Source organism: Oncorhynchus kisutch, linkage group LG15, assembly GCF_002021735.2.
Source record: "Oncorhynchus kisutch isolate 150728-3 linkage group LG15, Okis_V2, whole genome shotgun sequence".
NCBI classification, from domain to species: Eukaryota; Metazoa; Chordata; class Actinopteri; order Salmoniformes; family Salmonidae; genus Oncorhynchus; species Oncorhynchus kisutch.
This window is the reverse complement of record NC_034188.2, coordinates 12,393,228-12,464,082: the sequence shown is the minus strand read 5'-3', so window position 1 is coordinate 12,464,082 and position 70,855 is coordinate 12,393,228. Positions and strand designations below refer to the sequence as shown.

At 47.3% G+C, this 70,855-nt stretch overlaps 4 protein-coding genes across 8 annotated transcripts in view; all 4 read left to right on the top strand.

The window, feature by feature from the left end:
• tmsb1 (thymosin beta 1) overlaps positions 1 to 7,084 on the top strand; it is a 9,100-nt gene extending 2,016 nt beyond the window's left edge. For both annotated transcript variants that reach the window (XM_031789668.1, XM_031789669.1), the window contains 2 exons: positions 15 to 129; positions 6,587 to 7,084. In XM_031789668.1, coding sequence (XP_031645528.1) covers positions 27 to 129; positions 6,587 to 6,627 — 144 coding nt within the window. In that variant the 5' untranslated portion in view covers positions 15 to 26 and the 3' untranslated portion in view covers positions 6,628 to 7,084. The remainder of the gene's footprint in view (positions 1 to 14; positions 130 to 6,586) is intronic.
• A 12,064-nt stretch (positions 7,085 to 19,148) lies between these two features.
• Positions 19,149 to 44,550, top strand: LOC109904954 (SLAIN motif-containing protein-like). Of its 4 annotated transcripts, none has more exons than XM_031789667.1 (9): positions 19,149 to 19,382; positions 20,090 to 20,802; positions 31,854 to 31,993; positions 35,540 to 35,671; positions 37,266 to 37,406; positions 40,812 to 41,141; positions 41,529 to 41,630; positions 42,702 to 42,969; positions 43,172 to 44,550. In XM_031789667.1, the coding sequence occupies exons 2-9, from the start codon at positions 20,102 to 20,104 to the stop codon at positions 43,236 to 43,238; spliced, it is 1,881 nt and encodes a 626-aa protein (XP_031645527.1). In that variant the 5' UTR covers positions 19,149 to 19,382; positions 20,090 to 20,101; the 3' UTR covers positions 43,239 to 44,550. The 4 variants fall into 4 exon arrangements, with proteins under 4 accessions (XP_031645527.1, XP_020357633.1, XP_020357634.1 ...); XM_020502044.2 differs by having other exon boundaries at positions 41,526 to 41,630; XM_020502045.2 differs by having other exon boundaries at positions 19,149 to 19,391.
• A 397-nt stretch (positions 44,551 to 44,947) lies between these two features.
• Positions 44,948 to 62,636, top strand: LOC109905916 (zinc finger protein 711). Its single transcript, XM_031791344.1, has 11 exons — positions 44,948 to 45,184; positions 47,301 to 47,381; positions 47,597 to 47,684; positions 47,929 to 48,377; positions 48,420 to 48,542; positions 48,651 to 49,164; positions 51,493 to 51,642; positions 53,329 to 53,466; positions 55,428 to 55,565; positions 56,738 to 56,904; positions 59,486 to 62,636. Exons 3-11 carry the CDS (start codon positions 47,606 to 47,608, stop codon positions 60,626 to 60,628), a joined length of 2,901 nt encoding a protein of 966 aa, XP_031647204.1. The 5' UTR covers positions 44,948 to 45,184; positions 47,301 to 47,381; positions 47,597 to 47,605; the 3' UTR covers positions 60,629 to 62,636.
• A 5,442-nt stretch (positions 62,637 to 68,078) lies between these two features.
• LOC109904955 (BTB/POZ domain-containing protein KCTD12-like) overlaps positions 68,079 to 70,855 on the top strand; it is a 7,236-nt gene continuing 4,459 nt past the window's right edge. Inside the window, exon 1 of the mRNA XM_020502046.2 lies at positions 68,079 to 70,855. This exon is cut by the window's right edge and continues 4,459 nt beyond it. Coding sequence (XP_020357635.1) covers positions 68,908 to 69,759 — 852 coding nt within the window. The 5' untranslated portion in view covers positions 68,079 to 68,907 and the 3' untranslated portion in view covers positions 69,760 to 70,855.

Genomic DNA, 70,855 nt, shown 5'->3' with positions numbered 1-70,855 from the left:
TCCTTCTCCCTCAGACATCATCTAAGATGGGCGACAACAACCCAGTGAAGCAGGGAGTGGAGACCTTTGACAAGAAGTGTCTAAAGAAGACCAGTACTGCTGAGAAGAACACTCTGCCAACCAAGGAGGGTACGTTTCTCCTACCCTATCTCCTTTTCTGTCTCCTACCCAGTCTCCTTCTTTCCTGTCCTGTCTCCTAACCTGTCTACTCCCCTTATTGCTCATACTCCTACGTCTGCCACACCCTGTAACTGTTAGTAGTGTGTTAGTGCCCTTCTACTGTAGTGTTAGTGCCCTTCTACTGTAGTGTTAGTAGTGTGTTAGTGCCCTTCTACTGTAGTGTTAGTGCCCTTCTACTGTAGTGTTAGTGCCCTTCTACTGTAGTGTTAGTAGTGTGTTAGTGCCCTTCTACTGTAGTGTTAGTAGTGTATTAGTGCCCTTCTACTGTAGTGTTAGTGCCCTTCTACTGTAGTGTTAGTAGTGTGTTAGTGCCCTTCTACTGTAGTGTTAGTGCCCTTCTACTGTAGTGTTAGTGCCCTTCTACTGTAGTGTTAGTAGTGTGTTAGTGCCCTTCTACTGTAGTGTTAGTAGTGTGTTAGTGCCCTTCTACTGTAGTGTTAGTAATGTGTTAGTGCCCTTCTACTGTAGTGTTAGTGCCTTTCTACTGTAGTGTGTTAGTGCCCTTCTACCGTAGTGTTAGTGCCCTTCTACTGTAGTGTTAGTGCCCTTCTACTGTAGTGTTAGTGCCCTTCTACTGTAGTGTTAATGCCCTTCTACTGTAGTGTTAGTAGTGTGTTAATGCCCTTCTACTGTAGTGTTAGTAGTGTGTTAGTGCCCTTCTACTGTAGTGTTAGTGCCCTTCTGCTGTAGTGTTAGTGCCCTTCTACTGTAGTGTTAGTGCCCTTCTACTGTAGTGTTAATGCCCTTCTACTGTAGTGTTAGTAGTGTATTAGTGCCCTTCTACTGTAGTGTTAGTGCCCTTCTGCTGTAGTGTTAGTGCCCTTCTACTGTAGTGTTAGTGCCCTTCTACTGTAGTGTTAGTAGTGTGTTAGTGCCCTTCTACTGTAGTGTGTTAGTGCCCTTCTACCGTAGTGTGTAGTGCCCTTCTACTGTAGTGTTAGTGCCCTTCTACTGTAGTATTAGTGCCCTTCTACTGTAGTGTTAGTAGTGTGTTAGTGCCCTTCTACTGTCGTGTTAGTAGTGTGTTAGTGCCCTTCTCCTGTAGTGTTAGTAGTGTGTTAGTGCCCTTCTACTGTAGTGTGTTAGTGCCCTTCTACTGTAGTGTTAGTAGTGTGTTAGTGCCCTTCTACTGTAGTGTGTTAGTGCCCTTCTACTGTAGAGTGTTAGTGCCCTTCTACTGTAGAGTTAGTAGTGTGTTAGTGCCCTTCTACTGTAGTGTGTTAGTGCCCTTCTACTGTAGAGTTAGTAGTGTGTTAGTGCCCTTCTACTGTAGTGTGTTAGTGCCCTTCTACTGTAGTGTGTTAGTGCCCTTCTACTGTAGTGTGTTAGTGCCCTTCTACTGTAGAGTGTTAGTGCCCTTCTACTGTAGAGTTAGTAGTGTGTTAGTGCCCTTCTACTGTAGTGTGTTAGTGCCCTTCTACTGTAGTGTGTTAGTGCCCTTCTACTGTAGTGTGTTAGTGCCCTTCTACTGTAGAGTGTTAGTGCCCTTCTACTGTAGAGTTAGTAGTGTGTTAGTGCCCTTCTACTGTAGTGTGTTAGTGCCCTTCTACTGTAGAGTGTTAATGCCCTTCTACTGTAGTGTTAGTAGTGTGTTAGTGCCCTTCTACTGTAGTGTTAGTAGTGTGTTAGTGCCCTTCTACTGTAGTGTGTTAGTGCCCTTCTACTGTAGAGTGTTAGTGCCCTTCTACTGTAGTGTTAGTAGTGTATTAGTGCCCTTCTACTGTAGTGTTAGTAGAGTGTTAGTGCCCTTCTACTGTAGAGTTAGTAGTGTGTTAGTGCCCTTCTACTGTAGTGTTAGTGCCCTTCTACTGTAGTGTTAGTAGTGTGTTAGTGCCCTTCTACTGTAGTGTTAGTAGTGTGTTAGTGCCCTTCTCCTGTAGTGTTAGTAGTGTGTTAGTGCCCTTCTACTGTAGTGTGTTAGTGCCCTTCTACTGTAGTGTGTTAGTGCCCTTCTACTGTAGAGTTAGTCATGTGTAGTTTCTCTTTATTTGACTGTATGTAAAGTAGAGGGTAAATCTTCACCTGACCATCCAGAAACAGTACAACACTGTTGAGAAGAACACTTACCGTAGGTAACATTTGTACAGGTTCGCCCAATGCATTCCAGTTATCAAGTACACACTTGTCTGACTGCTATCCAGCAGCGTTACAGAACCGTGATGATATTTTAGTGGCTCTGAGGCCTGGCAGCCACCAGTTATTTCTTTGGTATTAATAACATTGTGCAGATTAGTCACATAAAGCTGGGCTTTCTGGGCCTGTGCATTGAGCTGTACTATACCTGTCTCCCTCTCTGATTACAGTAGCTACCCTGTACCTGTCTCCCTCTCTGATTACAGTAGCTACCCTGTACCTGTCTCCCTCTCAGATTACAGTAGATACCCTCTACCTGTCTCCCTCTCTGATTACAGTAGCTACCCTCTACCTGTCTCCCTCTCTGTTTACAGTAGCTACCCTGTACCTGTCTCCCTCTCTGTTTACAGTAGCTACCCTGTACCTGTCTCCCTCTCTGTTTACAGTAGCTACCCTGTACCTGTCTCCCTCTCTGATTACAGTAGCTACCCTATACTTGTCTCCCTCTCTGTTTACAGTAGCTACCCTCTACCTGTATCCCTCTCTGTTTACAGTAGCTACCCTGTACCTGTCTCCCTCTCTGTTTACAGTAGCTACCCTGTACCTGTCTCCCTCTCTGTTTACAGTAGCTACCCTGTACCTGTCTCCCTCTCTGTTTACAGTAGCTACCCTATACTTGTCTCCCTCTCTGTTTACAGTAGCTACCCTGTACCTGTCTCCCTCTCTGTTTACAGTAGCTACCCTGTACGTGTCTCCCTCTCTGTTTACAGTAGCTACCCTGTAACTGTCTCCCTCTCTGTTTACAGTAGTTAAGTGCCTCCGACTGTATTGTACAGAAAGAAGACGGCAACACTGCACAAGCATGATATCGGCCTATTGCTGATTAACCGAGAGCCTGGTACACACTTGAGGGCAACTGTAAAAGTTCTTGTCCTTGTTCAACCTAATATCTTTGGCTGGCCAAGAGGAAAAAAACTTAAAATACACATGCTGTCCTACTGTGGTGTTAGTAGTGTGTTAGTGCCCTTCTACTGTAGTGTTAGTAGTGTATTAGTGCCCTTCTACTGTAGTGTTAGTAGTGTGTTAGTGCCCTTCTACTGTAGTATTAGTGCCCTTCTACTGTAGTGTTAGTAGTGTGTTAGTGCCCATCTACTGTAGTGTTAGTAGTGTGTTAGTGCCCTTCTACCGTAGTGTTAGTGCCCTTCTACTGTAGTATTAGTGCCCTTCTACTGTAGTGTTAGTGCCCTTCTACTGTAGTGTTAGTAGTGTGTTAGTGCCCTTCTACTGTAGTGTTAGTGCCCTTCTACTGTAGTGTTAGTGCCCTTCTACTGTAGTGTTAGTAGTGTGTTAGTGCCCTTCTACTGTAGAGTTAGTAGTGTGTTAGTGCCCTTCTACTGTAGAGTTAGTCATGTGTAGTTTCTCTTTAGAGGGTAAATCTTCACCTGACCATCCAGAAACAGTACAACACTGTTGAGAAGAACACTTACCGTAGGTAACATTTGTACAGGTTCGCCCAATGCATTCCAGTTATCAAGTACACACTTGTCTGACTGCTATCCAGCAGCGTTACAGAACCGTGATGATATTTTAGTGGCTCTGAGGCCTGGCAGCCACCAGTTATTTCTTTGGTATTAATAACATTGTGCAGATTAGTCACAAAAAGCTGGGCTTTCTGGGCCTGTGCATTGAGCTTTGCAGTCAAGCTGCATTGGAGATGCAATCTTAGTGCAGTTAGGGGAGGAGAGTCTGCCTTCTGGTGCAGAAAGGGACTGTACTAGCTAGGGCTTTAGTGCAGACCTAAAGAGGTCTTAGTTCAGACAGGGTGGACAAGGCTGAAGCCGTAGGTCAGACAGGAAGTGACATGACAGAGGAGCAGGAAGAGAGGAGTTACGCGGTCACCATGTCAGCAGCCTCATCAACATGAACTGATGCTTATCACCCCCCTCCATCAGATACTGCCTGATTCCTCCTTTCTCTTGTTCCATCCCAAATTGAACCCTTATCCCTACATAGTGCCTGGCTCTGGTCAACAGTACAGCATTTTTGCATTTTAAAGGGAATGCTCATATAACCTCTGTTGCCTCTATCTGTCACGATCCAATCCTAACCTGAGATACTGCATGCCCACATCTCAAACTTCATACATTTTATTTTTTATTTTACCTTTATTTAACTAGGCAAGTCAGTTAAGAACATGTTCTTATTTTCAATGACGGCCTAGGAACAGTGGGTTACCTGCCTTGTTCAGGGGCAGTACGACAGATTTTTACCTTGGCAGCTCGGGAATGCAACATTTTGCAACCTTTCGGTTACTAGTCCAACGCTTTAACCACTAGGCTACCTGCCGCCTCTACACTCTAACCACTAGGCTACCTGCCGCCTCTACACTCTAACCACTAGGCTACCTGCCGCCTCTACACTCTAACCACTAGGCTACCTGCCGCCTCTACACTCTAACCACTAGGCTACCTGCCGCCTCTACACTCTAACCACTAGGCTACCTGCCCGCCTCTACACTCTAACCACTAGGCTACCTGCCGCCTCTACACTCTAACCACTAGGCTACCTGCCGCCTCTACACTCTAACCACTAGGCTACCTGCCGCCTCTACACTCTAACCACTAGGCTACCTGCCGCCTCTACACTCTAACCACTAGGCTACCTGCCGCCTCTACGCTCTAACCACTAGTCTACCTGCCGCCTCTACGCTCTAACCACTAGTCTACCTGCCGCCTCTACGCTCTAACCACTAGTCTACCTGCCGCCTCTACACTCTAACCACTAGGCTACCTGCCGCCTCTACACTCTAACCACTAGGCTACCTGCCGCCTCTACGCTCTAACCACTAGTCTACCTGCCGCCTCTACGCTCTAACCACTAGGATATTGATGTGATTTCTGTGTTTACTGTGATTGCTGTGATTACTGTGATTGCTGTGAGTTAAAATGGTCAAAAAGCAACAAAAATAGCTTCTTAGCGAAGAGCAATAGAATTTAGCAAGTTTTGAGTGGGGAGCGGAAAACAGAAAATTAGCTGTTATTGGCAGAGGGGTTTGGAACTCTCTTTCTTATTGGTCTATGAACTAATGTATCACATGGTGATGTTACCATGGAAGGCCAAATCTCACTCCCACCAAAACAGGCTGAAATTTCAGGCAGCTTTTTCAAACAGCTTTTACACTGAAATGGCATCATACTTTTCACAGTATTATTCCAAACTCATAGTGTGGAAATGGATATAAATTGTTTGTCAGTAGCAGTGTGGTAGGAGGTGTGATTTGGGTGGATATTCAAGATGTTCTCTGTCAGTAGCAGTGTGGTAGGAGGTGTGATTTGGGAGTGCAGTAGTAAGCATCATAACCCCCACCCCAGGACAGAGAATACTGCAATGCAGGGAGGAACCTCTAGTAAAGAAATCTAGACCCCCAATTGAAGTTGGTTGGTTAGGCTTTCTATTTCCAGTTCTCTATTTACCAGGTATTTACATCCGTATTACATGGTCATAATATTAAAATGACATGACAATTACTCTGTTACCATGTTCTATTGTGTAGTTTTCCATTTTATTTCTTAAAGCACAATTTCCCCATAAACCCTGGCAAGTACAAACTTAGACAGGGCTGTACAGTGCAGTATTACCAGCAGACATACCATATAGCTTCACTCAGACAGCCTCACACACACCTCTTGAATATTTACAGTAGAAACCTGAGGAGAGGGTTGTTGATAGCAGGATTCACTGTAGAAACCTGACGAGAGGGTTGTTGATAGCAGGGTTTACCGTAGAAACCTGAGGAGAGGGTTGTTGATAGCAGGGTTTACCGTAGAAACCTGAGGAGAGGGTTGTTGATAGCAGGATTCACCGTAGAAACCTGACGAGAGGGTTGTTGATAGCAGGGTTTACCGTAGAAACCTGAGGAGAGGGTTGTTGATAGCACGATAAAATATGCTTGACTATTGGACTGGCGGTTTTGCCAGCCAGGCTGATAACGAGCCAATGACAGGAGAGGAACCATCTGTCTCAGAAGCTGCCTCTCAGCCAGCCCCCCTCCTGATGAGAGTGGATTCTTCCTGTGTTCTATTGCTCAGTGATAGCTCGTGATTTTAACGTTCTGTATGATGATGTACTGACATTTTCTGATACAGTATCTTTCATTTTGGATGGGTTGTGATGTCCTGTTTTGAGTGTTTTGAAATAAATGAGGTGATTAACAAATATATATGATAGGTTGATTACTCAATATGCCATGTATCCATCACAACAGTGATCAAGACATAGACTAATCACTAAGTCTCTCGCTCTCCCCCTCCCTCGCTCTCTCTGTCTCTCACAGATATCGAGCAGGAGAAGAAAGCTGAAGAGGGCTCCAAATGAAACGCCATGGTTCCTCTCCTCCAGTCATCCCTCTCTCTTCTCCTCCACCTAATAAATATGTCTATCGCGTCTGCTTCTTTCCGTATTACCATGTTAGTTAATCACCATGTTAGTTCATCACCATGGCGTTGACTCTGATGCTGTGGGGTTAGAGGTGCATGATTAGTAAAGGGAAGGCCAATACGATTTTAACTGTCAAATGTTTTGAATTGTGCTTTTTATGCAGTCTTGGTTGGAAAGGGGTGAACTAAGATAAAGATGGATGAGCCAGGGTTGAACAGAAGGAAGAAATGAACATGTTGTGTTTGTCTATGAGCGATAATACTGTCACCGTCTGTTCCACTGTCAACTATGCCCAATGTTCTGCCTGTACACAGTGCCATTCTGGATAACTTCTGTAACAATAACATGAGAGAAGATATTTTTGTTTTAATAAAATGAGTGTTGTAAAACTGAATTTGGGTCTTGTCTTAATTATTTAGACTTCAGTCAATAAGTGTAATCTGTGATGTTTTTATCATTATATTGAGTATACAATCCTATTAAGATTCATTAAAATATGTACAGCACATTTTGGAAAGTATTCAGACCCCTTGACATTTTCCACATTTTGTTATGTTACAGCCTTATTCTAAAATGGAAAAAAAAAATCCCCCTCATCAATCAACACACTATACCCAATAATGACAAAGCAAAACAGGTTTTTAGAAATGTAAGCAAATGTATTAAAAATAAAGAACGGAAATATCACATTTACATAAGTATTCAGACTCCATACTTTGTTGAAGCACGATTGGCAGTGATTACAGCCTCGATTCTTCTTGGGTATGACGCTACAAGCTTGGCACACCTGTATTTAGGGAGTTTCTCCCATTTTTCTCTGCAGGTCCTCTCAAGCCCTGTCAGGTTGGATGGGGAGTGTCGCTGCACAGCTATTTTCAGGTCTCTCCAGGGATGTTCGATAGGGTTCAAGTCCGGGCTCTGGCTGGGCCACTCAAGGACATTCAGAGACTTGTCCCGAAGCCACTCCTGCATTGTCTTGGCTGTGTGATAGGGTTGTTGTCCTGTTGGAAGGTGAACCTTCGCCCCAGTCTGAGATCCTGAGTGCTCTGGAGCAGGTTTTCATCAAGGATCTCTCTGTACTTTTCTCCGTTTATCTTTCCCTCGAACCTGACAAGTCTCCCAGTCCCTGCCACATGCCCACAGCATGATGCTGCCACCACCAACATGCTTCACTGTAGTGATGGTGCCAGGTTTCCTCCAGGCGTGACTATCACGTTTCAGGTAAGACACAGATGCAGACAACATCGAAGTAACAACAGCTGAGTTTAGGCAAAAAGCAGGTCAAGGCAGGCAGAGGGCGGTAATCCAGATAGGTGGGGCAAAGGTACAGGACGGCAGGCAGGGTCAGGGGAGGCAAAGGTACAGGACGGCAGGCAGGGTCAGGGGAGGCAAAGGTACAGGACGGCAGGCAGGGTCAGGGGAGGCAAAGGTACAGGACGGCAGGCAGGGTCAGGGTCAGGGGAGGCAAAGGTACAGGACGGCAGGCAGGGTCAGGGGAGGCAAAGGTACAGGACGGCAGGCAGGGTCAGGGGAGGCAAAGGTACAGGACGGCAGGCAGGCTCAGGGGAGGCAAAGGTACAGGACGGCAGGCAGGGTCAGGGGAGGCAAAGGTACAGGACGGCAGGCAGGGTCAGGGGAGGCAAAGGTACAGGACGGCAGGCAGGCTAGGGGGGGCAAAGGTACAGGACGGCAGGCAGGGTCAGGGGAGGCAAAGGTACAGGACGGCAGGCAGGGTCAGGGGAGGCAAAGGTACAGGACGGCAGGCAGGCTCAGGGCAGGCAAAGGTACAGGATGGCAGGGTCAGGGGAGGCAAAGGTACAGGATGGCAGGCAGGGTCAGGGCAGGCAGAATGGTCAGCACTGGGAAAACTAGGAAAACAGGAACAATCAAGGAAACAGGAGACAAAGGGCTGTGAGATATTGGTTTAACTCTGGACACATGAAAGGTAAGATGTATATGAATAGTACGGGGCAGCAGAAGACGAACAGCAGAGGGGCTAATGACTTTGGAGATGGGAAATGGCCGATAAACCACCCGGAGGGGCAGATCCCGGTTGGACAGCCATACCTTCTGTCCTAGCCAATGCCGGGGTCCGGTTGTGAACTGCTTGTCGTCGATACCTGGAGGTGGTCTTGAGGAGGGCCGACCGGGCTCTCCTCCAGGTACGACGACAGCGGTGGACAAACATCTGGGCAGAAGGTATGCCGACCTCTTCTTCCTGCTCAGGGAAGAGCGGGGGCTGATACCCCAGGGAACACTCAAAAGGTGATAGGCCCATGGCAGAGTAGAGAAGGGTGTTGTGGGCATATTCAACCCACACAAGCTGCTGGCTCCAGGTGGTGGGGTTGGCGGAGACCAGGCAGAGCAGAGTCGTCTGGTTGGCTCGCTCCGACTGGCGGTGAAACCCGGAGGACAGGATGGCCAACAACCCAATGAGGGTGCAGAACGCCTTCCAGTACTGGGGGGAGAACTGAGGACCCCAGTCGGAGACCATGTCTACTGGTAGACCATGGATCCGGAAGACGTGCTGCATGAGCTGGGCCATCTCTTTGGCAGAGGGTAGTTTGGAGAAAAGAATGAAGTGGGCAGCTTTGGAAAACCGATCTACCACAATCAGGATGGCGGGGGAAGACCTGTGACAAAGTCCAGGGAGATGTGAGACCAGGTACGGTGAGGGACAGACAGAGGTTGGAGGAAACCAGCCAGAGCTTGCCGAGGAGTGTTGTTCTGTGCACAAACCATGCAAGTGGCGACAAATGCGGACATGTCATGTCAGGAGATGGTGTTGCGTAGCTGGTCCGGATCTGCTGGGTCAGTCATGGCCAGTTTGTACTATCACGTTTCAGGTAAGACCCAGATGCAGACAACGTCAAAGTAACAACAATTTATTAATCGAACAGGGGCAGGCAAAAAGCAGGTCAAGGCGGGCAGAGGGCAGTAATCCAGATAGGTGGGGCAAAGGTACAGGATGGCAGGCAGGCTCAGGGGAGGCAAAGGTACAGGATGGCAGGCAGGCTCAGGGGAGGCAAAGGTACAGGACGGCAGGCAGGGTCAGGGGAGGCAAAGGTACAGGAGGTCAGACAGGGTCAGGGGAGGCAAAGGTACAGGACGGCAGGCAGGGTCAGGGGAGGCAAAGGTACAGGAGGTCAGACAGGGTCAGGGGAGGCAAAGGTACAGGACGGCAGGCAGGCTCAGGGCAGGCAGAGTGGTCAACACCAGGAAAACTAGGAAAACAGGAACAATCGAGAGACAGGAGCAGAGGGTAAAACACTGGTAGGCTTTATGAAACAAAACGAACTGGCAACAGACAAAAAGAGAACACAGGTATAAATACACAGGGAATAATGGGGAAGATGGGTTATACCTGAAGGGGGTGGAGACAATCGCAAAGACAGGTGAAACAGATCAGGGTGTGGCAGTGACGCTTGGCATTCAGGCCAGAGTTCAATCTTGGTTTCATCAGACCAGAGAATCTTGTTTCTCATGGTCAGAGTCCTTTAGGTGCCTTTTTGCAAACTCCAAGCAGGCTGTCATGTGCCTTTTACTGAGGAGTGGCTTCTAAATGGCCACTCTACCATAAAGGCCTGATTGGTGGAGTGCTGCAGAGAGGGTTGTCCTTTTCGAAGGTTCTCTCATCTCCACAGAGGAACTCTGGAGCTCTGTCAGAGTGACCATCAGGTTTTTGGTCACCTCCCTGACCAAGGCCCTTCTCCCGATTGTTCATATTGGCCGGGCGGCCTGCTCTAGGAAGAGTCTTGGTGGTTCAAAAATTCTTCCATTTAAGAATGATGGAGGCCACTATGTTCTTGGAGACCTTCAGTGCTGCAGACATTCCTTTTACCCTTCCCCAGATCTGTGTCTCGACACAATCCTGTCTCGGGGCTCTACAGACAATTCCTTCGACCTCATGGCTTGGATTTTGCTCTGACATGCACTGTGAACTGTGTGCCTTTCCAAACCATGTCCAATCAATTTAATTTACCACAGGTGGACTCCAATGAAGTTGTAGAAACATCTCAAGGATGATCAATGGAAACAATTTCGATTTCGAGTGTCATAGCAAAGGATCAAAGGATCTGAATACTTGTGTAAATAAGGTATTTCATTTTTTGTTGTTGTCTAGAAACCTGTTTTCACTTTGTCATTATGGAGTATTGTGTGTAGATTGATGAGGGGGGAAAATTGTAATCCATTTTAGAAAAAGGCTGTAAAGTAACAAGATGTGGAAAAAGTGAAGGAGTCTGAATACTTTCCGAATGCACTGTATATGAATGGACAAAGCCATCGATCATGTGACACCATTCATTCCTATATGTGAGGACTCAATAGCGCATTGAAGCCAAATGAAGTCCGTTAAGATGGCGTCTCATGAAGACATAAGATGCGCAGTTTGAGCTACTCCAGGAAGTGACGTTGCTGACTAGAGCAGTTGAAGGCCGAATGGGGTATTGCAGATGCCATTAGTAACTAAATTATCCTTAAATTATCCTTCTGCATTATTTTAAAATAATCAGTTCAAGGACATACAGTGCCTTGCGAAAGTATTCGGCCGAAAGTATTCGGCTTCAAACATAAAGATATAAAACTGTATTTTTTTGTGAAGAATCAACAACAAGTGGGACACAATCATGAAGTGGAACAACATTTATTGGATATTTCAAACTCTTTTAACAAATCAAAAACTGAAAAATTGGGCGTGCAAAATTATTCAGCCCCCTTAAGTTAATAGTTTGTAGCGCCACCTTTTGCTGCGATTATAGCTGTAAGTCGCTTGGGTTATGTCTCTATCAGTTTTGCACATCGAGAGACTGAAATTTTTGATTGATTCTAAAGCTGTATCTGTACCCATTGGATGCAGTGATCACAATACAGTGGCTAAGGAAAAGCCAAAGTTCCAAAAGCTGGGCCTAAAATAGTATATAAGAGATCATACAAAAGATTTTGCTGTGACTCTTATGTGGATGATGTTAAAAAATATATTTGTTGGTCTGATGTGATTAATGAGGAGCATCCAGACGCTGCACTTGATGAATTTATGAAATTGCTTCTTCCAATTATTGATAAACATACACCTGTTAAGAAACTGACAGTTAGAACTGTTAATTAAGGCTACCCCCCTACTTTTAATAATGACATATCAGGCAATTTCCGGCCAACCGTTCCCCTAGCGGGATGTATGTCCTAGACAGGTTAAGGCTCCATGGATGGATGAGGAATTGAAAAACTGTATGGTTGAAAGAGATGGGGCAAAAGGAGTGGCTAATAAGTCTGGCTGCACATCTGAATGGCTGACTTACTGCAAATCGAGAAATTATGTGACTAAACTCACCAAAAAGAAGAAGAAACTGTATTATGAAGCCAAAATAAATGATATACAGACTGATGGAAAAACACTTTGGAGTACATTAAATTAAATGATGGGCAGAAAGACAAATTCAATTCCATCTTTCATTGAATCAGATTCATCACAAAACCATTTGATGTTGGCAATTATTTTATTAATGATTACTTAATTGGCAAAGTTGGCAAACTTAGGCAGGAAATGCCAACAACGAACAGTGAGCAATTGTATTCATGCATTAAAAAAATCTATATGAAAGAAAAGCATTGTAGGTTTGAATTTTGTAAAGTTAGTGTGGGAAAGGTGGAAAAATTATTGTTATCGATCAATAATGACAAACCTTCTGGCATTGACAACATAGATAGAAAGCTATTGAGGATGGTATCTGACTCTATAGCCACTCCTGTCTGTCATATCTTTAATCTTTAATCTTTAGCCTAGAGGAAAGTCTTTGTTCTCAGGCCTGAAGGGAAGCCAAAGTCATTCCACTACCCATGAGTGGTCAAACGGCCTTTACTGGTTCTAACAGCAGACCTGTAAGCTTGCTGCCAGCTCTTAGCAAACTGGAAAAAAATTATGTTTGACCAAATACAATGCTATTTCTCTGTAAACAAATTAACAACAGACTTTCATCATGCTTATAGAGAAGGGCACTCAACATGTACTGCACTGACACAAATGACTGATGATTGGTTGAAAGAAATTAATAATACGATTGTGGGAGCTGTACTGTTAGATTTCAGTGCAGCCTTTGATATTATTGACCATAATCTGTTGTTGAAAAACTTATGTTATGGCTTTTCAACCTCTTCCATATCGTTGATTCAGAGCCATCTATCTAATAGAACTCAAAGGGTTTTATTTAATGGAAGCTTCTCTAATGTCAAACATGTAAATTGCGGTGTACTGCAGGGCAGCTCTCTAGGCCCTCTGCTCTTTTTTGTGTGGCCCCAGGAAGAGTAGCTGCTGCTGTTATGTCATGTTTCATGTTCTGTGTGGCCCCAGGAAGAGTAGCTGCTGCTGTTATGTCATGTTTCATGTTCTGTGTGGAACCCAGGAAGAGTAGCTGCTGCTGTTATGTCATGTTTCATGTTTTGTGTGGCCCCAGGAAGAGTAGCTGCTGCTGTTATGTCATGTTTCATGTTTTGTGTGGCCCCAGGAAGAGTAGCTGCTGCTGTTATGTCATGTTTCATGTTTTGTGTGGCCCCAGGAAGAGTAGCTGCTGCTGTTATGTCATGTTTCATGTTTTGTGTGGCCCCAGGAAGAGTAGCTGCTGCTGTTATGTCATGTTTCATGTTTTGTGTGGCCCCAGGAAGAGTAGCTGCTGCTGTTATGTCATGTTTCATGTTTTGTGTGGCCCCAGGAAGAGTAGCTGCTGCTGTTATGTCATGTTTCATGTTTTGTGTGGCCCCAGGAAGAGTAGCTGCTGCTGTTATGTCATGTTTCATGTTTTGTGTGGCCCCAGGAAGAGTAGCTGCTGCTGTTATGTCATGTTTCATGTTTTGTGTGGCCCCAGGAAGAGTAGCTGCTGCTGTTATGTCATGTTTCATGTTTTGTGTGGCCCCAGGAAGAGTAGCTGCTGCTGTTATGTCATGTTTCATGTTTTGTGTGGCCCCAGGAAGAGTAGCTGCTGCTGTTATGTCATGTTTCATGTTTTGTGTGGCCCCAGGAAGAGTAGCTGCTGCTGTTATGTCATGTTTCATGTTTTGTGTGGCCCCAGGAAGAGTAGCTGCTGCTGTTATGTCATGTTTCATGTTTTGTGTGAACCTCAGGAAGAGTAGCTGCTGCTTTTGCAACCGCAAATGGGGATCCTAATAAAATACCAAATACACATGTTAAGCAGATGTTACTGTGAGCATAGCGAAATGCTTGTGTTTCTAGCTCCAACAGTGCAATAATATCTAACAAGTAATATCTAACAAGTAATATCTAACAATTTCACAACAATACACACAAATCTAAAGTAAAGGAATGGAATTAAGAATATGTAAATATTTTGGTCTCCCGAGTGGTGCAGCGGTCTAAGGCACTGCATTGCGTTACTAAGGTCCCTGGTTCATATCCTGGACTGTGCCACAACCAGCTGTGGTCGGGAGTCCCATAGGACGGCGAACAATTGGCCCAGGGTCATCCGGGTTAGGGGAGCGTTTGGCCCAGCGTCGTCCGGGTTAGGGGAGGGTTTGGCCCAGCGTCGTCCGGGTTAGGGGAGGGTTTGGCCCAGCGTCATCCGGGTTAGGGGAGGGTTTGGCCCAGCATCGTCCGGGTTAGGGGAGGGTTTGGCCCAGCGTCGTCCGGGTTAGGAGAGGGTTTGGCCCAGCGTCGTCCGGGTTAGGGGAGGGTTTGGCCCAGCGTCGTCCGGGTTAGGAGAGGGTTTGGCCCAGCGTCGTCCGGGTTAGGGGAGGGTTTGGCTAGTGGGGCTTCAGCCTGAGGGCTGACCCCGGATGCCAGTTGAAAATGTTATATATATATATATATATATATACTATATATAAATGTTATGTTGATAGAATATATATAGAAGTCCAGGACCGAGTTGCACATGGCGGGGTTCAGACCCAGGGCCTCGAGCTTAGTGATGAGCTTGGAGGGTACTATGGGGTTGAATGCTGAGCTATAGTCAATGAACAGCATTCTCACATAGGTATTCCTCTTGTCCAGATGGGATAGGGCAGTGTACAGTGTGATGGCAATTGCATTGTCTGTGGATCTATTGGGGTGGTAAGCAAATTGAAGTGGGTCTAGGGTGTCAGGTAAGGTAGAGGTGATATGATCCTTGACAAGTCCCTCAAAGCACTTCATGATGACAGAAGTGAGTAGTCATTTAGTTCAGTTACCTTTGCTTTCATGGGTACAGAAACAATGGTGGTGTGTGTGTGTGTGTGTGTGTGTGTGTGTGTGTGTGTGTGTGTGTGTGTGTGTGTGTGTGTGTGTGTGTGTGTGTGTGTGTGTGTGTGTGTGTGTGTGTGTGTGTGTGTGTGTGTGTGTGCGTGCGCGTGCGTGTGCGTGTGTGTGTGTGTATGTGTGTGTGTGTGTGTGTAGTGATGGCAGTCAGGCAGGAATTGTTGTCGTGTACTTCCTTGTATTTGTTGGAGTAGATGAGTGTTTGTGGTGATGAGACAGATAAGGCATAGCTAATCTTTGATCAAACGGGGAAAAATATACCAGGGAGATATTTCACATATTGCAACATATTGTAAACTGAGTGTAAGTCGCTCTGAATAAAAATGAGAGATGTAAAATGTCATGTAAATGTTTCCTCTGTGCAGTATTCACAGAGGACACATGATCTTATAAGCAGAAGACAGATGACACACACAGAATTGACGATGCACAGAGTAACACATGAACAACAGGGAGCAAATGTAAGTAAGTACTGTAACTAAATGTAACGAGCAAACTCCATGTTGATCCTATATTTACTGTGGTTATCTAGCCACAATAAGACGTTTGAATTTACTTTTGAACAGCCCCCACCCATCTTTACTTTGAATCCAGACCATAACCATAACAGCTCATGGGGTGTGTGCTCAGTCCCCTCCTGTCCTCCCTGTTCACCCACGACTGCATGACCAGGCACGACTCCAACACCATCATTAAGTTTGCAGACGACACAACAGTGGTTGGCCTGATCACCGACAACGACGAGACAGCCTATAAGGAGGAGGTCCTGGCCTGGCCGGGTGGTGCCAGAATAACAACCTATCCCTCAACATAATCAAGACAAAGGAGATGATTGTGGACTACAGGAAAAGGAGGACCGAGCCACGCCCCCATTCTCATCAACGGGGCTGTAGTGGAGCAGGTTGGGAGCTTCCAGTACCTTGGTGTCTACATCACCAACAAACTATCATGGTACAAACACACTGAGACAGTTGTGAAGAGGGCACGATAAAGCGTATTCCCCCTCAGGAAACTAAAAAGATTTGTCATGGGTCCTCAGATCCTCAAAAGGTTCTACAGCTGCAACATCGAGAGCATGGTACTGGTTGCATCACCACCTGGTACGGCAGCTGCTCGGTATCCGACCGCAAGGCACGACAGAGGGTAGTGTGAACGGCCCAGTACATCACTGGGGCTAAGCTGCCTGCCATCCAGTACCTCTACACCAGGCAGTGTCAGAGGAAGGCCCTAATAATTGTCAAAAAATTGACCCCAGCCACCCTAGTCATAGACTGTTCTCTCTGCTACCGCATGGCAAACGGTACCGGAGCGCCAAGTCTAGGACCAAAAGGCTTCTCAACAGCTTCTCCCCAAAGCCATAAGACTCCTGAACAGGCAAACAAATGGCTACCCGGACTATTTGCATTGTGTCCCGCCAACCCGCCAACCCCTCACCCGCCAACCCCTCTTTTTCGCTGCTGCTACTCTCTGTTTATCATATATGCATAGTCACTTTAACAATACCTACATGTACATACTACCTCAATCAGCCCGACTAACCAGTGCCTGTATATAGCCTCGCTGCTGTATATAGCCTCTCTACTGTTATAGCCTCTCTACTGTATATAGCCTCTCTACTGTATATAGCCTCGCTACTGTTATAGCCTCTCTACTGTATATAGCCTCGCTACTGTTATAGCCTCTCTACTGTATATAGCCTCGCTACTGTATATAGCCTCTATACTGTATATAGCCTTTCTACTGTTATAGCCTCGCTACTGTATATAGCCTCTCTACTGTATATAGCCTCTCTACTGTTATAGCCTCTCTACTGTTATAGCCTCTCTACTGTTATAGCCTCGCTACTGTATATAGCCTCTCTACTGTATATAGCCTCTCTACTGTTATAGCCTCTCTACTGTTATAGCCTCTCTACTGTATATAGCCTCTCTACTGTATATAGCCTCTCTACTGTTATAGCCTCTCTACTGTATATAGCCTCTCTACTGTATATAGCCTCTCTACTGTATATAGCCTCTCTACTGTTATAGCCTCGCTACTGTATATAGCCTCGCTACTGTTATAGCCTCTCTACTGTTATAGCCTCGCTACTGTATATAGCCTCTCTACTGTATATAGCCTCTCTACTGTATATAGCCTCTCTACTGTTATAGCCTCGCTACTGTATATAGCCTCTCTACTGTTATAGCCTCGCTACTGTATATAGCCTCTCTAATGTAATAGTCTCGCTACTGTATATAGCCTCTCTACTGTTATAGCCTCGCTACTGTATATAGCCTCTCTACTGTTATAGCCTCTCTACTGTTATAGCCTCGCTACTGTATATAGCCTCGCTAATGTTATAGCCTCGCTACTGTTATAGCCTCGCTACTGTTATAGACTCTCTACTGTTATAGCCTTTCTACTGTATATAGCCTCTCTACTGTATATAGCCTCGCTAATGTTATAGCCTCGCTACTGTGTATAGCCTCGCTAATGTTATAGCCTTGCTACTGTATATAGCCTCGCTACTGTTATAGCCTCGCTACTGTATATAGCCTCGCTACTGTTATAGCCTCGCTACTGTTATAGCCTCTCTACTGTTATAGCCTCTCTACTGTATATAGCCTCTCTACTGTATATAGCCTCGCTAATGTTATAGCCTCTCTACTGTATATAGCCTCGCTAATGTTATAGCCTCTCTACTGTATATAGCCTCGCTAATGTTATAGCCTCTCTACTGTTATAGCCTCTCTACTGTATATAGCCTCTCTACTGTATATAGCCTTGCTAATGTTATAGCCTCTCTACTGTATATAGCCTCACTACTGTATATAGCCTCTCTACTGTATATAGCCTCACTACTGTATATAGCATCTCTACTGTATGTAGCCTCTCTACTGTTATAGCCTCACTACTGTATATAGCCTCTCTACTGTATGTAGCCTCTCTACTGTATATAGCCTCTCTACTGTATATAGCCTCACTACTGTATATAGCCTCTCTACTGTATATAGCCTCGCTAATGTTATAGCCTCTCTACTGTATATAGCCTCTCTACTGTATATAGCCTTGCTAATGTTATAGCCTCTCTACTGTATATAGCCTCTCTACTGTATATAGCCTTGCTAATGTTATAGCCTCTCTACTGTATATAGCATCTCTACTGTATGTAGCCTCTCTACTGTTATTTTTCACTGTCTTTTTACTGTTGTTTTATTTCATTACTTATCTATTGTTCACCTCATACCTATATTTTACTTAACAATTGCACTGTTGGTTAGGGCTTTTAAGCAAGCATCTCACTGTAAGGTCTACACCTGTTGTATTCGGCGCACGTGACAAATAAACTTTGATTTGATTTGATATAGTGAAGAATATGGTGGTGTACACACACAGTAACATGTGCATACTTGTTAGTACACGTTCCCGAACCAGCAGAGTTACTATCAAACTGACACTCCTCACAGGTTCCACCCTCTCTCTCTGCCTTCACTTTGGGAACCCAACCCAGTATTCTTCCACTAGGTCAACATCAGATCTAGTCCCTGCCCTGAGCTTGTTTCTGGTCGTAGGCTACTACTTACTCATAGCTCTATTATCTACGGGTACAATTCAATAAGTGAAGCATGTTTATTGCCCGTGAGAATCACCTTTGCAACAGAAGTAAGAGCTCTGCAGAACTTGAGCAATGATGGTACGTTTTGGTGTGTTATCTTGGCACAGATAAAGAGAGGTGTGGCGTCACAATACTACAGAGGAGTTATTTTCCTATGTTTGTTTTCTTCCCCTTTCACAGCTCATGTAGTTCTGTTATGTTGAAGGTGGGTTATTTTGATAATTATAGGTATTGTGGTAGATTACATAACTAGTACAACCAAACATTCCCAATACATCTAATTTACTCTCATGTCGACTGACATTTTTGTGGCTATACCTCAAATGCTGTTGAAGAACAATGCTCAGCGTTTTGGGGAAATGTGTCGTTAAGTACAAATAGTCACGCAACGTAGCAAACGTTGAAGCGAACTGAATGCACCCCAGGTGTGCCATTGGGTTACATGTTTCTTTTTGCTTTCTCCTTGTATTCGGCGACCCCTAGCGCATGAGAAGGGAACGACAGGCAACACCTGGAGTATCCTGCAGGTGGCACCAAATATCGTGGTCATGTCAAGTATGGGGCGGGAGCAATGCCCTGATTGGGTCAACTCGAGTCCCTCAAAAGCTGGCAAAACATAGCTGCTAGTTAGCTAGCCAATTACAGGCTAACGGGGAAAATGGCTTAGCGTGGTCCACCCACATCACATCGACAATCATATAGCTGTACTTTTTTTGTTTGTTGATACATGTGATTTACGTTTTTAGTATACCTTGCAAACCTACTTGATTCATGCAAACTCTCGTTTGTTGGATTTAGCAGGCTCATTCGAACATCTTTTGACACCAACACGGCTCAGCTCAACCGGTGCAGGTACAGCAGGTTTGTTATGTTCAGCTAACTAACCCAACGACTCTTTTGAAAATGCATCGATATAACATCAAATTATCTATTGGCTTGCATGATAAATTATATAAATGCATGTGTGTGTTTTAGAGTTATATATTATTATAAATGCATGTGTATTAAAGTTGTACTTTTGATAATTAGCTAATGACAAATAGCAAGAAGAAGCTGGACTTATCTTTTAACTGTAAATGTTGGCGGCATTCAATGAAACTGAAAGAGTGTGGGGGCTGTTTGTGCCGCTAGCCTGTAATTTGTCAGCCTTTGAGGCTTCGGTCGTTATTTAAGACATTTCTTTATTCATCATGGCGGTATTATTGGTACTAATCATGGGAACTTGCTAGTTAATTGATCTAGGCAGAAAATATATTAAACCCCCGTCTATATGGCCTTGGCTTTATTGGCAAGCAAACGTTGCTATGATCAAATTGATTAGCTATTTCCCCCCGACGATTAGCTTGTAGTTTGGTTGTTCGGATGATTTGATTACAAGCTCATCAACTGCTAATCTCACAACAGTCCAGCTAATAATGAGCCATTTTACGCAACGCGGTGACAAAACACCCCCACTGTTTTCAACCATGATCTGTACCTCGCTGAGCGTCTACCCAAGATCTGATGGTTTGTTGTTCCTTGGGCAAGCTGCTGATCGAAACATTCTCTTCCTCTCACAGACCGGGAGAAACATGGTAGTTCCGCACAGCTCCAGTGCGGTGCAACCAGCAGACAATGACTGTGCCGAGGGTCTTGTGAAGCCCTCCCAGCCGAGCTACGAGGAGGAGCAGGAGCTAGCAGGGGTGGAGTTGGAGGAGGTACGTAAGCTCCAGGAACTCATTCGAAGACTTGAGGTCCAGAATCAAACACTCCGAAACAGGGGAGGCAGTAAGAATCTACATCTCAGAGGGACCACCACAAACAACAGTAACCTCACAACCAGTACCAACATCAATGAGATAATCTCCTCCTGTGAAGGAGTGATCAACACCAACTCCTCTCTCAGGTTGGGGAGCTGTGGAACGGAACTAGGCGGCAGCAGTAGTGACTTGGAGCTATCCCCTCCTCAGGACAGCAGTAGTGACTTGGAGCTGTCCCCTCCTCAGGACAGTAGTAGCAGTGAGGATATGTCTATGTCCCAGCTCCCTGTAGTTAACCGGGAAGAGGAGGATGGTGGACTGTGTGCAGGCTTTCTGACCCTGCCGTGCGGGAACGGACCAGGACCGGCGCAGACCCAGGGGCAAAGCACAACCCCAGAGAGTCCCTCTCTGGACAGCTATGAGTCTGAGACCCTGGCGGAGAGCGACTCGGGATTGGACCAGTTGGCCCTGGATGAAGTGGATGTTCTGGACCTATGGGAGGACCTTGCAGAGGTGGATGACGAGGACAGCTGGTAGGTACCATGGTGATAGGAGAGAGAATGGCTGCGTGTGAAATTGCACCCAGTTTCCTGTTTAGCTAATGCTGTACTTTTGACTGGGGCCTCATAGGTCTCATCCAGTAGTGCACTGTGTAGCAAACAGAGTTCTCTGCACACTGTCTGGAAGGTCTTTTTATTCGCTATGCTTGGATCATAAAGGGTCTTGGTCCGCCTTCGGCGTGTCAGTGTTTTAGTCTCCTGTCCCTTCCTTTCTGCTGTACCTGCAGATACTGCACTCTGTGCTCTGTCCTGAAACAACTGTTCAGGTGAAACTTATTCCTAGTAGACATTCTGATCACTGCAGATGACCGGGGAACTCATGTAGACTAACATTCACTAGTCTGTACCCCACATGTTGGAGTGGTGACATCTGTTTACCACAGTCTCCAGGGGTCAGCTTGATGTCATACTGTGTTCACACTCAGGATGATGGAAGGCCCTATAGCCAGATGAGTCATTATGGTTCTGTTGAACCTTTCACTCCTAGAAGTAGAGAGACTATGACCGCAAATTCTTTTTTTTTTGTCATACAAAAATGTACATTTGACCTGGCATACGTCCCAGATGGCATCCTGTTCCCTGTAGTGCACTACTTTTGACCAGAGCCCTATGGGCCCTAGTGCACTAGGTAGGGAATAAGACACTGTTTGGGTTGGAGGTGGGTCTCTGCAGTGGCAGTTGGCCTGGTTTCAGTGATATGTAACAACCAGAGGAAACTGTGCAGAAAATAGGCAGATTTTATGCAGCAGAGCTAGTTGGCCACAGCAGCCTTTTGATGGAAATATCTCAGTGCTGCTTCTGCTTTGGAAATGCTTGGCTTTGTGGGCTGTATAAAATGGGCTGTGACAGGCAGTCCCTCTGATCACTGAGTCTGTGATTTGGAGAGGGAGAAAAGAGGGGGTAGTGTGGAGAGAGGGAGAGGATGGATAGTGACTGAGAGGGAGACAAATGGAAAGAGAGAGGGAGCACCTTGCTCTAGAGGGAGAGGGGCACATTGTTACCACTGGGTTAGGGGCAGCCAGCCAATGTGATTTACTCAGTGCAGTGCTGATGTGAATACCCAGAGACGGAAGGAAGCTAGAGGCTTGAGCTCAGAGCCAGAACTAGCACAGCACAGCTTGGCCTCTCAATGGTCAAGGACACATGGGTCCTATTCAATAGGCACCAAATAAAATGGACTGAAACAGGAACAACCTAAACGTGTCCAATAAGAAAGGCTTGTGTTTTCTGTTTTTAAAGCATTTTGCTACTGTGGACCTTAATACATACAGCCATAGGCCCTAATACATACAGCCATAGGCCCTAATACATCCAGCCATAGGCCCTAATACATCCAGCCATAGGCCCTAATACATACAGCCATAGGCCCTAATACATGCAGCCATAGGCCCTAATACATGCAGCCATAGGCCCTAATACATGCAGCCATAGGCCCTAATACATGCAGCCATAGGCCCTAATACATGCAGCCATAGGCCCTAATACATGCAGCCATGGGCCCTAATAGATGCAGCCATAGGAACTCCAATGACTTAACTTATTGCTTCTTGGCAAAGTTCAAAAGGACACAGGCAGTTACTTATGTGCCCCTGTTAAACTGTGATGATCCAAGGCTGCAGTCAATACAGCATTTTCCACAGCCAGAGAAGTGGAAACTAGGGATGCGCGATATATCGGTGAACATATTGGAATCGGACGATATTAGCTAAAAATGGCAACATCGGTATTGGCCGATGTCTAGTTTAACGCCCCAGTGTGCAAAACTGATGTCAAAGCTGACATGCATAGCTATATAACGTAGGTACATGACGTAATGACTTTTGCGCTAAACGTGCAACACAGCATTCCTAACCTAGCCCACAATGTCTGCTTTGTGGATCGAGCAGTCATTTGAGAAAGTAAGAACATTTAAGCAAGACAATGGAATTTATAGCCCTTGACAATCAACCGTTCTCTGTCGTGGGTGATGTTTGCTTTCGCTGACTGGTCAACCACCGGTACAAACTACCAGGTGTGCTATTTGTCAGATGCTACCGGAGTTACCCTGCTATTAGCTTCACGACATACATACTATGGAACGTGGTTTGGGTGTTTGCCTGTCTAATAAGATACAGTAGCACTGTCAATACTGTACAAGAAAGTCTGAAAACACCAGCCTCAAACTCTGTTTACAATACCGCATTGGTAATAAAGTATCATTTGTTTGACTGCAACTTCTGAGGTAGCTAGCTTTAGCTTAGTACCTAGCTAGCACCAATACAACCAGCCTGAAAACAATGACCAGTAGAACCTGAAGTCATTTTCATTATTCTTTCAATGATTTAGGAATCCTTGTGGGTAAGTATTAGCTAGGTTGCCTATTGAACTTCAGTTCATGAAAATAAATAGCTAGCCAACTACTTAACCCTGTTGACCAAAGCTAACGTTATAAGCAGCCAGCTAGCTTCATCTGGCTAGTGAGGCTCGACTGCACGGGGTTATGTGTTGTGATGCTAGCCACAATAAGGATTAGGCACAATAGTGGAATTTGCGGTTTGCCTTCAAAATAAAAGTATGTCATTGTAATGCAAATGAATACAAATAGTATTATTATGCCATTATTTTATTTTGAAGGCTAACAGCAAAGGCCACTTGTGGCTAATCCTTATTGTGGCTACCTTCACATTGATCAGTCCGACCACAATTAACCAAATTAGGGTTATTTAGGGTTATAATTAGGGTTATTTTTATGACACCTAGCTATATAGTTAGCTAGCGAACTATAGCTACTGAAACAGATGTTATTTGACTTGTATCTTTTTTGACACACAAAGACCCAAACGGGGTTCCATAGCAATCCTGGTTGAGAATGAAACGGCACAGCAAGTAAGTGGGAAAAAAAAAGGTTTTGATTATGTTTTGCTGGTAATGGGGACATGCGTAAATGCCAACAAAATAACTTTAGTGTGTGTAACCTTTTATTTAACTAGGCAAGTCAGTTAAGATCAAATTCTTATTTACAATGACAGCCCTGACGACACTGGGCCAATTGTGCGCCGTACTATAGGACTCCCAATCACAACTGGATGTGGTACAGCCTGGATTCAAACCAGAGACTGTAGTGACGCCTCTTGCACTGAGATGCAGTACCTTAGACCGCTACGTCCATGTGTGTGTGTTAACTATTTAACTGTATTAGAATGGATTAGCCACTAAAATTGTAAATATTGGATATTGGTAGCGGCCAAAAATGTCATATCGGTGCATCACTAGTGGAAACCGGGCGTTAGTTGTCTGTTTATCCCACATGCAGAGCTCCTAGTTCAGTCGCTACTCCGGGCTTCTACTACTGGCAAAGTCCTGGAAGTCAGGACCATATTTTGCATCATTCAAATGAATGTACTGTTGTTCCTGTGTGTCTGTGTCTAGTCTGGCTTCTTCTGTTGTGGAGAAGCTTGGCTTGTTTACCAGAATTTAATTAACACGATTGGATTACCTCAATGTTTGTAATGGCAGACTGCTAATTCTCAAATAATCCATTTTAATTTAATTTTCCCTCTGTACACCACAAGGTTCATCTAGGCCTGTGGGTTGTGTGTGTTTGCCAAGTCCAGGGTGTTTTTTAAAAACCCATTATGCGTTTGTTTATCCATCCCATTTTGTACAGTATTGTCCGACGCAAACAAACAGGCACCATGTTGCATTCCTGGTAGCTACTTTAGCAGCTGATCTGTGGATTAACAATCCACAGCAGCAAGGCCTTGTTCCCTCTACCACATCATTAACCAGTCTGCATGAGGCCTTGTTCTCTCTACCACATCATTACCCAGTCTGCATGAGGCCTTGTTCTCTCTACCACATCATTACCCAGTCTGCATGAGGCCTTGTTCTCTCTACCACATCATTAACCAGTCTGCATAAGGCCTTGTTCCCTCTACCACATCATTAACCAGTCTGCATGAGGCCTTGTTCCCTCTACCACATCATTAACCAGTCTGCATGAGGCACAGGAGGTTCTCACTACCACATCATTAACCAGTCTGCATGAGGCCCAGGAGGTTCTCACTACCACATCATTAACCAGTCTGCATGAGGCCCAGGAGGTTCTCACTACCACATCATTAACCAGTCTGCATGAGGCCCAGGAGGTTCTCACTACCACATCATTAACCAGTCTGCATGAGGCCCAGGAGGTTCTCACTACCACATCATTAACCAGTCTGCATGAGGCCCAGGAGGTTCTCACTACCACATCATTAAATAAATAATCCGCCCAGCCATGGACCCCCAAGCTGCTTTGGGCTGGAGTCTAGGGCTCAGGGTTACATCCCTAATGTACTATATAGGGTGCCATTTGGGCTGGGGGCCGGGTGGATGCTGTTGGAGGCTAAACTGCTTTGGGGAGGACTTAGGCAGCATGTGATCCATCATAGACCTTCTGCTACTTAAAACATTTACTGGGAGGTTTGGAGAAATCTGAGTAATCTGAGGCTTGAAGTAACCCCGCTGTGCAAGGAACCTGCCAAGAAGCGGCACACCAGCTAAGGAGCAAAAAAGTGTGCAGGTGATGGCGTGAGAGCTTTGTTTTGCCTGCAGGTGATGGCGTGAGAGCTTTGTTTTGCCTGCAGGTGATGGCGTGAGAGCTTTGTTTTGCCTGCAGGTGATGGCGTGAGAGCTTTGTTTTGCGTGCAGGTGATGGCGTGAGAGCTTTGTTTTGCCTGCAGGTGATGGCGTGAGAGCTTTGTTTTGCCTGCAGGTGATGGCGTGAGAGCTTTGTTTTGCCTGCAGGTGATGGCGTGAGAGCTTTGTTTTGCCTGCAGGTGATGGCGTGAGAGCTTTGTTTTGCGTGCAGGTGATGGCGTGAGGGCTTTGTTTTGCGTGCAGGTGATGGCGTGAGGGCTTTGTTTTGCCTGCAGGTGATGGCGTGAGAGCTTTGTTTTGCCTGCAGGTGATGGCGTGAGAGCTTTGTTTTGCCTGCAGGTGATGGCGTGAGAGCTTTGTTTTGCCTGCAGGTGATGGCGTGAGAGCTTTGTTTTGCCTGCAGGTGATGGCGTGAGAGCTTTGTTTTGCGTGCAGGTGATGGCGTGAGGGCTTTGTTTTGCGTGCAGGTGATGGCGTGAGGGCTTTGTTTTGCGTGCAGGTGATGGCGTGAGAGCTTTGTTTTGCGTGCAGGTGATGGCGTGAGGGCTTTGTTTTGCGTGCAGGTGATGGCGTGAGGGCTTTGTTTTGCGTTCAGGTGATGGCGTGAGGGCTTTGTTTTGCGTGCAGGTGATGGCGTGCAGGTGATGGCGTGAGAGCTTCGTGCCTAACGGTATCTCTATCTCTATGTAAAACCCCAAATGGTCCATTTACCAAATGATCTGCACTTAGTGCCTCTACACTTCAACTGTAGCTCTGAGTATCAAATTATCTGACTGTTAAACAACTGGCCTAGCTAACTGGGCTACTCGTTAGCATCAGCCACTGCCGGTCAGCTATCCAATTGCTGGTAAAATGTTCCAGGATCAAGTTGTCTGACTTTAGAGACCCGACTGACTACTCTAACAGCTGTCCTGTATGTGAGAGTGACATGGATAATTTCTTTCTGTGATAAGAGGTCCCAGTGGAATAGAGGGGTTGTGTTTGTCAAATGGGAAGATGAGCCCAAGTTGATTACTCAAAAACCAGTTAGCACAGCCACGTGTATGTGTCGCGGCTCAACGCATTCCGCATGTGACCCGGCTCAAACGACCTAACGGACTTGGCAGTCCCTCAACTCAAACACTCACCGCTACTTAGCTAGACTTCACATGTACTCTAGAAACGGTCAAAGCAATGCAAGACTATCAGGCCGATCACTGTTAAATATAGACATCAGTTGAGATCATCACGTGAGGTGGTTGTGTAGTAGACTAGGCATATTGTCTACAGTAGGCAAGACATGGTGTCAGCGGACAACTCCGGCAGTAGAAGGTGATGCCTGGGAGAGGACAGTACAGTAGAAGGTAATGCATGGTGATGCCTGGGAGAGGACAGTACAGTAGAAGGTAATGCATAGTGATGCCTGGGAGAGGACAGTACAGTAGGTAATGCATAGTGATGACAGTACAGCAGAAGGTAATGCATAGTGATGACAGTACAGCAGAAGGTAATGCATACCGATGACAGTACAGCAGAAGGTAATGCATAGTGATGACAGTACAGTAGAAGGTAATGCATAGGGATGGCTGGGAGAGGACAGTACAGTAGAGCCCTCATTAGGAGATGGGGCCATGCACAGGCTACTGTGGAGGGAAGGGGTCAGGGATGGACTGAACACACAGCACTGCAACTACTGTGGACTGTGAACTGTGGTTATTGCCTGGGAATATGGGATAGTCTACAATGGGCAGATCTAAATGGATCGGGATGGGCTGTGCGTGTGGTTACTGTCTAGGATTTAATAATTGGATGGGTTTTGGTTAAAAGACTGGCCTGACTGTACTTCAAGTGTACTGTGTCCTTATCCTCCCGCTACACTGTGTCCTTATCCTCCCGCTACACTGTGTCCTTATCCTCCCGCTACACTGTGTCCTTATCCTCCCCCCACACTGTGTCCTTATCCTCCCCCCACACTGTGTCCTTATCCTCCCCCCACACTGTGTCCTTATCCTCCCCCCACACTGTGTCCTTATCCTCCCCCCACACTGTGTCCTTATCCTCCCCCCACACTGTGTCCTTATCCTCCCGATACACTGTGTCCTTATCCTCCCGCCACACTGTGTCCTTAATTTAATTTAATTTTTTATTTTACCTTTATTTTACTAGGCAAGTCAGTTAAGAACAAATTCTTATTTTCAATATCAGCCTAGGAACAGTGGGTTAACTGCCTGTTCAGGGGCAGAACGACAGATTTGTACCTTGTCAGCTTATCCGCCCACTACACTGTGTCCTTATCCTCCTGCTACACTGTGTCCTTATCCTCCTGCTACACTGTGTCCTGGTCGTCCCGCTACACTGTGTCCTGGTCGTCCCGCTACACTGTGTCCTTGTCGTCCCGCTACACTGTGTCCTTGTCGTCCCGCTACACTGTGTCCTTGTCGTCCCGCTACACTGTGTCCTGGTCGTCCCGCTACACTGTGTCCTGGTCGTCCCGCTACACTGTGTCCTGGTCGTCCCGCTACACTGTGTCCTGGTCGTCCCGCTACACTGTGTCCTGGTCCTTCCGCTACACTGTGTCCTGGTCCTCCCGCTACACTGTGTCCTGGTCCTCCCGCTACACTGTGTCCTGGTCCTCCCGCCACACTGTGTCCTGGTCCTCCCGCCACACTGTGTCCTGGTCCTCCCGCCACACTGTGTCCTGGTCCTCCCGCCACACTGTGTCCTGGTCCTCCCGCCACACTGTGTCCTGGTCCTCCCGCCACACTGTGTCCTGGTCCTCCCGCCACACTGTGTCCTGGTCCTCCCGCCACACTGTGTCCTGGTCCTCCCGCCACACTGTGTCCTGGTCCTCCCGCCACACTGTGTCCTTGTCCTCCCGCCACACTGTGTCCTTGTCCTCCCGCCACACTGTGTCCTTGTCCTCCCGCCACACTGTGTCCTTGTCCTCCCGCCACACTGTGTCCTTGTCCTCCCGCCACACTGTGTCCTTGTCCTCCCGCCACAGTGTCCTTGTCCTCCCGCCACACTGTGTCCTTGTCCTCCCGCCACACTGTGTCCTTGTCCTCCCGCCACACTGTGTCCTTGTCCTCCCGCCACACGGTGTCCTTGTCCTCCCGCCACACGGTGTCCTTGTCCTCCCGCCACACGGTGTCCTTGTCCTCCCGCCACACGGTGTCCTTGTCCTCCCGCCACACGGTGTCCTTAATTTAATTTAATTTTTTATTTACCTTTATTTTACTAGGCAAGTCAGTTAAGAACAAATTCTTATTTTCAATAGCAGCCTAGGAACAGTGGGTTAACTGCCTGTTCAGGGGCAAAACGACAGATTTGTACCTTGTCAGCTTATCCGCCCGCTACACTGTGTCCTTATCCTCCTGCTACCACTGTGTCCTTATCCTCCTGCTACACTGTGTCCTTATCCTCCCCGATACACTGTGTCCTGGTCCTCCCCGCTACACTGTGTCCCGGTCCTCCCGCTACACTGTGTCCCGGTCCTCCCGCTACACTGTGTCCCGGTCCTCTCCCCGCTACACTGTGTCCCGGTCCTCCCCGCTACACTGTGTCCCCGGTCCTCCCCCGCTACACTGTGTCCCGGTCCCTCCCCGCTACACTGTGTCCCGGTCCTCCCCGCTACACTGTGTCCCGGTCCTCCCCGCTACACTGTGTCCCGGTCCTCCCCGCTACACTGTGTCCCGGTCCTCCCCGCTACACTGTGTCCCGGTCCTCCCGCTACACTGTGTCCCGGTCCTCCCCGCTACACTGTGTCCCGGTCCTCCCGCTACACTGTGTCCCAGGTCCTCCCCGCTACACTGTGTCCCGGTCCTCCCCGCTACACTGTGTCCCGGTCCTCCCCGCTACACTGTGTCCCGGTCCTCCCCCGCTACAACACTGTGTCCCGGTCCTCCCCGCTACACTGTGTCCCGGTCCTCCCCGCTACACTGTGTCCGGTCCTCCCGCTACAACTGTGTCCCGGTCCTCCCCGCTACACTGTGTCCCGGTCCTCCCCGCTACACTGTGTCCCGGTCCTCCCCGCTACACTGTGTCCCGGTCCTCCCCGCTACCACTGTGTCCGGTCCTCCCGCTACACGTGTCCCGGTCCTCCCCGCTACACTGTGTCCCGGTCCTCCCCGCTACACTGTGTCCCGGTCCTCCCCGCTACACTGTGTCCCGGTCCTCCCCGCTACACTGTGTCCCGGTCCTCCCCGCTACACTGTGTCCCGGTCCTCCCCGCTACACTGTGTCCCGGTCCTCCCCGCTACACTGTGTCCCGGTCCTCCCGCTACACTGTGTCCCGGTCCTCCCCGCTACACTGTGTCCCGGTCCTCCCCGCTTACACTGTGTCCCGGTCCTCCCCGCTACACTGTGTCCCGGTTCCTCCCCGCTACACTGTGTCCCGGTCCGTCCCCGCTACACTGTGTCCCGGTCCTCCCCGCTACACTGTGTCCCGGTTCCTCCGCCGCTACACTGTGTCCCGGTCCTTCCCCGCTACACTGGTCCCTTCCTCCCGCTACACTGTGTCCGGTCCTCCCCGCTACACTGTGTCCCGGTCCTCCCGCTACACTTGTGTCCCGTCCTCCCCGCTACACTGTGTCCGGTCCCCCCGCTACACTGTTGTCCCTGTCCTCCCGATAACTTGTCCGGTCCTCCCCGCTACACTGTGTCCCGGTCCTCCCCGCTACACTGTGTCCCGGTCCTCCCCGCTACACTGTGTCCCGGTCCTCCCCGCTACACTGTGTCCCGGTCCTCCCCGCTACACTGTGTCCCGGTCCTCCCCGCTACACTGTGTCCCGGTCCTCCCCGCTACACTGTGTCCCGGTCCTCCCCGCTACACTGTGTCCCGGTCCTCCCCGCTACACTGTGTCCTTATCCTCCCCGATACACTGTGTCCCGGTCCTCCCCGATACACTGTGTCCCGGTCCTCCCCCGCTACACTGTGTCCCGGTCCTCCCCGCTACACTGTGTCCCGGTCCTCCCCGCTACACTGTGTCCCGGTCCTCCCCGCTACACTGTGTCCCGGTCCTCCCCGCTACACTGTGTCCCGGTCCTCCCCGCTACACTGTGTCCCGGTCCTCCCCGCTACACTGTGACCCGGTCCTCCCCGCTACACTGTGTCCCGGTCCTCCCCGCTACACTGTGTCCCGGTCCTCCCCGCTACACTGTGTCCCGGTCCTCCCCGCTACACTGTGTCCCGGTCCTCCCCGCTACACTGTGTCCCGGTCCTCCCCGCTACACTGTGTCCTTATCCTCCCCGCTACACTGTGTCCCGGTCCTCCCCGCTACACTGTGTCCCGGTCCTCCCCGCTACACTGTGTCCTTATCCTCCCCGATACACTGTGTCCCGGTCCTCCCCGATACACTGTGTCCCGGTCCTCCCCGCTACACTGTGTCCCGGTCCTCCCCGCTACACTGTGTCCCGGTCCTCCCCGCTACACTGTGTCCCGGTCCTCCCCGCTACACTGTGTCCCGGTCCTCCCCGCTACACTGTGTCCCGGTCCTCCCCGCTACACTGTGTCCCGGTCCTCCCCGCTACACTGTGACCCGGTCCTCCCCGCTACACTGTGTCCCGGTCCTCCCCGCTACACTGTGTCCCGGTCCTCCCCGCTACACTGTGTCCCGTCCTCCCCGCTACACTGTGTCCCGGTCCTCCCCGCTACACTGTGTCCCGGTCCTCCCCGCTACACTGTGTCCCGGTCCTCCCGCTACACTGTGTCCCGGTCCTCCCCGCTACACTGTGTCCCGGTCCTCCCCGCTACACTGTGTCCCGGTCCTCCCCGCTACACTGTGTCCCGGTCCTCCCCGCTACACTGTGTCCTTTGGCTGTGACTTATGTTTGCAACCAAGACATGCTGCTGTATGTTGGAACAAGTTGAGTATTTTCTAGGAATAAACTCCCTGTAAACAGTAATGTTCCCTGCCTCTCTCTTCCTTACCCGCACCTACAATCCCATACCTCTTTCACTCCACGGGGAGTTGAGTATAGCAAGGTGTTGTTTCCTCCTCCAAGAGGCATATGTAACAACTAGCCTATTTCTAGTAGTAGATGATTAGTGTCATGAAGGATACTGAGTTTGTTCCTGTGTGTGTGCTTGTGTTCCACCATGGTTAAACGACGAAGGCATGCGTCTTGTAGACGTTCCCACATACTAAAGGTTATTAAATGCATACCTCACAGGCCAGCGAACCATTTTAATACTGTGTTCTTATTTCACTGTTCTGCTGTTTGCTTGGCTGCAGGCAGGCTGGATAAACAGGCTTTGAGGCTTTGCAAAATGTAAATTGCCTCTCCCTCTCTCCATCCACCGCCACCTCTTTCTCATCTGCTTCCTTTCATCACTCCCTGCCTCTTTATCTAACACATTGCTCTCCTTCTCTCTGTTTTCCATCCCCATCTGCCTGCCTCATCTCTTCTCTCTCTGTCTCTGCAGGTTGTATGTCTCCCCTATGAAGCAGGTAGTTGCCGAGCCCAGACCTGAGTCTCCTCTGAAGTGGTGCCGGAAGGTTCTGGACCACCCCAGCCCAGAGACTGAGGTGGCTTGTCGCACCCTGCTCAACCGTCTCGACCAGAGTACGCACCTACCTCGTAACCTTTTATAATTACCTTACGATGACTATATAACAACCCTAAAGTAACTATAGTAACCTTACACTAACCATGTACAATAACCTTTATAGTAATCCTATAATAACGTAATAATAATCATACATTTTGATAGCTATTAACATAAACATAATTAACCTTACAATAACATGACTGTATAGGAATCCTTCCATACAGTAACCTTGTAATAACCAACAGCCTGCCCTACACCCAATAACCTCACAACAAGCAATAAACGAATATAGAAAATTGAGTTTGTCACTGACCACCAGTGAATGCAGTCATAGCGCAGTATCTGGTAACAACCAGTATGGCCTGCTATCCAATAACTGTTATGACTAGAACTACTGTTCCCTGAAGGAGGGAAACTAAGTACACCATACTATGGGGAGTTGCACTCTCACCACTTCAGTCGAAGGATTTACAATCACTCCTGACATGGTCAATGAAGTCTGCGCCTCGCTGGAAGCCCCGCGGTCCACATGAGGCTCGGATTCATTCCTTCAATTTCATACCGCTCTTCACCGAGCCCAGGAACAGGCGGTGTAGGGCCAATGTTGTTTCCTGTCCTTCAGGGAACAGTAGTTCGTCATAACGTTACGTTGCCTTTGTCAGTCAACCACATACTATGGGGAAGTTTAATCATGCCCCAAATCGACCCCAATGGATACTAAGTTAAATGGCCCATAGCAGACCACCCAGACCTGACCGCATTCGATGCGGCAGTCTGGGTATTGCGTGCTACCGGTTGACTTTCCCCTGTCCCAGCAGTCAGCACCCTGTGGACCTCACTGGGAGCTGTAACAACCTAGAAAACCCCACAAAAAGTGTGTGGTGATGCCCAACTCGCCGTGGCAGAAATATCTCCTATAGTCAACCCGTGAAAAGACGCTACCAGACCCCTGGTGGAGTTGGCACTAGGTAACCCTTGCTGCTATATGCCAGGGAGATGCAATCCAGTGGGCGAGACCTATACTATGGGGAAGTTTAATCATGCCCCAAGTCGACATCAGTGTCCGACGAGGCTGGTTTTCTTTTTGTAATCCGTGATTGACTGTAGACGCTGCCACATATGTCTTGTGTCTGAGCCATTGAATTGCAACTTTTCTTTGTCTCTATACTGACGCTTAGCTAGTTAGTTAATCTTGCAGAGTGAATAGCTACACTGTTTGTATTCGGGCATGTTTCCGGTCGCCTTGCCATGATTAAAATCAGTGGTTCGCGCTTTCAGTTTTGCGTGAAGGCTGCCATCAATCCACGGTTTTTGGTTGGGAAGGTTTTAATAGTCACCGTGGGTACAACATCACCGATGCACTTGCTAATAAACTCACTCAACAGATCAGCATCCGACAAGCGACAGCGCTTGTTAGGGATCGTAGGATTTGCATTAGCCACCCCCTTTTAGCCAACGGTGCTAGGTAGTCAGCTAGCTTGCTATCCACCGGAGGCGTGTGCAGCAGTCCTGCCCCCTCCATCCCTTCCAGATCCTGAAGGGGCCACACCCATGCAGCATCATCATAGCTGAATGCGGGTTGGACCAGGTTTATGAACGATATGTTGGATACTAGGTTTTCTCTCGTTACTCCCATAACTGTCCCGTTACCTGAGAAACCGCCAGCCGAACGTGGGCCTTGTATCTAACCAGCCACCTCACGATCTCCCTGTTGGAATGCTAGTTCCACACAGCCCCAAGTCTCTCTCCGCTTCCGCCACCTCGGTCCCAGCCGAGGTACCGGTATCCAGGAAAGAGAAGTTGCCATCGGTAACTCCAAGTTTCCTCGAGTGCTACATATCTTTCCAGGGAGTGTGGATGCATTACATGGCAATATGCACACAGAATAGTTTGAGCCTATGGCCCTGGTCAAAAGTAGTGCACTTAACAGGGAATAGGGTGCTATATGGGACACAGACGATGGCAAAGGTGTTGACCGAGCAATTGTCATGGTCAATTTCAGTGGAACTTTGCTACAGTTTATCTATCCTCCCAACCCTCTCTAGTCTTGTTGACTGCTCGTTTTGTGTGTAGGGCTCTAAAATGAGCTGAACTATTTTGTACGGAAGGAAGTCTAGAGAGGACATTATAATATATATTGTTTTTTAAATAAAATAGCGATCACAAGATAATTTTCTGGTGATCCAAGACGTAACAAAAGTTGTTTTGTTGATCATGAGAAATTCTATACAAAAGGATTGGTTGTATTGGGGATAGATTGACCACAGCTGGAGCTTTGTTAAGAAGGCCCAGGTCTATGCATCAGCACATGGCTACTTATGGTATATGTGGTCTAATCAATCATATGTGGTCTTTGATATTTATAGAGTCTGACTGCTTCTGGTGCACTGATACTGCTGTCAACTTGTCCTCAAATACATCCACCCCTAATGTAGACAGTATCTCGTAATCTTGACAAAACAATTTTATGATGAATTACCTTGCCCTGGGTCAGAGTCTTATAGCACCAGAACACAGCTGTCTGTTAGGCCATAAAACTACCCACTTTAGAAGGGAAATGTTGACATGCACACCACTGTGCTACTTTCATGTGTGATACAGGAGACTACGGCTCCAGAGTTTACTCCTACACTCACTGTATTACATCACCTGCCCACTGGCAGTGGGAGAATCTAGAAAGTCATTCACTAGGCTATAACCTACCCCGTAGTTATGAGTCATGTTATAGAAGTGTGATAGTGGACAGTTTCACCCTGCTAAACTTGTGTTGTTGTGGCCCATTGGCTCAATGACTGACCGAGCCAATGGCAAACAGTGAATAGCAAACAATACTGCTTCCTGGATGAAATAAAACATAAGAACCAGTGCCTTAGGAATAATGACCTGCCATAGCCTCATTGCTACCTCTCAGCCTATAAGGGTGATCCAAGATCAGTTACACCCCTCCCAAACTTGTGTTGTGGCCCATTTGGCAGCTGCAATGAGTCTGAATGGAGGTAGTAGCCGACAATGTTTCTGTGTGAAGTCAGTGAAAATATAGACGCCAATGGGGCCGACTAGAATGTAGGTAGTGTCAAACAGTGTATATCAGCAAACAATGACACTTGATGAAGTAAGAGAACATTATATAGAACCCATTGCCCTAGGAATGAATGTCCTGTCACAGCCTCCATTGTTAGCTCTTATGTAAGTATTGATTTAGGACAGTAAGTTCTAAAAAGCTGTTGGAAAACTAATGCCTCTAGTCTCACAGCTCAAATTGAACCAGCCACGGCCATTTAGAAACTCAAAGTTGTACTTTCTCTCTGATCAGGAATGACTTTTTAAAAGGTTCTTGTTCACTTCAGACTCTGTATCTAAAGAACCGGTAAAGGAATCCTGAACACACACTCTCCCACCCCAAGGTTGTTTTTTTGCATACAAGGCACGGATGTTGGCCAAAAAAGTCTTAACACGCTCTAGTGAAGTAAACACTCTTTTGGCACGATACAGGCTGCCTTAAACTGTGCCTTTGACTCTGTTTTATGTAACTGTGAGTCTCCTCCTGTGTTCCTTTTTAGCATCTCGCTGGAGGAACATCTACAGCAGCTCTGGTCAGATGGGGGAGGCTGGCTCCTCTGGCTCTGGGCTCCTCTCTCCTGGGTACCACAGCAAATCTACTAACAAAAGCCTACTGGCCAGTGGTGGCTCAGGTATGCATGATTTTAATACACCACATGCTTTATATTCAGCTCCTCTCTGGGTTTTTTGTGTTTGTGGAACTCAAGATAAAGTAATATCAGATTTTTTAAAACTTGAATTCTCAAACTTTTCCTGTTGGGAAAACAATAGCCCATGTATAAACATTTGAACTTCTCAATGTGTGGGTGGTGCTATATAAACCAACACAATGCTTATGTTATGAACACAGACTGTAAATAACACTCCTTTTGAATGAAGGGTGTGACTGTTTTGCTTGCTGGTGACCCCTCCTAATCCCACATCTGTTACATAACCAAACACCCTGGATGCTGTTGTTGCCTCTCTCTGTCAGTTTGAATGAAGGGTGTGACTGTTTTGCTTGCTGGTGACCCCTCCTAATCCCACATCTGTTACATAACCAAACACCCTGGATGCTGTTGTTGCCTCTCTCTGTCAGTTTGAATGAAGGGTGTGACTGTTTTGCTTGCTGGTGACCCCTCCTAATCCCACATCTGTTACATAACCAAACACCCTGGATGCTGTTGTTGCCTCTCTCTGTCAGTTTGAATGAAGGGTGTGACTGTTTTGCTTGCTGGTGACCCCTCCTAATCCCACATCTGTTACATAACCAAACACCCTGGATGCTGTTGTTGCCTCTCTCTGTCAGTTTGAATGAAGGGTGTGACTGTTTTGCTTGCTGGTGACCCCTCCTAATCCCACATCTGTTACATAACCAAACACCCTGGATGCTGTTGTTGCCTCTCTCTGTCAGTTTGAATGAAGGGTGTGACTGTTTTGCTTGCTGGTGACCCCTCCTAATCCCACATCTGTTACATAACCAAACACCCTGGATGCTGTTGTTGCCTCTCTCTGTCAGTTTGAATGAAGGGTGTGACTGTTTTGCTTGCTGGTGACCCCTCCTAATCCCACATCTGTTACATAACCAAACACCCTGGATGCTGTTGTTGCCTCTCTCTGTCAGTTTGAATGAAGGGTGTGACTGTTTTGCTTGCTGGTGACCCCTCCTAATCCCACATCTGTTACATAACCAAACACCCTGGATGCTGTTGTTGCCTCTCTCTGTCAGTTTGAATGAAGGGTGTGACTGTTTTGCTTGCTGGTGACCCCTCCTAATCCCACATCTGTTACATAACCAAACACCCTGGATGCTGTTGTTGCCTCTCTCTGTCAGTTTGAATGAAGGGTGTGTGTGTTCCAGTTTGGGGGGGGTCAGACGATGGCCCTGCTGATGCCTAGTAGACACCTCATGCTTCCAGCTATCCTCAGAACTGTGTCTAGACTAATCCAGTAGGACAGACAGTGAAGTCAGGACTTCTAAAATATCTCCTCTCATAATGCACACCTGATCCAGAAACATTGTTACTGGACCAGCCCTCAGTCTATGATTGGAGAGTAATACAGCTAGACTACTGTATAGCTTGGTATGGATAATGTATAGTTGCATGTCCTTTCCTTGCATGGTTTTCAGGTTGTATTATAGTCCTTATTTTTATCTCAAGGGGAAGTTGTGTGTGTCTCAACTGTGGTGGATTCTGAAGTTGTGTGTGTGTGATCTAAATCACGGTTGTGTTATTGTAATTTCAGGCTACGTGAGTGTGCACTCTGCTCTGAGTTCCCAGTCTTCTGTAGACAGTGAGCTGAGTACCTCAGACGACTCCATCACCATGGGTTACAAGCTACAGGACCTCACTGACGTCCAGATCATGGCCCGCCTACAGGAAGAGAGTGAGTGATGTTGTCTAGAATAATGACTCCCGTGATCATGCGTTACAGGAAGAGGAAGTGGTGTTGTCTAGAATAATGACTCCCGTGATCATGTGTTACAGGAAGAGGGAGTGGTCTAGAATACTGTGTTACCAAAGTCTAAAGGGTTACATCATTGTTATTGTCAATATGCTGAGAATATAGTAGACTGAGAATATGCTGACTCTTTGTGGTAGTGCGTGCTTAGGGCAGGACTGTGTTTGTAATGTGTGGGTGGGTGTGTCCATGTCTTTCAGGGTTATTGTCCATGTAGATACTAGATATACACTTAAGTGATAGTGCCTGAGAAGCCCATGTTACCCATGCCAATATATCCTCCAAACACTGGCTTCGAGGGCATTATCGCCTTTATACAACAGGTTACCAACACATTACAATAATGATTGACATTTTCATTCAACTTTAAAAGTGATGAATTTATTCATACAATTTCATCCTCCCACAAGATATAGTCCTGACGCACAGCTAGGGTTGCTAGCTAGCTATCTAAGGCTAATGTACAGTCACATCAAACAGTGCAGCCAGAATAACAACAAAGTAGCTGCATTTGTTTGTTCTCCAGTGCCATTTATGTGGATACATCCCATAACATGTTAGCTAATGATGCACAAATTCACTTGGTATAGAAAAATGTGCTCTCTCGTCAGGACACTGTTGTACGAGAGCTAGTCAACAACACAGCTAACACAGTCACTTCAAACTGAAGCTGGACACTGTTGTACGAGAGCTAGTCAACAACACAGCTAACACAGTCACTTCAAACTGAAGCTGGACACTGTTGTACGAGAGCTAGTCAACAACACAGCTAACACAGTCACTTCAAACTGAAGCTGGACACTGTTGTACGAGAGCTAGTCAACAACACAGCTAACACAGTCACTTCAAACTGAAGCTGGACACTGTTGTACGAGAGCTAGTCAACAACACAGCTAACACAGTCACTTCAAACTGAAGCTGGACACTGTTGTACGAGAGCTAGTCAACAACACAGCTAACACAGTCACTTCAAACTGACGCTGGAAAGACTGCAAACTAGCTGCACTTCCTTTCGTTTGACCTGTTTTCTATTGATAGTTCTTTGTATACAGTGTTCAGACCCACTGACTTTTTCCACATTTTGTTATGTTACAGCCTTATTCTAAATCCTAAACAATCTACACAATACCTCATAATGACACATTTATTTACATAAATATTCAGACCCTTTGCTATGCCCTGCCTTTTCTAAAGTCCTCGAAAGCCAAGTTAATAAACAGATCACCGACCATTTTGAAACCCACCGTTCCTTCTCCACTGTGCAATCTGGTTTCCGAGCTGGACATGGGTGCACCTCAGTCACGCTCAAGGTCCTAAACGATATCATAACAACCATCGATAAAAGACAGTACTGTGCAGCCGTCTTCATCGACCTGGCCAAGGCTTTCGACTCTGTCAATCACCGCATTCTTATTGGCAGACTCAACAGCCTTGGTTTCTCAAATGATTGCCTCGCCTGGTTCACCAACTACTTCTCAGACAGAGTTCAGTGTGTCAAATTGGAGGGCCTGTTGTCCGGACATCTGGCAATCTCTATGGGGGTGCCACAGGGCTCAATTATCGGGCCGGCTCTTCTCTGTATATATCAAGGATGTCGCTCTTGCTGCGGGTGATTCCCTGGTTGGCAACCAACTTTACGGTGCATTACCACAACCAACAGTTCATCTTTCAATCACCCACGTGGGTATATGCTCCTAAAAACCGCTCTTGCTGCGGGTCATTCTTTGATCCATTTCTACACAGATGACACCATTCTGTATACATCTGGCCCTTTGGACACTGTTAACAAACCTCAAAATGAGCTTCAACACCATGCAACACTCCTTCCGTGGCCTCAAACTGCTTTTAAATACTAGTAAAACTAAGTGCTTGCTCTTCAACCGATCGCTGCCCGCATCCTCCTGCCCGACTAGCATCACTACTCTGGATTTTTCTGACCTAGAATATGTGGACAACTACAAATTCTGTGTCTGGTTAGACTGTAAACTTTCCTTCTAGACTCACATTAAGCATCTCCGATCCAAAATTAAATCTAGAATCGGCTTCATATTTCGCAACAAAGCTTCCTTCACTCACGCTGCCAAACATACCCTCATAAAACTGACTATCCTACCGATCCTTGACTTCGGCGATGTCATTTACAAAATAGCCCCCAACACTCTACTCAGAAAACTGGATGTAGTCTATCACAGTGCCATCTGTTTTGTCACCAAAGCCCCATATACATATCCAGAACACTTGAACATCTTGGCCATGTTCTGTTATAATCTCTACCCGGCACAGAGCCTGGTTTCTTCCTAGGTTTTGGCCTTTCTAGGGAGTTTTTCCTAGCCACCGTGCTTCTACACCTGCATTGCTTGCTGTTTGGGGTTTTAGGCTGGGTTTCTGTACAGCACTTTGAGATATCAGCTGATGTACGAAGGGCTATATAAATACATTTTATTTGATATACTACCCACCACTGCGACCTGTATGCTCTCGTTGGCTGGCCCTCGCTACATATCCATTGCCAAACCCACTGGCTCCAGGTCATCTATATGTCTTTGCTAGGTAAAGCCCGCCTTATCTCAGCTCACTGGTCACCATAGCAACACCCACCCATAGCATGCGCTCCAGCAGGTATATTGCACTGGTCATCCCCAAAGCCAACTCTCCCTTTGGCTGCCTTTCCTTCCAGTTCTCTGCTGCCAATGACTTGAACGAATTGCAAAAATCACTGAAGCTGGAAACTCATATCTCCCTCTAACTTCAAGCATCAGCTGTCTGAGCAGCTTAGTGATCACTGTACCTGTACACAGCCAATCTGTAAATAACACACCCGACTACCTCATCCCCATATTATTACTTATCCTCTTGCTATTTTGCACCCCAGTATCTCTACTTGCACATCATCTGCACATCCATCACACCAGTATTAATGTTAAATTGTAATTATTTTTGCCTCTATGGCCTATTTCTTGCCTACCTCCCTACTCTTCTACATTTGCACATAGAACTTTCTATTTTTCTGTTGTGTTTTGACTGTACGTTTGTTTGTAACTCTGTGTCGAACTGCTTTGCTTAATCTTGGCCAGGTCGCAGTTGTAAATGAGAACTTGTTCTCAACTGGCCGACCTGGTTAAATAAAGGTGAAATAAAAAATAAAATTCTTAAATGGAAGAAGTTTGGAACCACAAACTCTTCCTAGAGCTGGCCACCCAGCCAAACTGAGCAATCGGGGGAGAAGGGCCTTGGTCAGGGAGGTGATAAAATACAGTAGACCCTTGTTCTTTCATGTGTATGTCCTCACCTGTGGCAGCGTCCAGGGTCTGTAACTCTCTCCCCTCTCAGGTCTGAGACAGGACTATGCCTCCAGCTCTGCCTCAGTGTCTCGTCGTAGTTCCTCTGCCTCCCTCCAGTCTCTACGTCGGGGTGGGACCTACAGCGACCAGGAGTTTGATACCTACAGCCTGGAGGATGAGGAGGATGAGTGCTGCTCTCTGCCCCAGCGACGCCTCCGCTACTCCCCCTCTCCCCTGAGCTCGCCCCGCTGCCTCTCCCCCTCCACGGGTTTGCAGGGCCAGGCAGAGTACAGCAGGCTGGGGGCCCCCCGACAACGTGTTCCACGGCGATCGCTACAGGGGCCTGGGCCCGAGCTGCTAAAGTTCGCCAAGACCGAGGGTAGGAGACTGGAGAGGAGTGTTCCTGTATCGCACACAAACCGAACACATAGCAGTACACAGTCAGAACTACAGGGAATTCAGTTAATGTACTCTATTGTTTGAAGACGTGACTTATAAATGGATTAGTGCTATAGAACAGTGTTTCCCAAACTCTGTCCTTGGGCCACCCCCCCCTAGTTTTTTGTCCTAGTCCTACACAGCTATTTCAAGTAACCAACTCGTGAAGATTTTTTTTAAAACTTGAATTAGCTGTGTAGTGCTAGGGCAAAACCCAAAATACGCACCATGGGAGGGCCCAAGGACCAACTTTGACAGATCCTGCTATAGAATGCAGTTTCAGTTTGGTCTTTCTCCAACTTTAGCCATTTGTGTGTGGTTCCAGAAGAGGTGAGGCACAGCATGCCTAACCTGGCCCCCCGTACCAGCCTGCGTTCCCTGGAGGCGGTTAGGAACAGTCGCAGCATGGAGGCTAACCTCCAGAGCTCTGGTAACCGTATATCCCACCTGCCCCACTCCCCCCTCCTCAGGTAACCCTTACCTACACCTGCCCCACTCCCCCCTCCTCAGGTAACCCTTACCTACACCTGCCCCACTCCCCCCTCCTCAGGTAACCCTTACCTACACCTGCCCCACTCCCCCCTCCTCAGGTAACCCTTACCTACACCTGCCCCACTCCCCCCTCCTCAGGTAACCCTTACCTACACCTGCCCCACTCCCCCCTCCTCAGGTAACCCTTACCTACACCTGCCCCACTCCCCCCTCCTCAGGTAACCCTTACCTACACCTGCCCCACTCCCCCCTCCTCAGGTAACCCTTACCTACACCTGCCCCACTCCCCCCTCCTCAGGTAACCCTTACCTACACCTGCCCCACTCCCCCCTCCTCAGGTAACCCTTAACCTACACCTGCCCCACTCCCCCCTTAACCTACACCTGCCCCACTCCTCAGGTAACCCTTACCCTACACCTGACCCACTCCTCAGGTAACCCTTACCCTACACCTGACCCACTCCTCATCGTAACCCTTACCCTACACCTGCCCCACTCCCCCCTCCTCAGGTAACCATTGTCCGTCTACCCCACAGCAGATAAATCAGACCTGCTCACAACTTCACCTCAGTTCCACTAATATTATTCTGGGTACAGGCATCTAGTCTACAACTCCTCCCTCAGTACTGTCCCTCCCTCCCTGGTTATACACCTCAGTTCCACTAATATTCCTCTGGGTACAGGCATCTAGTCTACAACTCCTCCCTCAGTACTGTCCCTCCCTCCCTGGTTATACACCTCAGTTCCACTAATATTCCTCTGGGTAAAAGCATCTAGTCTACAACTTTTTGCTGCCACAATTCCTGATGTCATGTATACAGAGAATGTGCTCTTCTCTCATGTATACATTCATGTATACACATTCATTATTATTATTATCCTGTCATCAGAGCAGTGGCATATGAACATGAAATCAGTGAAGGACCACATGTAAACTTTTTGAGTGTACTACTCTGCAGTGTGTGGATAGTGCTCTCCTAAACCCATCTTGTCATGCCCATCACCCCCAGGTATGTCATCCGGTCAGATGCGAGGCAGTGGCCAGTCCCATCTGTCCATGCGGGTCCCTGTCAAAGCCATGGGCTCCATGCCGGGGGCCCGCCAGCCCTACAGGGGCCTGCCTGTAGTCCAGAGTGGACCCAATGGCGGGGTACGGAGGGTCCAGTCCACAGGGCCTGCCAATGGGGGAGCCTACCCAGCTGGGAGAGCCTCTACTGGGGGTGGGAGGCAAGCAGCAGCCCCATCCTCAAGGAGTAGACTGGCCCATCCACATAGAAGGTGATTATTTGCTTGCTTTAGAAATACACATTCATTATTATGACTTGGGATCATTACTCAAAGTGAGTTGATACGAGTGTGAATTTCAATAGTCATTCCGTTGGTTAAACGTGATTACTCCTTATCAGTGGAGGGCACAAACCGTTTGAATGGCTCTCTTACAAGTATCAAGACTTATGTCGTTGTTGTCTTTGTTCGTTAGGTCTATGGGGATGACTAGAACGAATGGCCCAATCTCAAATGAGTCGTGGCGAGACGGCTGCTACTGAGGCAACAAGGAAACTTCCTCCACCTCTCTCCTTTACCTCACGTTTTTATATAAACACCAACCTAATTGCCTCTGAACGTACCCCTGTAGGCAACACCAACTTACTTGTCTCTGACCATACCGCTGGCCTATGAACAAACCTCTGTAGGCTGGACCACTGTAGATGAACAGAGCTTCCCTTGCATGCAGAACCCGATCACCCCACGGATACACTGGAGACAGGACCTGGACAGAGCTTCCCTGGCATGGAGAACCTTCTCACCCCACGGATACACTGGAGACGGTACCTGGACAGAGCTTCCCTGGCATGGAGAACCTTCTCACCCCACGGATACACAGGAGACGGTACCTGGACAGAGCTTCCCTGGCATGGAGAACCTTCTCACCCCACGGATACACAGGAGACGGTACCTGGACAGAGATTCCCTGGCATGGAGAACCTTCTTACCCCACGAATACACTGGAGATGGGACCTAGACAGAGCTTCCCTGGCATGGAGAACCTTCTTACCCCACGGATACACTGGAGACGGGACCTAGACAGAGCTTCCAGAGTACAGAAGATGTTGTTTTATAACATTCCAATTCGAGTCTATATTTTATGATAGTTGAGAGAAGACAAAGGGTTGTTAATTTGTTTACGTTCTGTAGATTTACAAATGATTGAAGACTTTGGATGGATTGTTTGTTCCATTGTGTGTGAAGTTGAACTTGATATTTAAGGTGATCACATCTGTTACTTGGGTGTTGCATGATGTTTTTGTTTCGTTTTTTTCTTTTCTGAGGACAAAGAAATGAGTTAGTTATAAATAATAAGTCTGTTCTTCCAAGGAACAACCCTCATGTTGATGCGTGTGGGAAGTTTTTTTTAAATGTTTGTGGGATTGGTTGTGATTCCTGTATAATTGTGTTTTGCCGACTAATGCAACAGCTCTGGACCACACTGCCCTTCCATCAAGACCCCCCTTAAGAACATTAAAAAACAGTTATGAAAAGTTATCGTTGGGATAAGTTCGTTGTGCCAAGGTGCATATCTGTTGCTGCAGCATTGTTTCTACAACTCCAACAAACTACTACTTGTAGATGAGATACTGTATACATTGATTTACCACAGTTGTTTTTACTGCATATCGGTTGGTGAATCTGAGTGTTGGGTTTATTAATACCGCTGAACTAATAAAACAAACTGACGCACGAAGTAAAGGCCTTTATGCTCTTTCTAAGAGACAACCAGCTATGCACCCTCATGCGGAGTGCCTCTGAAAATTAGGAACTGTAATGAAAATGAAGAATAAAACCTACCCAGAACTTGAATATTTACTCTGCTGCTTGTGTAGATGCTCTTCCTCTGCATGCACTAGATATTGATGTGCTGTAGGCTGGAACATTCTGGTAAATAAAAATAATCTGTTCTGTTTTTGAAACGCAATCTAAGAATAACCCTACTGTTTTATTGAACCAGTCAATGTCTATTCCAAAACGTGTAGTGTCATTGTAGTAGGGGAGAACGTTTTATTAGGAACTATGAGTGTGTATGCATGCACATGATTGATTGTAACTTCAATGCACCGCTGTCCTCTATCCAATGTTGAACCTTGCTTGATAATCACACATAAGTATATTTTTATTTTATCAACTGCTGTAACAATCCTGATCAATAGGTAAATAGTACGTTGTCTATCAACTTGACAACATCGATTTGGACTCGAAGCTCTCCCTTGCGTGACGCAAATAGACAGGGATCAGCGCTAAACGAGGCCACGCATAGTCTGCCCTCCCTTGGTTGCAAGCGAGCAACGTGATTGGCCCAGGCCTCGGAAAGAGTGCCCGGGGATCCAAATGTACAGGCCGCATTTAGCTTAGTGTCGAAAAAATATACCCAAACAATAACAGACAAAACCGAGAAAGAAGAAATAACGACGATATATTTGAAGGAGTCCATAATCAGGTAAAAGCATTCGAGACGATTGAAATTGCATATCGTATATGGGACTAGGGCCCATTCGGCTGTTGTGGGCCTTCAGCCCCTCGGAAAACAACATGGTTGATTATGCCGCATGCGATAGCTAAAATGCTAGGCTAACCAGCTAATGTCCATTCGCAATTCAAAATGCATCGACAAATGTTGTGAATGCACACGTCGCTTGTGTTTACATTGTGGTATCGATTGCGTGTCAAGTTGTTCATTTAGCACCAATCATTTTGTGGAGGTTTCTGGAGTTTTAAAACACGCTAACTAACAAGCTATCTAACCAAAATGGCGGAATCGAAATTGGCTAACGTTGTTGTGGGCGCAACGTTTCAAGAATATACCGTAAAGAACAGCCATTAAGCACCACACACACAGTTCAACGATATATGACTGTTCTATATACATCTAATTTCTTTGCAGTATTACACAACGTTGCGTTTGTGAAATTTCCCCCCAGATGTCGGCATCCGCAGCAAAACGTCTGCACAGCGCCAAACAAGCTTGTTTAGCTAGGTAGCTTATCTAGTTATTAACTAGCTGACTAGCCCGTTACATATATCCCACCCAATGAATGTGGATTGACTAACATGTATGCAAGTTTTACCACGGACATTTGGCAATCAGGTGGATGTGGTAACACTAGCTAGTTGGTTATCTTGATTTCTTTTAAATAGCGAGTTGCTCGCTAGTTTGCCCTGCTTCAGATGCATAATCTAGGTAACCATTAAATTGGGCAATGAACGGTGGGCGTGTGTGGGACAACGCAAATCATTACAGTTAAGCAGGAAAAACAACATATCCGTTCTAGGTCCTTTTCGACATTTTAAAGCTGGAACGGTCTCATAATTTAAATATATGGCTCTATCTCATTCATATTCATAAGCTAGGACTGACTCAAATGGCATCAACAAGTGTTAACTAATCAACACTTTACACTGCAGCACCAGTTGAGTATGTGGTCATATTTTTTCCAGACATTAATTATGGCAAGACAGACACCAGCAGCTAGAATACTGCAGTTTCAACATCGTTATCATCATGAAATAGCTTACACGGAGAATATCTTGTCAAAGACTGTTCTCTCTGCAACCGCACCGCAAGTGATACTGGAGCACCAAGTCTAGGTCCAAAAGGCTTCATAAACGGCTCTTAACCCCCAAGCCATAAGCTAATCAAATGGCTACCCAGACTATTTGCATTGCCTCTATTATCTATGCATAGTCACCTTAACTCTACATATGTGTACATATTACCTGGACTAACCGGTGTATATAGCCTCCCTGCTGTTATTGTACTGCTACATGTTACTTTTATTTTTTTACTGATATATTTTTTACTTAGCGCTTATTTTTCTTAACTGCATTGTTGGTTAAGGGCTTGTAAGTTAGCATTTCACTGTAAGGTTGTATTCAGCATTTCACTGTAAGGTTGTATTCAGCATTTCACTGTAAGGTTGTATTCAGCATTTCACTGTAAGGTTGTATTCAGCATTTCACTGTAAGGTTGTATTCAGCATTTCACTGTAAGGTTGTATTCAGCATTTCACTGTAAGGTCTACTACACCTGTTGTATTAAGCATTTCACTGTAAGGTTGTATTCAGCATTTCACTGTAAGGTTGTATTCAGCATTTCACTGTAAGGTTGTATTCAGCATTTCACTGTAAGGTTGTATTCAGCATTTCACTGTAAGGTTGTATTCAGCATTTCACTGTAAGGTTGTATTCAGCATTTCACTGTAAGGTTGTATTCAGCATTTCACTGTAAGGTTGTATTCAGCATTTCACTGTAAGGTTGTATTCAGCATTTCACTGTAAGGTTGTATTCAGCATTTCACTGTAAGGTTGTATTCAGCATTTCACTGTAAGGTTGTATTCAGCATTTCACTGTAAGGTCTACACTTGTTGTATTCAGCATTTCACTGTAAGGTCTACACTTGTTGTATTCGGCGCACGTGACAAATAACATTTGATTTGATCTACCGGGTAGGTGATGTCATCAGCCTTTCCCACATTTCCTCTCATGGTACATGGATGAAAGATCAATGTTTTCAGTGGCATCTATCTCACAGCTTATGTTGTCCCTTCCTTTGCAGGGTTCTCTCCCCCCGATGGAAGGAAGAAACACCAGCAACACACTGTTCTTATTTTAGAGCACATTGGCATTAAATGTGAAGGTAATACACACTGACACTAATCAATATCCAGGGCCTGTGTCCACAAAGTGTCTCCAGAGTAGGAGTGCTGATCTAGGATCTGTCCATGTAATATTATGATCTAAAGGCCAAACTGATCCTAGTTTAGCACTCTGAGATGCTTTGTGTAACGAATATAGAACCTCTGAAATGATGTGTAGGCCTAACATTAATCATTTTATTTACACCATTTTCAGATCAAAGAGATGGACCACGGCGGAGGGATCCTGGAGCTACACACACAGGAGTTAAAGATGCCTCACACCATGATCATGCAAGACTTTGGTAGGTCAATATGGCCTTTTGATCATGTTTATGTTGTGTTCATTAGTCTTCACTTGAGAGCCCAATGCCTCATGCAAAGTTAGATGCTGACCACACTACAGCAATGTCTTGTGTAGCTGTATCTTAGTCCTTTTTGGGGTGTTTTTCCACTAAGAGGAAAGCCTGGAAAGCCTCAGTCCAAACCAGGGCTGCAGTGGAAACTTTCCTGTAATAATCTTCCCCCTCTTACTGTTTCCCTGTACAGTGGCAGGAATGAGGGGCCTGGCCCACATCGAAGGGGATCACATCGTGGTGTCCATGCCAGAGGGCATGCTCCTGTCTGACGTCATGACGGACGAAGGCATTCTGCTGGAGCACGGCCTGGAGGTGGAGGGCCTTGAGACGGAGGTGGAGGGCCTTGAGACGGAGGTGGAGGGCCTTGAGACGGAGGTGGAGGGCCTTGAGACGGAGGTGGGGGGCCTTGAGACGGAGGTGGGGGGCCTTGAGACGGAGGTGGGGGGCCTGGAGACGGAGGAGGTGGAGGGCCTGGAGACGGAGGAGGTGGAGGGCCTGGAGACGGAGGAGGTGGAGGGCCTGGAGACGGTGGAGGGCCTGGAGACGGTGGAGGGCCTGGAGACGGAGGAGGTGGAGGGCCTGGAGACGGTGGAGGGCCTGGAGACGGTGGAGGGCCTGGAGACGGAGGAGGTGGAGGGCCTGGAGGAGGTGGAGGGCCTGGAGGAGGTGGAGGGCCTGGAGACGGTGGAGGGCCTGGAGGAGGTGGAGGGCCTGGAGACGGAGGAGGTGGAGGGCCTGGAGACGGTGGAGGGCCTGGAGACGGTGGAGGGCCTGGAGACGGTGGAGGGCCTGGAGACGGAGGAGGTGGAGGGCCTGGAGACGGAGGAGGTGGAGGGCCTGGAGACGGAGGAGGTGGAGGGCCTGGAGACGGAGGAGGTGGAGGGCCTGGAGACGGAGGAGGTGGAGGGCCTGGAGACGGAGGAGGTGGAGGGCCTGGAGACGGAGGAGGTGGAGGGCCTGGTGACGGAGGAGGTGGAGGGCCTGGAGACGGAGGGGGTGGAGGGCCTGGAGACGGAGGGGGTGGAGGGCCTGGAGACGGAGGGGGTGGAGGGCCTGGAGACGGAGGGGGTGGAGGGTCTCGAAGAAGACCTAGAGACGGAGGTGATTGAAGGCCCTGACATCGGCCACGAGGACTTGCTGGGTGCCGAAGTGGCTATAGACTCTCACCACCATGTTCTAACCTCAGACCTCATTCAGGGCTCAGTCCACCATCACCACCACATGCCAGACCAGCTCTTTGTGGAGCACCAAGAGGAGGATGGGGTGGAGAGCTTGGACCAGGATGTGCTGGTTGGGGAGGAGGCGGGGCAGGAGGAGACAGTGATCCAGGCCCATGAGGAGCTGGAGGTGGAGGCTGTCTCTCTGCAGACTGACGAGGATGAGGAGGATGTGAAGAGCACCTCGGAGGACTACCTCATGATCTCCTGTGAGTCAACTAACCAACTAGCCCTACAACCTACACTGAACAAAAATGTAAAAGCAACATGTAAAGTGTTGGTCCCATGTTTCATAAGCTGAAATTAAAGATCCCAGAAATGTTCCATAAGCACAAAAAGCTTATTTCTCTCAAGTGTTGTGCACACATGTGTTTATGTCCCTGTTAGTGAGCATTTCTGCTTTGCAAACATCTACCTGACAGGTGTGGCATATCAAGAAGCTGATTAAACAGCATGATCATTAGACCCGGTGCACCTTGCGCTGGGGACAATAAAAGGCCACTCTAAAATGTGCAATTTTGTCTCAAGGTTTGAGGGAGTGGGCAATTGGATTGCTGACTGCAGGAATGTCCACCAGAGCTGTTGCCAGGGAAATTACTGTTAATTTCTCTACCATAAGCCACCTCTAATGTCGTTTTAGAGAATTTGGCAGTATGTCCAACCGGCCTCACAGCCGAAGATCATCTTTATGGTGTCGTGTAGACGAGCAGTTTGCTGTTGTTTACGGAGTGCCTCATGGTGGTTATCGTATGGTCAGGCATAAGCTACAGACAACGAACACAATTGCATTTTATCGATGGCAATTTTAATGCACAGAGATACTACGACAAGCTCCTGACGCCCGTTGTCGTGCCAGTCATCCACCCGCAATCACCTCATGTTTCAGCATGATAATGCGTTGCCCCATGTCACAAGGATCTGTACATAATTTTGCCACCCTGATAATAAGCCAGCAGCATGCCACCCTGATAATAAGCCAGCAGCATGCTACCCTGATAATAAGCCAGCAGCATGCTACCCTGATAATAAGTCAGCAGCATGCTACCCTGATAATAAGCCAGCAGCATGCTACCCTGATAATAAGTCAGCAGCATGCCACCCTGATAATAAGCCAGCAGCATGCCACCCTGATAATAAGCCAGCAGCATGCCACCCTGATAGTAAGTCAGCAGCATGCTACCCTGATAATAAGTCAGCAGCATGCCACCCTGCATACCACTGCTAGCTTGCTTCTGAAGCTAAGCAGGGTTGGTCCTGGTCAGTGCCTGGATGGGAGACCAGATGCTCCTGGAAGTGTTATTGGAGGGCCAGTAGGAGGCACTCTTTTCTCTGGTCTAAAACAATATCCCAATGTTCCAGGACACTGCCCTGTGTAGGGTGCCGTCTTTCGGGTGTGATGTTAAACGGTTGTCCTGACTCTCTGAGGTCATTAAAGATCGCATGACACTTATCGTAAGAGTAGTGGTGTTATTTATTTCACCTTTATTTAAAAAGAAAGTGTTAACCCCGGTGTCCTGGCTAAATTCCCAATCTGGCCCTCAAACCATCATGGTCACCTAATAATCCCCAGTTTTACAATTGGCTCGTTCATCCCCCTCCTCTCCCCTGTAACTATTCCCCAGGTTGTTGCTGTAAATGAGAATGTGTTCTCAGTCAACTTACCTGGTAAAATAAAAAAATTATGTCCCAGTTCTTCCATGACCTTCATACTCACCAGACATGTCACCCATTGGGCTCCAGAGTGGCGCAGCGGTCTAAGGCACTGCATCTCAGTGTTAGAGACATCACTACAGATGCCCTGGTTCGAATCCAGGCTGTATCACAACCGGCTGTGTTTGAAGCCCCATAGGGCGGTGCACAATTGGTCTGGGTTTGGCCAGTGTTGGCCATCATTGTAAATAAGAATTGGTTCTTAAATGACTTTCCTAGTTATACTACAAAAAAAAAAACGTGTTTGGGATTCTCTGGATCAGTTCCCGCAAATATCCAGCAACTTCCCCCAGCCAATGGGACAACATTCCACAGGCTACAATCAATAGCCTGATCACTTCTATGTGAAGGAGATGTCGCGCTGCATGAAGCAAATGGTCACACCAAATAATGACTGGTTTTCTGATCCACGCCTCTACCTTTTTTGATAAGTTGTCTGTGACCAGCAGATGCATATCTGTATTCCCAGCCATGTGAAATCCATAGATTAGGGCCTAATGAATTTATTTAAATTGACTGATTTCTGAGTTACAGTATTTGTACAGTATTTATTTTTGAAATTGCTGCATATTGCGTTTTTATTTTTGTTCAGTGTATAAAAAGGCTGGATTTCATTGAATGATTTGCTATGATTAGTGCTCTACAGTGTGGGGTTTTAATCATTGTTTACAACTACTGCAAATTAATAGGCTAGAATACATCTGAAGGATTGTTTGGAGAGCATTTCACGAGCTCTTCTGGACATTTTTGCCTCCCAAGTCCTTGTTGTTGTCCTACCCTGCTGTGCGGTAAAAGCTAACTGCAATGTGTTATTTGTGTCCATCCAGTGGATGACGTTGGTGAGAAACTGGACATAGGAGACACTCCTCTAGAGATCACTACTGAGATGATGCAGGACGATGGTTCCAACAAGGAGGGGTCAGAGGTCATCAAGGTCTACATTTTCAAAGCAGAGGCCGATGACGATGTGGAGATAGGTGAGTGGTACTGGTACTGTCACGTTCAAAACAACTGGGAACTCGGAAATCTCAGACTACAGTGCGTTCAAGACAACTGGGAACTCGGAAATCTCAGACTACAGTGCGTTCAAGACAACTGGGAATGCATTCAAAAAAAAACTTGGACTGGGAAAAATAGTTTTGTACGGTCGTCCACCTTGGAATCCCTACTCGGAACCTCTGGCATCTTTCTTGAGCTACGAATTTCCGACCTGAAGATCAACGACGCTATGATTTGACCTCGGTTATTTCAGAGTTCCCAGTTGTCTTGAAAGCACCATTCTTTCATCAAAGAGTCCAACATTTCAAGAGGCTCATGTCAATTGAAACGCGAAGCAGCATTTGCATACTGTGAATATGGCATCAAACTATTATCTACTAACTTATAGTATCAGCTACATACATGGATATGATACTTTAGATGGTAAGGCTTCCTCAGAGGAGTAGAGAGATGGTGTAAAACTGTGTTTTACTAGCTAGGTTTCCATCCAATTGGCAACCAGATTTTCATGTGAATATCCCAAAATCTGCATAAAGAAAATATGTGCATTTTGCTACCAGCAACGGACTTGTTGCTGATTTGATATAAATCAGTGTGTGATGATGTGGTGCACACAATGCACTTTTCCGCTTAAGTTTTCATGTGGTGAATAAAAATCTCAAGGTCGATGTGTTTCCGTTTGTAACTCTATAGTTTTGTCACAAACTGTTACGTTAACTGTCAGATGTGCCTACACTGGTCTTGGCACAACAGCTCATGTATACGGTGAGGATAGACTAGTCTACATGTTGAGATTATTATGGATAAAAGCCTGAATATTTGTATTTGTCAAACGGCAGTCGAGCATCATGTCACCAGAATTAGACCGTCCGATATTTATTGGAAAGGAGCAACGACATCACCGGAGGAGACGGACATGGCCGGGGGTGGGGTCTGGGGGAGGAGACGGACATGGCAGGGGGGGGGTCTGGGGGAGGAGATGGACATGGCAGGGGGGGGGGTCTGCGGGAGGAGACGGACATGGCCGGGGGGGGGGGGGTCTGGGGGAGGAGACGGACATGGCCGGGGGGGGGGTCTGGGGGAGGAGACGGACATGGCCGGGGGGGGGGGGGTCTGGGGGAGGAGACGGACATGGCCAGGGGGGGGTCTGGGGGAGGAGACGGACATGGCCGGGGGGGGGGTCTGGGGGAGGAGACGGACATGGCAGGGGGGGGGTCTGGGGGAGGAGATGGACATGGCGGGGGGGGGGGGGGGGGGGGGGGGGGGGGGGGACATGGCTGGGGGAGGAGACAGACATGGCTGTGAAAGACCAATCCCAGTCAGAGGACGATATCAGTGAGTAAACTGAAATAACTCCTCTCACATGACTGCAGCTGTGAATGTTTTTTAGCGGAACCCTTCATTTCACCTGTCCAATCATGTGATGAAACGTGACTGGATGGGTCAACAACAACAAAAAGGTTCCAACAAATAGCTTTCACAGGTGCACTTCAAAAGGATTTGGACAGGGCTTCAGGAAAATGAAGAAAGTGTTTGTACATGTCCTGTAACTGACTATCTCATGTGTCTCTGTTTTCCAGACCGGGCTGACATGGCTGAGCAGGTGTAGATGAGGAGGAGGGTGAGGGTTGTTCCTGAATCTGTCTGTCTCTGTGTGTTTACAGATGTGTCAGACATGGCAGAGCAGGTGTACATGGAGGTGATTGTTGGAGAGGAGGAGACTTCAGTAGTCCAGGAGAACCAGCTAGATGACTCTCCAAACAGTAAGATGTTTGTCCCGGTCTCCTGGGCTGCTGCCTATGGTAAGGAATAAGGATTCACTACAGTCTTGTGATCAACTGATTTTATATTCAGTAATAACAGCATTCCTTCAGCTGGATATAACACACACACACAACTATGGGCTCTATTAAAACAAACCTATTGAAATGGTAAATCCAAGCGTTGACTATCTGTTCGGGGGTGTGTCAGAAATATTTTTGCTATTTTCACAACCCCAAATGATCATCTCAGTGCTGGCAGTGGCGCGAAGGACTGGGTTTTGATGAAGAAACAAATTGTGGGTGTGTTAAGGCTTGGCCTCTCTCTGGCCAATCACAACGTGCTCCATGACTAAATATGTGGTTGCTTCAAGTTGTGTATTTACGGTCTTTTATGTATTGCCTTGAAATCAACTCCAATTCCAATGTCAGTCCATTTTTAGTTAGTTAAACATCTGACAGTAACAAGATGCAGACATATCCATCTTTTCTAAGTATGTTTGCAGTCCACACTGTTCTACACTGAACAAAAATATAAACACAACATGTAAAGTATTGGTCCCGTGTTTCATGAGCTGAAATAAAAGTTTCCAAACATTTTCCACACACACAAAGTTTATCTCTCAAATGTTGTGCACAAATTTGTTTACATCCCTGTTAGTGAACGTTTCTCCTTTGCCAATATAATCCATCCACCTGACAGGTGTGGCAAATCAAGAAGCTGATTAAACAGCATGGTCATTACACAGGTGCACCTTGTGCTGGGAACAATAAAAAGCCACTCTAAAATGTGCAGTTTTGTTGTCACACAACACAATGCCAGAGATGATTTGGAAAGGCACACACCTGTCTATATAAGGTCCCACAGTTGATAGTGTATGTCAGAGCAAGCCATGAGGTTGAATCAATCGTCCATAGAGCTCAGAGACAGGATTGTATTGGGGCACAGATCTGGGGAAGGGTATCAAAATATGCCTGCAGCATTGAAGGTCCCCAAGAACACAGTACATAGTGGCTTCCATGATTTTTAAATGGAAGAAGTTTGGAACCACCAAGACTCTTCCTAGAGCTGGCCACCTGGCCAAACTGAGCAATCGGGGGTGAAGGGCCTTGGTCAGAGAGGTGACCAAGAACCTGATTGTTCCTCTGTAGAGATGGGAGAACCTTCCAAAAGGACAATCATCTCTGCAGCACACCACCAATTGGGCCTTTATGGTAGAGTGGCCAGACGGAAGCCACTCCTCAGTAAAAGACACATGACAGCCCACTTGGAGTTTGCCAAAAGGCACCTAAAGGACTCTCAAAACATGAGAAACAAGATTCACTGGTCTGATGATACCAAGATTGAACTCTTTGGCCTGAATGCCAAGCGTCACTTCTGGGGGAAACATGGCACCATCCCTACGGTGAAGCATGGTGGTGGCACCATCATGGGAGACTAGTCAGGATCGAGGGAAAAATGAACAGAGCAAAGTACATCCTTTATGAAATCTGCTCCAGAGTGCTCAGCACCGCACACTGGAGGGAAGTTCACCATACAACAGGACAACGACCCTAAGCACACAGCCAAACGCAGGAGTGGCTTCAGGACAAGTCTCTATGTCCTTGAGTGGCCCAGCCAGAGCCCAGACTTGAACCCCATCGAACATCTCTGGAGAAACCTGAAAATAGCTGTGCAGCGACGCTCCCCATTCAACCTGACAGAGCTTGAGAGGATCTGCAGAGAAGAATGGGAGAAACTCCCCAAATACAGGTGTGCCAAGCTTGTAGCGTCATACCCAAGAAGACTGTAATCACTGCCAAAGGAGCTTCAACAATGTACTGAGTAAATGGTCTGAATACTTATGTAAATGAGATCTTTTTTTTAATACATTTTCTAAAAAAAATCTCATTATTTTTTTGCTTTGTCATTATGGGGTATTGTGTGTAGATTTGGGGGGGGGGGGTCAAAGTGCCTGAATACTTTCTGAAGTAGGTTTCTCCCCCCTGCTGTTTATATATAGATAACAGTGTGGACACAGTGAAGAATGGAGGGACCAGGCCCTACATTCAGATCAGAGACGGTCAGGGTACCAACAGAGCCCTCAAACAGAAGATCAGGAAGAAGAAGAGGAAGGGAGAGACACGGCAGTGCCAGACCGGTACAGACAGACATTACATTATCATGGCAGTGCCAGACCGGTACAGACAGACATTATATTATCATGGCAGTGCCAGACCGGTACAGACAGACATTACATTATCATGGCAGTGCCAGACCGGTACAGACAGACATTACATGATCATGGCAGTGCCAGACCGGTACAGACAGACATTACATGATCATGGCAGTGCCAGACCGGTACAGACAGACATTATATTATCATGGCAGTGCCAGACCGGTACAGACAGACATTACATTATCATGGCAGTGCCAGACCGGTACAGACAGACATTACATTATCATGGCAGTGCCAGACCGGTACAGACAGACATTACATTATCATGGCAGTGCCAGACCGGTACAGACAGACATTACATTATCATGGCAGTGCCAGACCGGTACAGACAGACATTACATTATCATGGCAGTGCCAGACCGGTACAGACAGACATTACATTATCATGACAGTGCCAGACCGGTACAGACAGACATTACATTATCATGGCAGTGCCAGACCGGTACAGACAGACATTATCATGGCAGTGCCAGACCGGTACAGACAGACATTATATTATCATGGCAGTGCCAGACCGGTACAGACAGACATTACATTATCATGGCAGTGCCAGACCGGTACAGACAGACATTACATTATCATGGCAGTGCCAGACCGGTACAGACAGACATTACATTATCATGGCATTGCCAGACCGGTACAGACAGACATTATATTATCATGGCAGTGCCAGACCGGTACAGACAGACATTACATTATCATGGCAGTGCCAGACCGGTACAGACAAACATTACATTATCATGGCAGTGCCAGACCGGTACAGACAGACATTACATTATCATGGCAGTGCCAGGCCGGTACAGACAGACATTACATTATCGTGGCAGTGCCAGGCCGGTACAGACAGACATTACATTATCGTGGCAGTGCCAGACCGGTACAGACAGACATTACATTATCATGGCAGTGCCAGGCCGGTACAGACAGACATTACATTATCATGGCAGTGCCAGGCCGGTACAGACAGACATTACATTATCATGGCAGTGCCAGACCGGTACAGACAGACATTACATTATCATGTAGTGATCTTGTAGTGAGTTTTTTTTTATCTAGTCCTCAGTAATATACAGTATCTCCCTGTCTCATCCCAGCTGTGATCATCGGTCCAGACGGCATGCCCCTGACCGTCTACCCCTGTCACATCTGCGGTAAGAAGTTCAGGTCACAAGACTTCCTCAAGTGCCACATGAAGAACCATCCTGACCACCACCTTAAGAAGTACCAGTGTACCGACTGTGACTTCACCACCAACAAGAAGGTCTCTGTCGTCTCTCATATCTCTGATGTTCCCGTCATTGGACCTTATCTGTTATTACTCCTCTTTTCTTCTCCCCTTCATTCTCTATTCTTTTATGTTATTTAAGCAGTAATGCCTGAGAACCCGGGAATTATCTTATGACAACTTCTGACCAGGTCTGTTCTGAGGCCCAAGGTGAAGGCACTATAATTACCGGGTATAATTCCCAGGTTTGAGGGCATTATTGCTTTTTTGAAACGGTTGCCAACATATTTATAAAAAATATGAAATATATTTTATAATTATAAAACTTTATTTTTTATGAGTACATTTGTTTTTGCGTTCTGAAGTTGCTACCAAGCAGGCTGGTCGTTCATTCTAATTATTCTATTCATTCGACTTTGCTATGCTAAACAAATCATTCGCATGTACAGTTGAAGTCGGAAGTTTACATACACCTTAGCCAAATACATTTCAACTCAGTTTTTCACAATTCCTGACATTTAATCCTCGTAAGAATTCCTGTTTTAGGTCAGTTAGGATCACCACTTTATTATAAGAATGTGAAATAGTAGTATACAGAATTATATTTTCAGCTTTTATCACATTCCCAGTGGCTCAGAAGTTTGCATACACTCAATTAGTATTTGGTAGCATTGCCTTTAAATTGTTTAACTTGGGTCAAATGTTTTGGGTAGCCTTCCACAAGCTTCCTACGATAAGTTGGGTGAATTTTGGCCCATTCCTCCTGACAGATCTGGTGTAACTGAGTCAGGTTTGTAGGCCTCCTTGCTCGCACACGCTTTTTCAATTCTGCCCACAAATTTTCTATGGGATTGAGGTCAGGGCTTTGTGATGGCCACTCCAATACCTTGACTTTGTTGTCCTCAAGCCATTTTGCCACAACTTTGGAAGTATGCTTGTCCATTTGGAAGACCCATTTGCGACCAAGCTTTAACTTCCTGACTGATGTCTGATGTTGCTTCAATATATCCACATAATTTTCCGCCTCATGACGCCATCTATTTTGTGAAGTGCACCAGTCCCTCCTGCAGCCACAACATGATGCTGCCCACCCCCGTGCTTCACTGTTGGGATGGTGTTCTTCGGCTTGCAAGCCTCCCTCTTTTTCTTCCAAACATAACAATGGTCATTATGGCCAAACAGTTCTATTTTTGTTTCATCAGACCAGGGGACATTTCTCCAAAAAGTATGATCTTTGTCCCCATGTGCAGTTGCAAACCGTAGTCTGGCCTTTTTTATGGTGGTTTTGGAGCAGTGGCTTCTTCCTTGCTGAGCGGCCTTTCAGGTTATGCCAATATAGAACTCGTTTTACTGTGGATATAAATACTTTTGTACCTGTTTCCTCCAGCATCTTCACATGGTCCTTTGCTGTTGTTCTGGGATTGATTTGCACTTTTCGCACCAAAGTACGTTCATCTCTAGGAGACCGACTGCGTCTCCTTCCTGAGCGGTATGACGGCTGCGTGGTCCCATTGTGTTTATACTTGCGTACTATTGTTTGTACAGATGAACGTGGTACCTTTAGGCGTTTGGAAATTGCTCCCGAGATGAACCAGACTTGCGGAGGTCTACAATTTATTTTCTGAGGTCTTGACTGATTTCTTTTGATTTTCCCATGATGTCAAGCAAAGAGGCACTGAGTTTGAAGGTAGGCCTTGAAATACATCCACAGGTGCACCTCCAATTGACTCAAATGATGTCAATTAGCTAATCAGAAGCCTCTAAAGCCATGACATCATTTTCTGGAATTTTCCAAGCTGTTTAAAGGCATGGTCAACTTAGTGTATGTAAACTTCTGACCCACTGGAATTGTGATACAGTGGATTATAAATGAAATAATCTGTCTGTAAACAATTGTTGGAAAAATGACTTGTGTCGTGCACAAAGTAGATGTCCTAACCGACTTGCCAAAAGTATAGTTTGCTGACAAGAAATTTGTGGAGTGGTTGAAAAATGAGTTTTAATGACTCCAACCTAAGTGTATGTAAACGTCCGACTTCAACTGTAGCTAGCTAGCAGAGATTAAATGATGACGAGAGAAAATATTTTTTATAAATAATTATTTGACTAAATATCCAATAGGCCACACTGCACTGGTGAATGAATGGAATTCTGAGTGTTTACTGTTTCCATGGTGAATAATTAGATTCACGTTCATTCTTGGGCTAGCTAGCCTATTGGCACAGGAGAGATCGCATTTGTAAAACGATACATTGTTGCACAGGTCGTAGAGGCTTACAGGTAGGTTTATTCAACCCCCAGCTGTTGCAAACCAAATGGTAGCATTGAAAGAATTATGTGTAGATGCTTTTTTCCCCTCGGGAGATAAAGTTTATGAATTTCCTGCCTGGGCTGGGGGACAGTGGAATAATGAGATGGATATTTCATGGTATGTGGCAGGAGTTGTTGTCCCACAACTCCCATATATCAACCAATCAGCCTCCAGGATCGAAACAACCTGTTTTATATTATTACGTTGTTGTGATTGTTTCCCTTCCTACTTTTCCCTGTTAAGTGTGTTGCTCTTGTGACATGTCTGTGAAACGAGCTATAAATAAATTCTGTTTTGTTTTTCAAGGTCAACTTCCACAACCACCTGGAGTCCCACAAGCTACTGGTTCATCGCAGTGACAGAGACCGAACCTCTTCCCCAGAGTACCCGGACTACAACAGGACCACCCCAGAGTACCCAGAATACAACAGGACCACCCCAGAGTACCCAGAATACAACAGGACCTACACAGAGTACACCCGGCGTTACCACGAAGACAGCCAGCTAGGATCTAACAAGCTGATCCTGAGGGACAAGGAGTCCAAACTGCACCACTGTAAGTACTGTGACTATGAGACTGCAGAGCAGGGGCTCCTCAACCGCCACCTATTGGCCGTTCACAGCAGGAACTTCACCCACGTGTGCGTGGAGTGCACTAAAGGCTTCCGGCACCCGTCAGAGCTCAAGAAGCACATGCGGACCCACACGGGGGAGAAGCCGTACTGCTGCCCGCACTGTGACTTTCGCTGTGCAGACCAGTCCAACCTAAAGACTCACATCAAGAGCAAGCACGGTGCCGACCTGCCTTTTAAGTGTGGCCACTGCCCCCAGGCCTACGCTGACGAAGGGGAGCTGCAGCGGCACACAGAGATGGTGCAGGGCCACAAGACCCATCAGTGTCCCCACTGCGAACACAAGAGCACCAACTCCTCTGATCTAAAACGACACGTCATATCTGTTCACACTAAAGACTTCCCTCACCAGTGTGACGTGTGTGAGAAGGGCTTCCACCGGCCCTCTGAGCTGAAGAAACACTCAGAGATGCACAAGGGCAACAAGGTGCACCAGTGCAGGCACTGTAACTTCACGACCTCTGAACCTTTCACCCTCAGCAGACACATCCTGTCCGTTCACACCAAGGACCTCCCCTTTAAGTGTAAACGCTGCCGGCGAGGGTTCCGCCAGTCCACGGAGCTGAAGAAACACATGAAGACCCACAGTGGGAGGAAGGTGTACCAGTGTCAGTACTGCGAGTACAACAGCCCGGACGCTTCAGGATTCAAACGCCACGTGATCTCGATCCACACCAAGGAATACCCCCACTGTTGTGACTACTGTTGTAAAGGCTTCCGAAGGCCCTCGGAGAAGAGCCAGCACATAGCCAGGCATCACAAAGATATGTTGATGGAGCGTTGTGAATACAGTGACGACACAACGTTACCCGGATAGAAACAGACTGCACACACTCGGTCTACGTAGACCTGATTCACACGACAAAGGGGGAACACGTTTAGGAAGTTGATAAGGATAGAATGGTACATTTAGACGGCAGGCGACGATAACATTCTGACTGACTGCTTCTCTTTTTCTACTGGTTGTATAGAGTAGGAATAGGTCTCACCAGACCCCCCCCATTCCCTCTCCCCCAGGTGTAATCAAACTAAGCATATTGTGGAAGTTGGGAGAAGATTAAAACCAGGGTACATGTAGTGTTTATATGTATGTATTTATCTGCAGAGAGAGGATTCACCATATGATGAACATTTATTCAGGGTCTATTTTTTATACATGTTGAAACTCTGAGGTGGGGAAAAGACAGACTTTATTTGAGAACATTCAGGCCTCTCTCTCTGTTTCTCTCCCTCGCTCTCTCTCTCTGTGTTTCTCTCCCTCGCGCTCTCTCTCTCTCTCTGTGTTTCTCTCTGTGTTTCTCTCCCTCGCTCTCTCTCTCTCTCTCTGTTTCTCTCCCTCGCGCTCTCTCTCTCTCTCTGTGTTTCTCTCCCTCGCTCTCTCTCTCTCTCTGTGTGTTTCTCTCTCTGTTTCTCTCTCTCTGTTTCTCTCTCTGTTTCTCTCTCTCTCTGTTTCTCTCTCTGTTTCTCTCTCTCTCTGTTTCTCTCTCTGTTTCTCTCTCTCTCTGTTTCTCTCTCTCTGTTTCTCTCTCTGTTTCTCTCACACCAGACTGTATCAAACTAGTAAATACAGGAGAGCTGCATCGCTCTTCTCTCCACTCTACCGACTAGTATCTCCAAACCTGGGTTCAAATTGTTTATAAATTATTTCTTATACGTTTTAGCGTTTGCTTTATCCTGCCTACAAGGGGTTTGGACTTTTGCAAATCTGTTGGTTCCATTGTGCCAGGTAAGCCCAACTAAAGTATGTATTTGAAATAGTTTTTGAACCCAGGTCTAAGTATCCTCCCAATAACCTGCCTTTTACCATAATCCTGTTGGTTTTAAAGGCTGTAATCTGAATCACAATCATGTAGTTTATGATGAATCTGAGTAACATGAGTGGCCCGTTTGGCTGGTCCACCTGTGACGTCAGAGTGGAACAATGTTTACACAAGCACCTTAACCTATGAGCTACGAAACCAACTCTTTTCTTTTTTTTTTTTTAACAAACAACTTTTGTTTTGTTTCTTAACAGTGCCGACTATAATTAATTAAACTTGAATGTTTTAATGTCATGTTAGGTGGACAGATGGTTCCCGTTCTGTGTGTTTTGGTAAAAACTCCAGCAGTTGTCACTGCAGTTAGTTTTTTTTGTTGACCTTGTTGTGAATGCCACTGTAAGATTTGTATATGATGTGTACGTGTCATCACACAGAACACAGATGTGGTCAAACAAGCCAACCATCCGATGGTCATGTCTTATATGTTCTGTTTCTCCTCATGCACTGAGCTCTGCTAAAAACAGAGATCTGAAAAGTAAAGTGATTTTAAGTCTCAAACGTACACCGTTGTGTAAAGTACCATTCTCTAAGAGATTGTGTGTCTGTTTGAGTCGGTAGAAAGCACTTTATCATTTTGTTCATTTTTACATGTATGCAAAGGGTGTATAATTTATATTCCCTGAATATAACAGACAATATGAGTGGTGGAGAGAGAGTTTGGGGTATATCAGGACCTTGTATAGTTGGGACGGTAGCGACCGGTATTCATATTAAATGTATTGTCAATAGAGAGACAGCCGAACTGTTTTGTATTGATAGCTCATAGGTAAATGGTTGGTCTTTCTGGTAAGAGTTCTGCTCACTGGTATCCAGCAACCCCACAGTGACTGGGCTACACTCACCTTGAATACAATGGTTGAGAGATTGGCATTGAATTCTTACAGTATGCACATAATATGCTGTCCATGGAGTTTAATTGTGGTTAAAAATGTATGCATTTTCTTGTTTGATTGTTCATAAACTACTGTTGAGGAGGAACCGAAATAAACAGTTATCTTTTTAGTTTCTGCTGCCTGTTTTTGTGTGTGGGGGGGGGGTGAATAACTGAATCCCAAATGGATCCCTATTCCCTAAAGGCCTTTAATTCTCTGGTGAAATGTAGAGCACGACTAGGGAATAGGATTGATCTCAGCTCAGTAATCACCACTAGATGGTGGTCTTAACTCCATGGAAATTTAGAAAAATGAATGACTAGTATGACAACACATTACCAGATGAGATAAAATACCTAGTCATTAACCTGTCTAGAGTGGGTTATCACTTTACCTAGTCATTAACCTGTCTAGAGTGGGTTATCACTTTACCTAGTCATGAACCTGTCTAGAGTGGGTTATCATTTTACCTAGTCATTAACCTGTCTAGAGTGGGTTATCATTTTACCTAGTCATTAACCTGTCTAGAGTGGGTTATCATTTTACCTAGTCATTAACCTGTCTAGAGTGGGTTATCATATTGAAAATGGGGAAGGACTTCTTTACTGTGTGTCCAAAATGGCACCCTATTCCCTATAGAGGGTGGACGCTATGGGTGATTAGTCCTGTAGTTGAACCCAGAGGGAGAGGCTGGACACTATGGGTGATTAGTCCTGTAGTTGAACCCAGAGGGAGAGGCTGGACACTATGGGTGATTAGTCTTGTAGTTGAACCCAGAGGGAGAGGCTGGACACTATGGGTGATTAGTCCTGTAGTTGAACCCAGAGGGAGAGGCTGGACACTATGGGTGATTAGTCCTGTAGTTGAACCCAGAGGGAGAGGCTGGACACTATGGGTGATTAGTCCTGTAGTTGAACCCAGAGGGAGAGGCTGGACACTATGGGTGATTAGTCTTGTAGTTGAACCCAGAGGGAGAGGCTGGACACTATGGGTGATTAGTCCTGTAGTTGAACCCAGAGGGAGAGGCTGGACACTATGGGTGATTAGTCCTGTAGTTGAACCCAGAGGGAGAGGCTGGACACTATGGGTGATTAGTCTTGTAGTTGAACCCAGAGGGAGAGGCTGGACACTATGGGTGATTAGTCCTGTAGTTGAACCCAGAGGGAGAGGCTGGACACTACGGGTGATTAGTCCTGTAGTTGAATCCAGAGGGAGAGGCTGGACACTACGGGTGATTAGTCCTGTAGTTGAACCCAGAGGGAGAGGCTGGACACTATGGGTGATTAGTCCTGTAGTTGAACCCAGAGGGAGAGGCTGGACACTATGGGTAAGTAGTCCTGTAGTTGAACCCAGAGGGAGAGGCTGGACACTATGGGTGATTAGTCCTGTAGTTGAATCCAGAGGGAGAGGCTGGACACTATGGGTGATTAGTCCTGTAGTTGAACCCAGAGGGAGAGGCTGGACACTACGGGTGATTAGTCCTGTAGTTGAACCCAGAGGGAGAGGCTGGACACTATGGGTGATTAGTCCTGTAGTTGAACCCAGAGGGAGAGGCTGGACACTACGGGTGATTAGTCCTGTAGTTGAACCCAGAGGGAGAGGCTGGACACTATGGGTGATTAGTCCTGTAGTTGAACCCAGAGTGAGAGGCTGGACACTACGGGTGATTAGTCCTGTAGTTGAACCCAGAGGGAGAGGCTGGACACTATGGGTGATTAGTCCTGTAGTTGAACCCAGAGGGAGAGGCTGGACACTATGGGTGATTAGTCCTGTAGTTGAACCCAAAGGGAGAGGCTGGACACTATGGGTGATTAGTCCTGTAGTTGAACCCAGAGGGAGAGGCTGGACACTATGGGTGATTAGTCCTGTAGTTGAACCCAAAGGGAGAGGCTGGACACTATGGGTGATTAGTCCTGTAGTTGAAAAAACAATTTAATCATTTTTAGAATAAGGCTGGAACGTCACAAAATGTGGATAAAGTCAAGGGGTCTGAATACTTTCTGAATGCACTGTACATACACACCGTTTCATTTTAACAATGGGTAGATCTAGGTGTTGAGGGGCAGGGTCCGTATTGGATCCAATGAGAGAGGTCCTCAGGGAAATCAGGGAACTGATTGGTGAGAAAAATAACTAATGATTCAGACGAACTGTGTGGGTGTGTGTGTGTGCATGTGTGAGAGAGAGGATTCAACTGTCCACTTCCACTACCCTCCTGACACATTTTATCCCCTCTGGAACACTGGTGTGGCTGGAGGGACTCCTGTAGGAGCTGGAACACTGGTGTGTGAGGAGGGACTCCTGTAGGAGCTGGAACACTGGTGTGTGAGGAGGGACTCCTGTAGGAGCTGGAACACTGGTGTGTGAGGAGGGACTCCTGTAGGAGCTGGAACACTGGTGTGGCAGGAGGGACTCCTGTAGGAGCTGGAACACTGGTGTGTCAGGGGGGACTCCTGTAGGAGTTGGAACACTGGTGTGTCAGGAGGGACTCCTGTAGGAGCTGGAACACTGGTGTGGCAGGAGGGACTCCTATAGGAGCTGGAACACTGGTGTGTCAGGAGGGACTCCTGTAGGAGCTGGAACACTGGTGTGGCAGGAGGGACTCCTGTAGGAGCTGGAACACTGGTGTGTCAGGAGGGACTCCTGTAGGAGCTGGAACACTGGTGTGGCAGGAGGGACTCCTATAGGAGCTGGAACACTGGTGTGGCAGGAGGGACTCCTGTAGGAGCTGGAACACTGGTGTGGCAGGAGGGACTCCTATAGGAGCTGGAACACTGGTGTGGCAGGAGGGACTCCTGTAGGAGCTGGAACACTGGTGTGGCAGGAGGGACTCCTGTAGGAGCTGGAACACTGGTGTGTCAGGAGGGACTCCTGTAGGAGCTGGAACACTGGTGTGTGAGGAGGGACTCCTGTAGGAGCTGGAACACTGGTGTGTCAGGAGGGACTCCTATAGGAGCTGGAACACTGGTGTGTCAGGAGGGACTCCTGTAGGAGCTGGAACACTGGTGTGTGAGGAGGGACTCCTGTAGGAGCTGGAACACTGGTGTGGCAGGAGGGACTCCTGTAGGAGCTGGAACACTGGTGTGTCAGGAGGGACTCCTGTAGGAGCTGGAACACTGGTGTGTGAGGAGGGACTCCTATAGAAGTGATTGGAATACTCCCTGTTCTAATAAGGTGCCTTAATCATCAACCAGACAACATCTTATTGACAAGTGGTTTATTCTAAAGTGCAATTGCAAATCAAATATCTTATAAACAACAAGGCACGTGGATGTGGCTCAAATCTTGTGTTGTTCTAACCGCTAGGCTAGCTGCCAGGTAGGCAGGTAACCTAGTGGTTGGAGAGGCGAGGGCATGTAGCCTAGTGGTAAGAGAGGTGAGGGCATGTAGCCTAGTGGTAAGAGAGGCGAGGGCATGTAGCCTAGTGGTAGGAGAGGTGAGGGCATGTAGCCTAGTGGTAAGAGAGGCGAGGGCATGTAGCCTAGTGGTAGGAGAGGTGAGGGCATGTAGCCTAGTGGTAGGAGAGGTGAGGGCATGTAGCCTAGTGGTAAGTGCATGTAGCCTAGTGGTAAGAGAGGTGAGGGCATGTAGCCTAGTGCTAGGAGAGGTGAGGGCATGTAGCCTAGTGGTAGGAGAGGTGAGGGCATGTAACCTAGTGGTAAGTAGCCTAGTGGTTGGAGAGGTGAGCGCATGTAGCCTAGTGGTTGGAGAGGTGAGCGCATGTAGCCTAGTGGTTGGAGAGGTGAGGGCATGTAGCCTAGTGGTAGGAGAGGTGAGGGCATGTAGCCTAGTGGTAGGAGAGGTGAGGGCATGTAGCCTAGTGGTAGGAGAGGCGAGGGCATGTAGCCTAGTGGTAGGAGAGGTGAGGGCATGTAGCCTAGTGGTAGGAGAGGTGAGGGCATGTAGCCTAGTGGTAAGAGAGGTGAGTGCATGTAGCCTAGTGGTAGGAGAGGTGAGCGCATGTAGCCTAGTGGTTGGAGAGGTGAGCGCATGTAGCCTAGTGGTTGGAGAGGTGAGGGCATGTAGCCTAGTGGTAGGAGAGGTGAGGGCATGTAGCCTAGTGGTAGGAGAGGTGAGGGCATGTAGCCTAGTGGTAGGAGAGGCGAGGGCATGTAGCCTAGTGGTAGGAGAGGTGAGGGCATGTAGCCTAGTGGTAGGAGAGGTGAGGGCATGTAGCCTAGTGGTAAGAGAGGTGAGTGCATGTAGCCTAGTGGTAGGAGAGGTGAGCGCATGTAGCCTAGTGGTTGGAGAGGTGAGCGCATGTAGCCTAGTGGTTGGAGAGGTGAGGGCATGTAGCCTAGTGGTAGGAGAGGTGAGGGCATGTAGCCTAGTGGTAGGAGAGGTGAGGGCATGTAGCCTAGTGGTAGGAGAGGTGAGGGCATGTAGCCTAGTGGTAGGAGAGGTGAGGGCATGTAGCCTAGTGGTAGGAGAGGTGAGGGCATGTAGCCTAGTGGTAGGAGAGGCGAGGGCATGTAGCCTAGTGGTAGGAGAGGTGAGGCCATGTAGCCTAGTGGTAGGAGAGGCGAGGGCATGTAGCCTAGTGGTAAGAGAGGTGAGTGCATGTAGCCTAGTGGTAGGAGAGGCGAGCGGCAGGTAACCTAGTGGTAGGAGAGGCGAGCGCATGTAGCCTAGTGGTAAGAGAGGTGAGTGCATGTAGCCTAGTGGTAGGAGAGGCGAGCGGCAGCTAACCTAGTGGTAGGAGAGGCGAGCGCATGTAGCCTAGTGGTAAGAGAGGCGAGCCAGCAGCAGGAGGGTTACCTGTTCTAATCCCGGGTCAGACAGGAAAAGTCGGGAAGTAAGCAGGCTACCAAAGGGTTGCTGGTATCAAATCCTAGTTACCATTGCTTTCTTTTGTGCCCTTGAACAAGGCACTTAACCCCCCACTACAACAGCTCCCTGGGCACCCAGTCTGGCAGCCACCGCTCCTCTCCTCCAAAAAAACGGTATATGTGTGTGTCTTTCAGAGGGGTTGGGTTAATAGCGGAAGTCAAATTTTGGTTGGACCTTGTGTGCAATTGACCAATAAAGTGATCTTAATTACAATGCAATTTAGATGTTTTTTTTAAATTGATTTGGAATTCAAATTATATCTAACGTTTTTACGGAGTGCTCAATGTTTTGTATTTAGTCTTGGGTATTTGCCATTGTTGTAGTTGTAGTTATATCCGATAGGTGTCGCTGCTGTCCTGTTTTATTATAGGGATCTGAGTGTTATTATAAGGACCGTTAATGACAATTCTAAGGACCCCTAGTTGGTCATTTACACCCCTGTTGACTATACTATTCACAGTTGATGTTCAAAAAGGACAAATTCATTTAAATTGACATTGCAAATCAAATTGACATCTCAATTGCTTTGCTATATGGCTCATGACAGAAATGACATGACACCAAATGATGAATCATCTCCATAATTCCATTTGATGAATCATCTAAACAATCACAGATCTGCCTTTGTGTTTATAGCCGTAAGTGAAACTGTTAGTTTTGCATAATATAAACACTGACCCGGGCCGGGGCAAAGCTAGAGCGCGTCACCGGCAGGTAGGTGGGGTTTAACGGGGCTGATTATTTACGGTACTTTTTTGCAGCAGCAGAGCTCTCCGGAATGGCATAAGAGAGTGGCTATTACTACGGGAGGAGAAAACCTAGCGAATGAAAGACAGATAGCTTCGTCCCCTCGGCGATGGCACGACTAGAGTTGTTTTTGTTCACGGCTCTAGCTCGCATTTCGTCTGGGAATTCTGCTTCCCTTATTGGCTATTCCTGATCCGTACTCCAACCGACACCTCCAATTATGGATCGTACTGAAGTTCCACCTTTTGTATTTTTGCGTCAAGACAATCGGGCGAAATAAGAGGAAACGATCAAGGACTGCTGTGAGCTATTATCCATTCCGGACTGTTCTCCATATATAGACAAGACTCGTTGAGAAATGCAAGTGGGAACGGATTTTGGTAGGCTATTTTGTTTTAATCCTCGGGTGCAATATTCAGGATATTCCATTGGTTTACGCGTAAAGGACATGGACACAAGGTGTTTTAGCTACCTGTGGTTAGAATAGATGCCTTCGTGTTGTCAAGTCTTGCTATTACCGGCCTGAGATGATAGAACTGCAGTTTAGGTGATTGCTTTGCTCTTTTAGGAATAGTGCTCTGCTGTAGTTAAGCCCTTTTTTATCAGCTGATCACCTTTAGGGTTTCAGAAATACCCTTTTGTTCATTTTGACAACAGAAAACTCATTTTTTTTAATTCAAATGTATTTCATATGAACGCAAGTAACCTATTCTGAGCTGCTGTGTCCAGTTGTAGGCTATAACTTGGAAACAAATCTCCCCACCTCACTAGCAAGGTGACAGTAGGAGGAGGGTTGCAGAGTTCTCTGTAACAGAACGACCATAGCCATGGCTCTGCCCGATAACACCCCCAGCATTCCTTTAGGGGAAGCAGTCATCTTCCCTGAGATAGTAGAGCTGAACGTGGGCGGCCAGGTGTACATCACTCGCTACTCAACCCTCGTCAGCGTACCAGACTCTCTCCTGTGGGAGATGTTTAGCAGGAAATCCACCAAAGGGCTGGCGAGGGACACCAAGGGCCGTTTCTTCGTGGACCGGGATGGTTTCCTGTTCCGGTATATTCTGGACTACATGAGAGATCAGCAGCTGGTGCTCCCTGACCACTTCCCAGAGCGGGGTCGCCTGCAGCGGGAGGCTGAGTTCTTCAACCTACCTGAGCTCATAAAGATCCTGGCGCCCAAACTCAGCAAGCAGAACTCGCTGGGTGACGAGGGGTGTCAGAGTGACCCGGAGGACTCCTCGCCGGGCATCGACACCGGGCGCAACCTGGCCTCGCTGGGCACTGCCGCCTGCGCCAGTCTGGTCCCCAGTGGAGACGGTAAACGCTCGGGATTCATCACCATCGGTTATCGCGGCTCCTATACTTTGGGGCGCGACAGCCAGACCGACGCCAAGTTCAGACGTGTTGCTCGCATTATGGTCTGTGGCAAGACGTCGCTGGCTAAAGAGGTGTTTGGGGAGACGCTGAACGAGAGCCGTGACCCGGACCGGCCCCCAGAGCGCTACACGTCACGCTACTACCTCAAATTCACCTTCCTGGAGCAGGCCTTTGACAAGCTGGCAGACGCCGGGTTTCACATGGTGGCCTGTAACTCCACGGGGACCTGCGCCTTCGCTCACGAGCAGACGGACGACAAGATCTGGACCAGCTACACTGAATACGTGTTCTACCGTGAGTGAGGTCATCATCAGCCCTGGTCCCCGGTCCCCCTAGTGGTCCCCAGCATCCAGCCTCCTCTACCCTCGTCTCCCTGTATCCAGTCCTGGATCCCCTCGTCTCCCTGTATCCAGTCCTGGATCCCCTCGTCTCACTGTATCCAGCCCTGGGTCCCCTCGTCTCCCTGTATCCAGCCCTGGGCCCCCTCGTCTCCCTGGATCCCCTCACCTCCCTGTATCCAGCCCTGGGCCCCCTTGCATCCCTGGATCCATCAATTATTCCCTTGCCTCCTGGACCCCAGCCTCCAGCCCCTGCCCCCCAGCCCCTGCCCCCTGGCTCTTTGGCCCCCTTAGTGCTCCCTAGCCCCCAGCCCTGGATTCCTGCTTCAAGCACCCCTGGCCCCAATCTCCATGGGCCCTGGCCCCCTGCGTCAGGCCCCCCTGCCTCCAACCAGCCGTCCCCTCTCTCCATATGTCTCTCTCACCCATCAGCTGTAATCCTTACCACCTCTGCGGTCCCCTCTCCTGATCCAGCTATAACCCAACCATTGCCCCAGCACCAAGCCTCAGAGACCTGACCACAGCCCCCCTAACCATCCTACAGAGACTGCTCCCCCCTCCCCACCCTCCATGTACTGTCCGTCCTCTTGTATATAGTATCTGCCTTGGTGAAGCACAATGCTGTGTGTAAAAGAGCTTGTTTAGTCCAGTTCAGGTCCTGCCTGGTCTGTACCTTTAGCAGGCTGGAGGGGCCAATCGGAAAAGGGCCTAGATTGAAGTACTATTTTGTTCTGAATCTCTCCAACAGACCCTCCTACTCCTCTGAACTAAAATGGCCAAACAATGTGACGTCTAAGCAGCCTAGAGGAATGAGAGAGAGAGAGTGGCCAGCCGGGCACAAACAAGAGCAAAGTGTCACACAAAACGAAAGTCTTTCATTTCCTTCTTCCCCTCTTCTTATTTTCCTTATATGTCTGAGACCAAACTGTTGGGAAAGGGGCCGTTCACTTTTACCATTCAAATGGGGTGGCAGGTTGCCTAGTGGTTAGAGCGTTGGACTAGTAACTGAAAGGTTGCAAGATCGAATCCCCGAGCTGACACGGTGAATATCTGTCGTTCT

Excerpts from the sequence above, each read along its gene's own strand:
- LOC109904954 (XM_020502044.2), top strand. The coding sequence starts at position 20,102 with ATGGTAGTTCCGCACAGCTCCAGTGCGGTGCAACCAGCAGACAATGAC. Across the intron at positions 31,994-35,539 it reads GCTCAACCGTCTCGACCAGA|CATCTCGCTGGAGGAACATC; the intron begins GTACGCACCTAC and ends GTTCCTTTTTAG. Across the intron at positions 41,142-41,525 it reads AAAGTTCGCCAAGACCGAGG|AAGAGGTGAGGCACAGCATG; the intron begins GTAGGAGACTGG and ends GTGTGGTTCCAG.
- LOC109905916 (XM_031791344.1), top strand. The coding sequence starts at position 47,606 with ATGGACCACGGCGGAGGGATCCTGGAGCTACACACACAGGAGTTAAAG. Across the intron at positions 47,685-47,928 it reads CATGATCATGCAAGACTTTG|TGGCAGGAATGAGGGGCCTG; the intron begins GTAGGTCAATAT and ends TTCCCTGTACAG. Across the intron at positions 55,566-56,737 it reads GACACGGCAGTGCCAGACCG|CTGTGATCATCGGTCCAGAC; the intron begins GTACAGACAGAC and ends GTCTCATCCCAG.